Source organism: Clupea harengus, chromosome 7 (assembly GCF_900700415.2).
Source record: "Clupea harengus chromosome 7, Ch_v2.0.2, whole genome shotgun sequence".
Taxonomy (NCBI): Eukaryota; Metazoa; Chordata; class Actinopteri; order Clupeiformes; family Clupeidae; genus Clupea; species Clupea harengus.
The window spans coordinates 14448379-14520467 of record NC_045158.1 but is presented as its reverse complement, the minus strand read 5'-3'; the positions used below and the strand labels follow the sequence as shown (position 1 = coordinate 14520467).

Genomic DNA, 72089 nt, shown 5'->3' with positions numbered 1-72089 from the left:
CTGGCCTTTGATAATGGAATAGAACAAATAGTTATAATATAAAAAGTGCGATCAAAAACTGATTCATAGAATCTGAATGACCAGTTGTCTCTCTGTTGCAACATTGCATGCGTTTGTGCCCTACCTATGGAAAACTCTAGAACCATTTAGCAAGAGAACAACAAGAAGAACGGAAACCAAAAGATACAAGATGGAACAACTCTGATAAATACACATACAGCCCTTTACATTTCTGTTGTCCCATGCTATTGTTGTTCACAAACCTCTTCCTTTTCATATCTCAATCCTGTAAAGAGAATGCACATAACAAACAGTTCCTAATAAAACAGTTTTGTTAAAAATGTAAAACCTCAATCCGGAGCACAGTCAACTTTCTCAAGAATTTGACTTCTCTTGATATGGCAAATTCTTTCCAACTGCCAGTCCTGACACGCTCTTCTATTCTGTATGCCAGAGCAGATAAATAGATAGAGAGATGGATACTTTATTAATCCAGAGGAAAATTTTAGGTCATGCAGTAGCTTATACAACTTGTACAACTCAGAAACACATACATAAATCACATACACATATGGAGAACATGTTCACAAGGAGTGGGGTGGTAACAGATAAAAGAATGGGTCTGACCGTATGGTACAATATGCATTGATTGTGACAGTGTAGATGCCCAGGAGGAAAGTGTTCTTGTGCTGCTTGTGTGGATAGTGTAAAAAAAGATAGTGTTCTTGTGCTTGTGTGGATAGTGCAAAGAGAATAGTGCAGAATATAAGAGGTTAAGTCTGTGCAAGGGGCTAGTATAGCCAGTAAATCATATACATGCACCTTATCAATGTTTTAATCAGTTCAGTAATGGGGATCAGTCATATACAGGCACCTAATCAATGTTTAATTCAGTTCAGTAATGGGGTTCAATCATATTGTAAAGGGTAGATGTGTTCAAGCAGGTTGAGCAAGATGGTAAAACTCTCAGGAGGACTCAGGAGGTTAAGTTTGAAGATGGAAATCTTTATTTCTTCCCAATGATGGCCAATAAGGCAAAAATAATAAGGAAAATACTCATTTAAAAAAATAAAAAATAAATACTAGTCAAAACAATGAATCAAATAACCAGTCGACTGACTAATATGACCACATTCACTGGTCAAAAGGCAAATTCAGAGACCACTTAGACTTACGTCTGGACATCACCTGCTTTGACTGAAGAGCCAAGCTTATGTTTGGCCCAAACACGCTCCTACTGTCACGGAACGGCAGACGACACAATGATTGCAGAATGATCCAGCCAGTACAGGGTTAACAGGAAAAACACGGGCAAAAACAAATAAAGCAAGTTGGGATTCTAAGGCACAGTGGACATGTTGAAAACGGGAAAGCACAAAAGATACGGGGGGGGGGGGGGGGGGGGGAATGGATTAAGAAACCACGGGCCCCTGGGCCTGGACATGTTAAAGCCCCCCCCCCCCCCCCCCCTTTGCGAAAAAAAAAAGTGTGCACTCGCAAAACACGCACGCACACACAAACACCATTAGGCGTATATATATATATTTTACCAACAATGTGTTGGATTTAATGGTCGAATTAGATACTTTGGCTATTGTAACATCCACCTTCGGTGCACTGCCCTGCTATTGTTTCTGACATTACATGTGACAGGGCAACAGCCGAGTGATTCTTTTCCAAATTGAAACTGATTAAGACCTACCTGGCGCTACTTGGAGCAGGACCGCTCGGGTCTCGTCGGCCAATCCTTGCCTTTCAAATCCATTCTCAGTAATCCAATCCAGCCGCGGAACGAGAATGAACCTGCGCCAATCGCGGCACTTCTCTCCATAGTCGAGAACTTGGCTTGAACTTGTGTGACGTTACGTTGCCAAGTTACGCAGACGCAAGCTCCTCAAGATGGCTGAAGCTACGACAACTCGTCAAAGTAAGTAAGTAACCACGACTTGTTTTTATTTTTCTCTTAGACGGACACACGTTTCATTTCCATATTGTGTTGATTGACAAGCCTAACTAACGTTAACGCTTTCACTGAAGATACGTGCACCAATCATTTCCATATTGTATTAATTGACGAGCCTAACTAACGTTAAAGCCCGAATTATAGATCTGCGTCGGTGTCCGTCCGGACACATAGCCACGCCTTGGCAACACCCTTCCCCGTGGTGGAACGCCCATCCGAGCCCATCCGAGCCCTTCGGAGAGCTGGACGGACACCGACGTGCACCTCTCGATTTTTGTAACTTTTTCGGATACGAACGGATAGCGACGGATACCCCCTTGGCTGTGATTGGTCCGCTAACGAAATCATTTCCTAACGACATCATTTCCGGAATCTCACATTTCCTGTTTCATTCCCTATCTGTTCCTATTCTGTTATAGAGTGTGGATCAGCCGAATATTTCTGTCCGAGCCCGGCCTGCGTCCGACAGAGTAGTGCCCGAGCCAGACAGCCATTCAAATGTATTGTCGGAATCCAACCAGACATAGTCAATGTCTCAACTGTTCATACTAATGACACATTTACGTATGCTTTTTATGAATAGCCTGTAGACCGTCTCACAAGCTTCTTCTAGTTGATTATGAACAAACATAACAGAAGAGGTCTGAAGATATTTCTGAAACACTTATAAGGACGCTCAAATGACCGCGAATTCATAGGAGAGAATACTATCCCATTCTCACAGGAGACATCACAGCAATCGGAGCATATTTGTCAAACGCGATAAAAGATAGCCCTGCTCTGAAATATTCCCATTCCATACTTAATATTCTGTTTAGATCAAAGGTTTGTTTTTCGACACCGTGATATTTCAGATGATGGAACAGTTGAAATGAATGCTCATATACAAAAGCTAACCTTAACGTGAAGTGGAGTTAACTTGCAGCCAACACCATTGCATTACAAACCCTAACACACACACATAATGAGAAAGTAGGCTTATTACACCTGGCGATTATCTCGCCTTTTATCTACCATCTTTGAATAATGTAACTTATGAACACGTCGTTTTAAAGCGCTGTGGCCGTCCTGAAAAGATGTGTCAATAAATGAATTTAATCCATAGAATCCACGTTGACTTCACTACTTATTAAGATATTGTAACAAATCACGGAAGTGTGGAATATTTGTTATGGCTTTTAATTAAACACTAAACACAATACAATGTCAAAATGGCACGGGCTTTATGCCCTGCTACAAGTTATCACGAACAGACTGTGCTACCGTCACACACCTGTATAAACTCCGTCCCAACACAGAACAACGACATGCAATTAGAACAGTAAGGAACATTGTTAAAGAACATCGTTGGGCGCTGCATCATAGACATGTATATATGTCTATGCGCTGCATCACATCGAGAAAAGTATGTGCCCGCCGCACGGCATTATGGGGCGACTATGCCAAGTTTTGATGGAATGATATGGAATGTTCAATGCCTTATCGCGCTGACTTGTCCCAGCCCTACCCCAGCCCGACAGCAAGTAAAATATTTAGTCCGAACCCCAATGAGTCAATGTCTCAACTGTTCATACTACTGACACATTTACATACGTTTCTTAAGAATAGCCTGCCTTTATTAAACTCGAGCATCAACAGATGAATGATAAATGCACTGGCTCACACAAACAAGCCCCGTTAAACGCACAAGCGCGCACAAAAGGGATATAAGCATATTGAAATGAATTATTCACATTGCAAGAACGGAATGAAATGGCCTACACATTACACACGCTATGCATCTGATATGCCTAAATAAAACTCACGTTATATGCTACACCAGAAGAGGCGCGAATAAAACAAGTCTTACCATTGAAGATTATCTTTTTTCTTGACACATTCCTTATAAAAGTATCTACATAGTCCAACCATCGATGTTTAATCCATGTTGTGGAGAAAGAGGATGGCATCAATCATATTTCATTAAAGCTTCACACTTCTTACATTGGACTTATCAAACAGCCTCATTAGAATCCGCATAGAATATGATGCTATCCGACAGAAATATCTCCATAGGCCTACAGTAAATTTCCCCTCGAGTGTCGTTTTAAACTCTCCAGATGACAGTTTCTTTTTTAAAAAAAACTTTAAGTGCACAAAGTTCGTTATAAAACGATCTACATAGTCCAACAATCGAGGTCTAATCCATTTACATTTAGTCATTTAGCCGACGCTTTTGTACAGGGGAGAAGCATGTGAAGCAAACACGTTTACTTGACTACTCATTAAGATATTTAAATATGGAATGTTCAATGCCTTGACTACTAAGCAGAAATATCTCCATACAGTAGATTCCCCCTCGTTTTACATCGTTTTAAACTCTCCAGATGACAGTTTATTTTTTAACTTATTCCCTGATACCAGTTTGCCTCCTGTAATCGCGTTGTCACAGCTAGGACATAAAAAAAATCCCCGCCCACAAGAAGGCTATTATCCTAAATGTGATTTATTTTAGTCTCAAAAACGAACTTCTCCATCACGTGAGGCAGACACGTTGACTTGACTACTTATTAAGATATTTAAATATGGAATGTTCAATGCCTTATCACGCTTATGTTTGAAAGCCATTGTTTTCAGCTTGCAGGTGCTTTTGCCTCTGGCCCAGTTTGTCGGTTTTGACGTTCATCTCTCTCCCCCAACGATCTTGTTGGTCTTGACGTTCAGATGTTGCGCCTAAACTATCATATCGTCTCGTCACATGATCAAATAGAGACTTGACATTGGACAACAGCATACATATTACCCAGCAATCATCATTACAAATCTGAATATGACAAAAAATACCAAAGAAAATGAGATAGTATTCATTTCATTGAATCGTTTTTAATAGTTTCTATAGTGTATGTAAGATAAGCATATCATTTTGTTATAGATTGCTACTATTTTTCACACAAATAATACCTACCATGATGGAGATAAGTTTGCCTTTTCAAGTGAATATATACAGTTAGACAGACTATTCATTGTAATGTAGTGTGTCTCAAAGACCCATGTGACTACACCTGTTGCTCCTTATGACGTGACGGCTGGGAGGAGGGAGATAAACAATCGACGAATTCTATCACTCAAAGAGGTCGCGAAGTAGCTAGTCTGTGACCAATAAACCGCTGCTCCACCCACTGATCTGGCGGTGAATTGTTTTCAACACCCACAGCCGTCGAAGAAGTATAAATCAAAAACAGTACGTCCGAATCTGTTTCCCCGCCCATCCGTAAAACGGACGGACACCGACGCAGATCTATAATTCGGGCTTAACGCTTTCACTGAAGATAACGGTTACATTATGAACTAGGTTATGCTAAGTCTTATAACTACAACATTGCTATGAATGGAAACAGCCATGTTTAACTACTATAATGTTACTCTGAGCTGAAACAGCCAAACGGCCGAGTATTGGCAGTGATTAAAGTAGTTGTTGAAAGCTTGTATCAGTTAGCTAACCATCTAGTTAGCTTGCTATCTGTATATGACGCCTGACCAGCGGTGTTAAGCGTCGTTTCTCGTATATCATACAACTACTGTAACTGATCATGCATAATATGATTGCTATTGATAACGATAACGGTACAGGAGTGTATGTTTATGTGCTGCAGTGTCTCAGTGTATTGTTCAAAGCATGCTCATATTCAGTGTTTACTTGTTGACTACTGTACCTATTTGCTTATTGTACCTCTTGTATGGTTCTAGTTAGTTAGCTAATAACATTGATTTAAATTATAAGCAGTTATTATAAATGTGTGCTGTGTATTTAATCTACATACACTTACTGCTGTAGGAAAAAAAAGTGCGTAATATTAAACATCACTGTTATCTAATTTCAGATCACAAAGAAGCTGACTGGCCGTGGCAGGGGGACAGCTCTTTGGATGACCTCCATTGGCAACGAGGTTGGCTAGATCCTAACCAGTGTCGTGACAGTGCAGGAGGGGCTGGGACTGGACAGGATGGAGTGATGGAGCGGTACCACCAAGCAGCTGTTCCACCCCCAGTCCTGCTATACGTGGACTGTGGCCGCTGCGTGAGTGAGGGGGCGAGTAAGCTGCAGACCAGGTACACCTGGCACTTCATGAGGAGGCTGGCTGTCGGCAGCACCACCACCGATGCTCTACCACACCTACATGGGCTGCCTGTCTGCATGCCCCTTTGAGTGGGATGCAGGGGACCTCGCTCTGTTGTGGCAGATGACGAGGGAGCAGCTCAGGCAGGAAGGGGTGCTAGCCCTTACTGATCTTCTGGTGGACAGGAGAATAAGTAGGAGGGAGTTGAGCCAGTACTGCTGCAGGAGGACATGCGGCGTGGAGGCCGCCATCAGCCTTATTGAGCGGCTGCTGCAGGAACTGGTGGGTGGGGGACCTGACTGCTGCTGCCTCCATGCTGCACACAGGTGTCCCAGCCTCTCTTGATGAGTCTGGGTTATGTAAATTCATACTTGTGTGTAAAGAAGTAAAATCACTGTATCTGCTTTTTGTCCCACATCTGTTTACTAAATTTGTCACTCATCAGTTTTTATGTTTTTTTTCTTTCTCAGGCTGTGGATGACTCTGGGGTGCCAGGCATGGACCGAGTTGACAGCATGGCAGAGTATCTGGTGAGAGCTGGAGCTGAGCTCTCTCTGGCCCTCACCAACCAGCAGGTCAGGAACATTTATTGTCTTACTACTTTCCCTCTGTGCCCTGTCATACATATTCACACTCATGTTTTTGTCTTTTCTCACGGGCTGTTGTGTTCTCTCTCTCTGTCCAGATGGGATCTCATCCTGAATGACTACAGGAGGATCAGGCGGCACATTCTAGACAATGGGGCTGTTATGCAGCAGACCACCCTGCAGCTGGTAGACGTGAGCCACACCACCCAACCTAGTACAGTGGCACAACAAGAGGGTGTAGAGGCAGGGCAACGTGGTGGTGCAAGGACTGGCCTTGCCAAGCCACTGGTCTGTGGCGACTGACCCTCTCCTCCCTGCTAATGTGTGCCCACCATCTGCACCCCCCCCCCCAACCAGGCCCAGTTCACCAGTACCCCCGGGCTGGCAGCACCGCGGGCCAGGCACAGGTGAAGAGGAAGGTATCGTCCGCCGTCGCACCGGCGGCTGTGAACTCGTGCCCCCAGCGAGAACTCTTCCCTGCTCCACCCTCGGGCCCTCAGCTGTTCATGCTGGGTCCAGTGACCTCACAGGGGCCTGTGCTGGGTGCTGCTCCACAGGCTCTGGGTGCCAGCCTCTCCTCTGCCGTTCCTGCTCCAGTCCGAAAACGGACCTGCAGTGTTCTGCGCAACACGTGCAAGAAATGCGGGCAGTTCAGGACAGCGGAGACTGGACACAGCCAGTACAAGGGCATTATATACTGCCCCTCTGTAGAGGCTGTACCCAAGGAGCAGTGGTTGGAGGATATAAAAAAATGCATGAAAAATAAATTAATAAATTGTCCCCCCCTCCCAGAGGCATGGACACTGGCTTAGTGCCCCTCAACCCCTTTCCCTCCCAGTTTCACACTTTCTGTATATAGTTCTGTATATGTTTTCTGATATATATTATTATATTGTATATATATATTATGCTATAGTTGTTGTTGTTGAATTTGTTATTGCAAATAAAAGTTTGTTTACAACAAAGATTTATACATTGTTCTTTTGTGAATAGAAGGATGTATTAACTGGAACTCAAATATTTTGTGAAACAATTAAAGTACCTCACACATAACTGTACATGAACTTGCATTGAAATATTCAATGTAGATTTATAAATATCTCACTAATATAAGGTAAATTAAAAGTAATATGTAAACAAATTGTGATTTCCAGTAATAAAATTGAACTTTGCAGTAAATAATGCACACCTACATTTCTGCTAACAGTGGGACTCGAACCGGGAACTTTGGGGTCAACTCTTCTCTCATAAATGCATATATGTATTGAAATATTCAATGTAGAATTATCCATATCTCACTAATATAAGGTTAATAAAAGGTAATATGCAAACAAATTGTGATTTCCAATAATGAAAATGAGCTTTGCATGAAATAATGCAAACCTCAATTTCTGCCAACGGTGGGACTCGAACCTGAAACCTCTGCGCTCATAGTAATGTATATAAAAACAGAAGTTTAATGTTTTAAAAATAATTTATGATGTACATCAACATTAAAAAACTTTAGTCATGGAGGATTATGCCATACAAAATCCCTTCCTTCTTTTTTTCTCTCCTTTTCCCTTTTTTCTCTCTTTTTTCCTCTCTTTTCTTCTTCCCCCCTTTTTCCTTTCTTCCCCCCTCATGGTGTGCGAGTGTGCCCCAGCTTCAGGCCAAGGCCTGAGGCGTCAGTCTGCAAAGTAAAGGGCAAGGAGAAGTCGGGACTCTGGAGCACGGGATCAAGGCACAAGCTCTCCTTCAGTACATGGAAAGCTTCCTCACATATAGCTGTCTGGAGAAGTTAGGGATGAAATGCCTGTACCAGCCGACTAACCCCAGGTACGACCTTACCCCTTTTTGAGGTCGGATAGTGCCACCACCCAGGATGTAGCCCAGGTAGCACACCTCAGACATGGCGAGCTGGCACTTGCTGGCGTTCACCACCAGCCCTGCTCGATGGATCCGCTGGAAGACATCGCTTAGATGGTGAAGATGCTCCACCCAGGAGGAGCTATAGATGATGACATCATCGATGTAGGCCGCGGCATAGTCCTCAGTGCTCCTCAGCACCTCGTCCATGAGACGCTGGAAGCTGGCTGCTGGCTGCGGCGTGGTGAAGGCCAAAGGGCATGATACAGGCGCCTCGTCAATGTTTCATTCAGTTCAGTAATGGGGATCAATGAATATAGCACCTAATCAATGTTTCATTCAGTTCAGTAATGGGGTTCCATTCAAGCAACTAAAGTCCTTTGACCTTTAAGATTCAAAATGAAAATGTATCTAATTATGAATGAAAATGATCTCAAATAAATTATTTTATTCTCATGGATCACAAACCAAATTTTTAAAAACAACTTCAAGGGCACATTTTTCATTCATGGCATGGTCTGCATTCCCAGGAAGGGTTCTAGCCTGGCATTGCCGGTGGGCATCTCGCGGATGCCACTCTGCAGATTTGTCGCGGCCCACCGGTGGTTGGTGCTGGGGGTGATTCAGAGACGTGCAATGCCAACATAAATGTGTCCACTAATCCTCTCAACACCCCCTACGGGCATCTGACGCAGCCAGGCACCTGACTGCAAGCTAAGCAGACACAGTGACAGTTTATACTCGAGTGATCCAATTCTCCCTGAATATCTCACTTTCTCTTTGACTTGCCGTGGTGTCGCAACAAAATAGTATATTAAACAGCAGTCATGAGGGAAATATACAATCATGCGGTCTTCCTCCAGCACCACGGAGAACTGCCATACATGAAAAGATAATTCAAGTGAAAGAAAATAGCAGATAATAAATAAGCTTTTCTGCACAGTTCAAAAGCATTGCCCTTGTAGGATTTTGTCATTTTTTCAGTCTCAATATTTGTCTGTTGTTTGTTTATTAATAAGATATGACTATTTGGAGGTGACCCTTTCTTTCTTTAGGACAGAAAGTGTCACAAAAGTGTTTCCAGCTGAAATCCAATTTAGATGTTTCTTCCAGGCAAACATGTAAGCAACATTAGCATATCCAAATGCCACTGGGTTACTGGGTGGTAAGTTGGAAAAACACTGTGCATCATTAGTGAGTGCTGGAGACTGCGAGGCTGTCGACTATATATCGCACAGTTGCAATTAGATGGTCAGAGTTTACTGCTAGAAACAGCATTAAGCCTCTAGTAAATTCCATGATGTCCAACTTGATTGGGACTGACTCATCGCCTGACAGCTCTGCTATCAAAACCAAAGTTACCTGTGCAAGCTTCAAGGGACACACAGCACTGATCAAAAATCATGACAATGTCAGTTTGGATAAAATTCATGGTAAAATATTAACCAATATTATCATAAACCCACACCCGAAATATGAACCAATATTAACATTAACCCACACTTGAAAACATGAACCAATATTAACGTAAACACACAACAGAAGCTTAGGTACTACCAGTAACAACATGAACTTATATTAAAAGTACATTCTCCCAGTGAGTTATAATTATGTGTACTTTGACTTCAACTGAAGAAACTATATCATACAAAAAGTGGTGAATTCCCATCTGTATAAGCAGACAGGTGACTTTAACAGGTGACCAAACAGTAGTGGTTCTTTTATGTAAATCCTCTTTGAAGGACTAGACGGCAGGACTCGTTGTAGGTCTAGTCTTATTGGATCTCTTTTTTGCCCTAAAGCGTGTCGTGTTACTCATGGAGATAGAAACTGACATTTTAATCAATCACATCTCTGGGACTAACAGATTTTGATTAATGGACATGTCTTAGTATAACAACACCTTTCCATTTGTGACTAACAATGAGGTCTGTGAGTATATAGATGAAAACAAATGAAATGCAAGGAATTAAAAAAGCAGTCATTATTCACATCTGCTTTTGAGGCCATAACTGATTAATCACCAGGATGATGCCATCGTACTATCATGAGACAGAGGACCCTGCCCTGGTTTTAAAATATGTTTTCATTGCTGCAGATTCATCTGAGGGTTTGGTTTTTGTCACATTAAATCACAAGTAAAAATGGAGTTTGCCCTGAAGTGTATTCTAGATTTAGATTTCCATTGAACATCATCGCTAGCTCCGGTGCTTCTGGGCGTATATATTCATCTGTTTTCATCTTCCTGTTGTTTTGAGAATATTCACACTCAAAAGGCACAGATGGTGTATACCCCAGTGTTGATGACTAAAAAAAAACGCACAGAGGACTGGATGAAGATGAGTGACACAAAATATCTGCATGTCCTTTGAATCTCTACATCCTTTTTTGCATAAAAATAACTTTTACCTCCACTGTACTGAATTATGACCCTGCTTCTAGACTTTGAGTTTTGGGTTTAGAATCCAAGGAGCCCCTTTACCCCATCATACAGATCTGCCGGGGGGGGGGGGGGGGACACCCCACCACTGACACAGGCTGCACATGAAACACAACAGATGGGGGGGATTCTATTGGCTCATAAAAGAACGCAAACATGAAATATAGAAAATGCAGCTCATAAAGATGCAAGAATGGCATCTCTTTAAATGAAAAAATAAAAAATAACAAATAGCTTCCATTCTGCCTGTTCCCTCATTTAATATGAATATAGTATATATCTATACTATAGAGGCTATAAAGGTGAGGCAGATTTTGTAGTTGAATTCCTCATTGTATATAGGAATAAGCTTGCCAAAATGGACATTAAATGGACATTAAAACATGGATGCAAAGAAGGGCATAAAAACTCAACTGCGATAAATCTGAAATCTTAATCATTGGCCTAGATTCCCTTTCCCACCCCACTCAGGATTTTGCACTCAATATCGATGGCCCATTTTGTCAAACCCTCCACCCAAATCCATAACCTGGGAGTCACCTTTGACCCCACCCTCTTATTCCTGCCCCATGTCAACCACATTACCAAAACAGCCTTTTTCCACCTCCGTAACATTGCCCGCCTCCAACACTCACTGTCACCCATTGCTGCAGAAACACTCATTCATGCATTTATATAAAAAAAGCCCTCCATACTGTCAGCATTTAAAAGGGCCCTCAAAACCCACCTCTTCAGCCATGCCTTCTCCAACTAACACAAAAGCATAATGGACCTCACGTGCACACTTCCTCCTCCTACTTTGGCAAGCTGAGGAAGAAAGATCCCTGTAGCCAAGCACAGGGATAACAACTGACAGAAAAAAACAGTACATTATGCCACTTTCTCTGCAAACAGCGATAGCATCAGGTTACCATTTCCTATGGTATAGAGGTTTAAGGATTTCAGTGAAGACACCTTCTCAAGCTTGCCTCTCAAGCTCCGTCGTTTTAAGTTTCATGTTGTCCCTCTATTCAAGAACATATACTGCATCATTGCATTGGTCTTAGAAGCCTACTGCAGTTATTGAGCCACGTCATTGCTCTGGTAGAGAACAAGAGAAGGGGTACAATATGAAACAGAATGTATTGTGAGCACAAGCATGACTTAATAATTACATCATGGACACACTGCATGTCATGCGGTTCAAAGCTATGCTATTACCTTGACCTTATTACCTTGACTCCACATGGCCAGTCAGTCATTTCCTGGAGGTAAACCTTTGCATGTGCTCATCTCGGCACAGATAAACAAAGAGCATCTCCCAGGATCTATGAAAGATGCACAGATTGAGAACTATAGACAGTAGACAGAGGATGACTCCTGTGCCACCTGTGGGCAGATATAGGAGAATTTCTAACCAAAGAGAAGGGGTTCAGTTAACAGAACCATTGTTTTCTAAGTCTCTAGTACTCAAGGCTATACTCTGTTCAATGCTCTCTCTCTTTCTGTGTGTGTGATCTTTCTGTGTGTGCGACTGTGTTTCAGGTTTCGATTCAGGTTTTGCTACAGGGAAGAGAGACATTGACTGACTAAGGACTCAAATTGCTCGTCACAACACTCAACTTTTGGATATTTGTGCGAAGACAGCTGGACTTCATAAGTCTCATCATAGATTCTGGATCCGATATCTAGTCTTTGCCAAGTTTGGTGCACTCAATATTCCACAGTTGGAATAACACAAAATGGACTAGCTTGTTAATCACTATGACTGATGCTTCCGCTGTGCATCCTGTAGAATGTTACAGACATAGACCATACCAGCACTTAATTAGCTTGATAGTGCTGCTTTGCATCCATCAATGCTGACTAATGATTACTGTACTCTGAACCAGTCCAGTTAGCCAGTCCCCTCTGATACATTGATGCAATAATTGTTGTGCTTAGACCAGCAGATACACTCTTCTATGTCTTTTACAGACAGAACCCTAGTGAATGCATTACCATGTGTCTACCTCATGTTTGGAGCCAGTGTAATAGATGGCTTGTCAGAAGCACTTCAATTCAGTTCAGCTAAGTTTCATTTGTTTATATTGCGTCCTAAAGAAATTAGCATTGTCTCAAGGCTCCTTCGAACCATTTAAAGCAGCATTATGGAGTTTTGGTCTAAAACATGCAAGCTAACTACCAAAAACCTTGCAAACACCAGCAAAAGCTTGGCTGACATTGACAAAAGTATGCTACATGCTAACTGGTGTCTTTTGGTGATGTTGTTTGGGAAGCGTACTGTAAAGAATTTTATAATTTTATATTTTATACCTAGGTATCTGGCTAGATGATAGGCTGTCATTTAAATCACATGTTCTTGACCTAGCTAAGAAGGTTAAAATTAAACTGGGTGCTCTTTATAGAATAAGATCTTGTTTTACTTTTGAAAACCGAATGGAAATAGTGCAATCAACAATTTTGTCAGTTCTTGACTATGGTGACATTGTTTACATGTATGCTGCACCCTCTACCTTAAAACTCCTGGACTCTGTTTACCATAGTGCTATTCGCTTTGTTACAGGAGACGCTTTCAGGACCCACCACTGTAACTTATACAAGAATGTTGGTTGGTCCCCTCTAGCAGACAGGAGGGAAAAACACTGTCTTTTATTTGTTTATAAAGCCTTAGTGGGAAAACTGCCTAATTATCTCATGTCACTTTTAAAATTAAAATCCATCTGTCATAATACACGGTCACAGAGCCTCATCTCCCTTGAAATCCCCCTTACAAAAACTAATATAGGTAAAATAGCTTTTAAGTTCTTTGCTTCCCATAAATGGAACACTATTCAAGTGGAGTTGAAATTAACCAAGTATTTGTCTGTCAACCAATTTAAGAGCCTTTTAGATAATAAGGATGTGCCTCAATGTTGTTGTTTTGAATGATTCTCTGATTTAATTTTTTTACTTTATGTTATTTTATTTATTTATTTTTTATGCTTAATTTCTGAGTTGTTTGGTGTGTGTTTTTAAAAAAAAATGTATTTTGTCTGTTTCGTTTTGTTGTGGTTTGTTTATGTATTGTTCTTCTGTACTATGTGGCCTCAATCAGGGCATTGCTGCAAAAGAGCCCTGTGCTCAGTCAATTCTCCCTGAATAAACAATGATGATGATGATGATGATATGGTATTTGGTGTTCTTTGTGGTGGACCAGCCAAACAATGGGCAACATGTGCTAGAGGTGGTGATGTCAAAACCAAACCGTGAACGACAGAAGCTCATAAGAGAACAAAACATACTGAAACAGGTATCCTCCTCATTTCAGAAGAAACTAGGTGTTGTTTTTTTCTGTCATAAAGTTAGTTACAATTGTTTTTTTTTTACATGATGCTGTGACAAAATGATATGTCATATCATCTACCCAGATCATATTAAAGATAAAGCTAGTGGAACCAACAGTTGTGTTCATCTGAACTTCAGATGATCATATACCATCAAAATTAATTTTTAGATGATACCAAAAATAGTTGCTTATAAAAACATACCTCAAAGAGTCACAATTGTTGCACAGTACTGCTTTAAGTCTTGCTTTTGTGTGAACAGGAAACTCAGATAGGAGATTCTCATTTTCAGGATCTGATCTTTTCCATGTTCCTTCATACTTCTTCATATTTGCTTTCTTTCATCATTTGTCCACCCCTCTTTTTCAATTATTTTCTCATATAAGACCGCTGCCCTCTTCCTGATGTTGTCTTCAGCAGGTCTCTCTCAGTACGAAGCCTGTGTTAGTAATGGAAGCTTAAGTGTAAGTGCTACCAGGAAGAATCTATATCTATTTTTATGTTTTTGAGTACTACATTTGTTTGATTCTTACTGGTGAAATGATATCATCCCTTTGTGGCTGACAGGATATGATATCTACCATAACATACTTGTGACGTGATTATGTGAAGCTTATAACACAATCCAAGTAAGTCTTTTTTCCCATCTATTTCCACAGGTTTTCACGTCATAACATCCAGCTCTGTGGCACAGTTAAGCACTCCCTCTTTTTTATCTGAAAAGCACTGGATTACAAAGCAAACCCAATTAATAGTCCATCTATGATACCTTCCTCTGCGGAAAGCTTTTCTTCTGGGATGTGAGATTTCATAGGGATTTCCAAGATGGAAAATGGCTTGATTTAGTAAGCAGAGCTGAGCACATCATGTTCGTCTGAAAAAATATTGGATTTCACAGAAATCCCAGTAAACACTCTACTACTGACCGAATACCTTGCTCTTAAGCAGTGAGAGCGGTGACATCTTAGATTGCCATTCTAAAAAGTGGATTGGTTTAGTTAAAGTGGGAGAGTTGCCAGAAATAGGCAATTGTTCAGTGCTGTTCTGTTAGCAATGTTAGCAAAGAAGAGGGTTGGGTTGTATTTATAATCGCACAGGCAAAGGGTGAGGACACCCCGTAATTGCATAGTACAAAGAAATATACTTGTCCTGTCAAGTCTTCACTTGTGGCCCCAGGGTAAATTGCAGGGTGTACATGTCTGCTGATATTTTAGTATTCATAAAAAGAAGACAAAGGAAACAGAACACACCAAAGTACACAGTATGTTTACTTGTGGCTATTTTTTATTCTTACAAAATTGCACCAACTTTACTGGAGATCAACAGGAAGTGGTAATTACATGGATATGTGCACAGACTTCTACAAAATGTCCTTGGTCTGCAAATCCACTTCATCACATTAGGGCCATGGGCTAGAATTAAAGTTAACAGGTTTGCACAGTTGGGTAAGAAACAGGCTGTGTGCTTCTTTACTTCCACAGCATTGCCTGGAGTAAGACTGGATTTAAGGGATGTAAGAAAAAAAATCGATTCAGTTACAAATGGCAATTCTTGACACAATACTATTATAAAGAGAAAAAAAACTATTATAAGTAATTATGTGCTATTACTATGTGCTACATAACTGTTGTAGTAAACATTTCTTACAACCCTAGTTTGTGGACACAACTGTTCCCTAATCCACATTAACAAGATTCAGATTTAGTTGTTGAACCCTCTATACCCCAATAGAATTCTACAACACTGCAGAAAATTACTGAGAAAATCAGTGAAGTCCTTAATTTTTTGACATCCTGTAAACTGTTATAGTTAGAAAACAAAAGAAAAATGACAATTACAAGTTTATTTTGTTTGAAAGGGAATTCATTGTTCTTTAATATGATGTAAAATTATATATATGTATTAGTAACATCAACAAATATTAAAATACATAGCTTTAAATAGACACTAAAGTTCAAATTCATAACCAGGTCCTTTTTGGACTTACAGTTCTGCAGAGTTGGGAGGACATCTTAACTGGCTCCAACAAGGAATTGAATGTGGTTAGCATCCATAGCCCACAATTATCTATAGCTGATTTTCCTCTTCTCAGTATTATATCAGTTCATCCATTGTCCTTGCTTTGCTTGAAAAGTCGCTGCTGCTTGTCTAGTTTCTTCTTCTTGCAGCTGGTTAACATCTGCCTCCTCTCTGGCAATGTGGTCTTACCCCATGCTTTCCAACTGTCACCTAACCCAAAACCCTGCTCTTCCACTCTGTACCTGCCCAATACTATATTGAGACTGAAATTATATCCTGCACAGTGTTATATTGTCATACTATTCCCCTGTAGTACATTCACACTAATGATTGTGCAATAAGTCTGCATATAACTAATATAGGTAAAATAGCTTTTAAGTTCTTTGCTTCCCATAAATGGAACACTATTCAAGTGGAGTTGAAATTAACCAAGTATTTGTCTGTCAACCAATTTAAGAGCCTTTTAGATAATAAGGATGTGCCTCAATGTTGTTGTTTTGAATGATTCTCTGATTTAATTTTTTTACTTTATGTTATTTTATTTATTTATTTTTTATGCTTAATTTCTGAGTTGTTTGGTGTGTGTTTTTTTTAAAAATGTATTTTGTCTGTTTCGTTTTGTTGTGGTTTGTTTATGTATTGTTCTTCTGTACTATGTGGCCTCAATCAGGGCATTGCTGCAAAAGAGCCCTGTGCTCAGTCAATTTCTCCCTGAATAAACAATGATGATGATGATGATATCTGGTTAGAAGCTTTCGTCCTCCTCAAGGCCTGACATAAATTCAACTTTCACCTAGATATTTTTCTTATGTACATTTTATAATTGGGTATATCCATTCAAATCTTTCATAAATAAGGTCCAAGGCTTCATAATTAGACGTGTCCATAAGAAGTCACATGTAATTGAATGCAGCCAGTGCAATGCTGTAAGGCTGCTGTGATTCCAATTTTAACCTAATTAGTTGCAGTCACACAGTAATGAACATCAACAAATCTATCAGAACACGAAGAGATTTACATAAATGCAGTCATGCTTTTTTTGCTGTGTCCTTGAAGAAGGCTTTGAGGTTCCCATTGACAGATCCATAATTACCATTGCACCGTGTGTGTGTGTGTGTGTGTGTGTGTGTGTGTGTGTGTGTGTGTGTGTGTGTGTGTGTGTGTGTGTGTGTTATCTGTAGGTTTGTGTGTGTGTGTGTGATTGCATATGTGTGCATGTGTTTTACATAAGATAGTGTTTTTCAGAATCACACTGAAGGAATATCAAGTTGTTTTTTGCCGCAAAAATGATGCTTAAAGGACCAGTTTGTAGGATTTACTGTCACCAAGTGGTGGGACTGCAAACTGCAACTAATGTCTCGGTTACTTACGTAACCTCGGTTCCTTAAGCAGGGACCAGATATAACAGAATGGTACATGACGTCAGTCATGGACCCAAATCGAAGCATTTATCCATTCACGCCTGCAAAATAACAGAACTCATGTCCATCCCTGACCAAAGATGGACAGTTCACTTCACTTGGTCCCCGGGCGCTGCAAAGCCGCACTCTCTCCTGAGCCCGCCCCCTCAGGAGCTTATAAATTCAGCAGTGCAATACGAATATATCCTTGGAAAGAAAACTGAGCAAGAAGTATCAAACCAAGGCAACACTGTACACGCTAAACTTGTTATATCTGGTCCCTGCTTAAGGAACCGAGGTTACGTAAGTAACCGAGACATTCCTTATCGCAGTGCACTGCGATATAACAGAATGGGACCGTATACATTCCCGCGTAATAGTACAGTGGCAGCCAATCACACACACCAACTTTATTCATTGCCTTTGCCCTCCTAGAGGTTCATACAGCAGCTGGTGGTGAACATTTTACAGGGCATCCTTTAACATAGGCGGCAGGGATCAGTGATCCCATGCCTGTAGGAAACCACCCTGGGATGGTTCATGTGCAACATAACACGTAGACACTAATGAACACACTCATCATTATATCGTTCTCAGGCCAGGGGGTTCAGAGATCGCCCGCCTGTAGAACCCCATGTAGAAAACTAGGTTCAGCCACATCTAACATATAGAATCTAATGAAAGTGTGGCGAGAACTCCAGCTTGCAGCTTTGCAAATATCTTCCACTGAGACTCCCTTTAGTAAGGCCCAGGAAGACGAGACCCCCCGCGTAGAGTGCGCATGCAACTTTTCCGGGGGATCTAAAGACAAGCTCTTATAAGACAACACGATAGCCTCTACTATCCAACGGGAGAGGCTCGGTTTTGATAGAGGTCTGCCTTTTGCACGTGCACCAAAGCACACAAATAGCTGATCTGATGGGGTTGCCACCACTTTAGGTGTGTAAGCAGCATTAGGTCGCATAACCACTCTGTCACCAGCGATCGAGAACTGAATGCACGATGGGCTGACGGACAGGGCTTGCATGTCACCAACGCGCTTTGCTGACGTTAACGCCAGTAGCAGCGTGGTCTTTAAAGAGACAAACTTTATGTCCACCGTCTCCAGGGGCTCGAATGGAGGCCCTGTGAGAGCACGTAACACAACCAGCAGATCCCAAGAGGGTATGAGGTGTCTCTCTGGCACCCTGAGCCGTCTCACCCCCGCCATAAAGCGTGACGCTAGCGGGTGACTGCCAGGAGAACTGCCATTAATGCCTGCGTGGCAGGCTGAAATGGCTGCCAGGTACACCTTGAGAGTGGAAGCCGCCTTCCCCTCATCAAACAACTGCTGTAGGAATTCTAGTATGACGCCCAGCGCGCAGTTAATGGGGTCATGCTGACGCGCAGTGCACCACCGTTCGAAACTGCGCCACTTTAGCGTATACAGAGCCCGTGTCGACACCGCTCGGGCACTCTGTATCGTAGCCACCACCGCGTCCGATAAGCCTGACGCTAGGAGCCTGCACCTGTCCTGTGCGCTAGGTGCCACACTGTCCTGTGCGCCTGCGTTAGGAGGTCTCTCCGTAGAGGCAGCTCCCAGGGCTGTTGCACTGACATATTGAATAGATCCGCTGCCCACGGCTGGTTGGGCCAGTGGGGGGCTATCAACAACAATTCTCTGCCCCCCGTCCGCTACTCTGCTCAGCACCTGCTGGAGGAGCGGAATCGGGGTAAAACCATATAGGTGTAGGTTTGGCCACTGGTGGCCCAGCGCGTCTATGCCTAGTGGGGGGTTGTCGCCCCCTAGCGAGAACCAGAGAGGGCAGCAGGTGTTCTGCCTGTTTGCAAACAGGTCCACCTGCGCCCTGAAAAAACGCAGCCAGATCTGCTCTATCACCTGAGGGTGTAGACACCAATCTGCTGCTTGAGGGTCGCCCCGCAACAACAGGTCCGTCCCGTAGTTGAGGTGACCTGGAATATGAACTGCCCTGAGGGAACGGACGTGAACCGCTGCCCACAGGAGCAGGCGGTTCGCCCAATGGTGCAGTGACGGGGAGCGCACTCCGCCTTGACGGTTTATATACGCCAAGGCCGCAGTGTTGTCTGTCCTCACTAACACATGCTGACCACTCAGTCTGGGCAGAAAGTGTCGTAGAGCCAGGATTACTGTCCGCAGTTCTAACACATTTATATGAGACGCGGCCTCTGTCGCAGACCAGAGACCGTTCACGCCTCTCCCCTCGCAGACCGCTCCCCACCCCTTGGTGGAGGTGTCTGTGGTTACTACTACGCGGCGCGTCACTATGCCCATAGTGCCTGACGCCGCGAGGAACCAGGGGGCTCTCCAGATTGCCAGGGCTCTCCTGCATCTGGAGGACACCGTTACCCTGCGGTATCTGTCTGTGACTGCGTTGAGCCTCAGAGACAGGTACCACATTTGGAACGGCCGCATACGCAACATCCCCAGCGGGAGAGCGATCGCGGCCGATGCCATCATTCCCAACAGGCGTTGGCAGCACAGCGACGAGACTGACTGTCCTAGTCGGAACTGGTGCACACATGTTTTGATGGCATTTATTCGGTCTCGAGACAGCCTGACCTCCATGGAGGTGGAGTCTAGAACCATGCCTAGGAAATGCGTAGTCTGGCTTGGGCACAGAACGCTTTTTTCCTTGTTTTTTACAAAGCCCAGCCGATGCAGGTGTGCCACCACTAGATGGCCATCTTGCACCGCTGCGGCCCTTGAATGAGCAGCTACTGACCAATCGTCCAAATAATTGAATAAGCACAGAGCGCGTAGTCGTAATGGGGCGATGGCTGCTTCTACGCACTTTGTGAAAACCCTCGGTGCCAAAGCTAGGCCGAACGGGAGTGCGTTGAATTGGTACGCTATTCCTCTGAACGCAAACCTCAGAAATCTTCGATGTCTGTGGTGGATCGGAACGTGGAAATATGCGTCTTTTAAGTCTATCGTGATAAACTAATCGTTTGGTCTTATGAACTGCACTAGCCGGCGTGGGGTCAGCATTCTAAACTTTAGCGGCATGAGTGCTTTGTTCAACACACGTAGATCTAGTATTGGCCGATAATTCCCGTCCTTTTTTGGGACCAGGAAGTAACGGCTGTAGAAGCCTGAAGCTGCCGCCTCGGGAGGCACTACTTATCGCTTCTTTTCGGAGCAGGGAGACTATCTCTTCTCGTAGGAAGTGAGACTGCCCCTGCTGCACCACTGATTGGATCACTCCGCCGAATGGCGGAGGGGGACGGGCGAATTGCAGCACGTACCCCTTTGTGATCGTTCTCAGCACCCATGGTGACACTGCGCATGCGCGCCAACTCGCAACTTAGCCAGCGACAGCCACAGGGACCTCTGGGTAGCCACCGCCGTACCCATCACCCTCCCCAGGGCCTGGGAAGTGCACCTGGTGAGCCGGAGGGAGAGGTCCGTCGCCCGACGGAGCTCCACCACCGACGGGTGATCCTCCCCCAGCGATGAGGCCAGCTCCGTCAGGAGCTTGGCCTGGTAACGCTGCAGCAGCACCGCCGTATTGGTTGTGCAGGCAGCCTGCCCTGCAGCCAAGTAGGCTTTCTCAGCCAGAGCCGCCTGGTGCCTGGCCACTCGCGTGGGCAGGAGGGGCTTCTGGCCGAGGCGCATCGTGGGGGAGGCGGGCGAGAGGTAGCCCGCCACTGCATCCTCGACCTGAGGGAAGGAGAGGTAGCCCACTCACTAGCCCTCTCACTAGCCCTGTCGAGGTGCATGTACGGGGCGAACCCCGGCACTGGGGCACGGCCCGAGTAGAAGGTCGCCCACGTTGCCTGCAGCTCCTCGTGGACCTCCGCAAAGAAGGGGAGGGCACTAGGAGCTGGTGCGGGGGGGCCAGCATAAAACTCCCCGTCCAGCAGCGAGGACCGCACGCTGGGAGAGGGAGGGAGAGGGAGCCCGAGGCAGCTGGCTGCTCTCAGCGCAACCTCGTGGAGTTGCTGGCCCAGAGTCCGTGATGTGGCCGGGGGAGAGGTTACCCGCGGCCGAACATCCTGACTCAGCTGAATGGCTTCCTAGTCCGAGTCGTGCTCGTCGGAGTAGTCCAGCAGACTGTCGTCATCCAGCCCGATGTCCAGCTCCAGCTCGGGCTGGTCTTCGGCTGGTGGTAGCTCCACCGCCTCGCGGCCCACGGCCCTTGGGCTGGCAGGCGACGGCGACGGCGACGGCGACGGGGAGAGGCTAACGGGTGAAGCTGCGGCAGTAAAGCGCCCGCTTGCACCGACGTTGCCCAAGGCTGAGGGCGCACTCGGTCCTTCGGGGGTAATAACCCCGGATGGAGCCGGTGCAGCCCTCTCAGCGTCCACGCGCTCCCATAGCGCAAGATGCTTCGTAGCCTTAGCTAGCGTGAGGCTAGGACAGATGCCACAGGCATGGTCAACGCCTGAGAGCGCCGCCTCCGCGTGGGCCCTGCCGAGGCAGGCCACGCACCGACGGTGGCGGTCACCCTTGACCCGCATATGCCCACAGTCGGGGTATTGCCGTGACATCTTTGTTCTGAAATTAGAAGAAAGTATTAATACACAAGCACACTATAAGCAACGTACACGTTGGTTAGCAAAGCTAGCAGGCTAGTCAGAAACTTAGCCAGCTAGTTAGCTAGGATAGTGGCTCTACTTCCAAAAATCAGTTGAGTCAACGAATTTTGCAGTGCCCTGAGCTAGTGAGGGTAAAGAACCCGAATAACTCACCAACTCGTAGAGAGTAAATAGCACACAAAACTCTTTGACCGGTAGCGTAGAGGATTTACTCGGAGCTGGGTGCTTCGTCTTGCAAAGTTTTCAAAGAGGATATATTCGTATTGCGCTGCTGAATTTATAAGCTCCTGAGGGGGCGGGCTCAGGAGAGAGCGCGGACGAATCGCAGCCTTTCAGGCGTGAATGGATAAATGCTTCGATTTGGGTCCATGACTGACGTCATGTACCATTCTGTTATATCGCAGTGCACTGCGATAAGGAACTGTATACCTGTCCCTTTCCAAGCATGTAGTAAAAGCTACGGTGGTCATCAGGTGCCATAACAAACGCAAAAGGGCCTTCTCTAGTGCCAGTGTTTTAGTTTGTCCATTCTGGGCTACTGTAGAAACATGGCGGTGCAACCTGGCAGACTCAGTAGAAGAGGACCCGCTTCCCATGTAAATACGAAGGGCTCATTCTAAACAATTGAAAACCCAACAATTCATAGTTACAGTTGATTATGCACTGATGAAAACATAGCTATGAATCCTATATTCCATTTCTGCCAATGGATCACCCTAAATCCTCTATACCGCACCTTTAAAAACCTATGCCATGGTTATTCCTATTAATCATTAAAATGCGTCATGAGTTGGGACATTTTTTGGCCTTTAGAGGCCGCCAAGGACCTGTCCTGACCTCTCACCTTTTGTGTTTACCAACACGCTGGGTTCAATCCCTGACAAAATGTGCATGAGAGCATACAGAAATGCTCCACTCTGTCTAAGCTCAGCAATAGTAGTGGGACAGACACCACAAAAGCTGAAAACAACAGTATTTAGTACTTAAATACAACTCATTTTACCACCAAATTGTAATTTTTTTATTTGTATTAAAAAAGTGAGTCTGCATTAGTTTCCGTGGACCTCAGACCAACTGCTTTATGGGTTGTTTATTAGGACCAATGGGGTGGCGAAATAGCAAAATAACAGCATCCTCATGGGCCGGTCAGGCCTTATGACACATGGTGATGTGTTGCTTGAATTAACACCGGGCCAAATAGCCGACAGCACTCAAGTGAAGTGTGTTGTCCCTCTGAGAGTTTTAAAGATATCCGCAATGCTTACGAAGCATGACTGTACGTTCAGCTTATTCACTGACAGACACATGAAAGCTCGAACATCAACTGCTGTGCTGTTTTAGCCTTAAAGTCGAGGAGGAAGGGGGGAAAAGGACATTTTGCACAAGCAAATTCCAAACTCATGGGTTCCAAAACTACAGGGTATCAAATGGTTCCATCCATGGTTAAATACAATTTTATCTGGGGAACTAGCAAGCATAGAATCAGAAACAGCTAGCAGGTTAAAGGATTCGGGCTTAGCAACAATGGAACCAATTGTAACCTAGCCAACAATCCAATGTTATACGTATTAGTGACTAAAGAAAGTAGTACTACAAACTAAACAGGTAGGTTTATTTTTTTAAACTGAACCAAATGTTTCCTTTGTGGACTTATAATGCATGCCTAAATACATTTTTGCCTCCAACTCGTCCAATATTTTGTGTTTTACAAACATGCTGGGCCTTCAACATGCTGTAGAATGTACAGTTGGGTTGGCACCCCAGAAATCACATAGAGTCTGAGTGTACAGTAGGGTTGGAACCCCAGAAATCACATAGAGTCTGAGTGTACAGGCTGTCGTGTGGAGATTAACGATAAAGACAACTAACACTCCGTCTTACTGCTTTAAGCGTATTTCTAGAACAGTCTTCATCATGTGTGATATGGTCAGATTGTATTGTTCCACATTGCTGAATGGTACCAATAAATGACCATGTTGAGAAATATATTAACTTGCAATGAATTCTATAGGGTCAAGAGCAATTCCAGCATCTGAGCACATAGCCAAGGCACAAAACCTTTCCTGAAATCAACAAATGTGGCCTTGTGTGAGCAGTCACATGCCTGCTGAGGTCTTGTCCTCATTTCACAGGGCAAAATCTTTGAGCTTGGTTTTACCCTTTTGTACGGATAAACACTTTGGGTGATTCCCACTGGTGACATAATGAAGGCTTTATTGACTAATTAATGCAATTTAGCCTTCTGTCCACTCAGGAAAGCGATAGGTTCTCATGTTCTGCAGGGCATTGTGCAACTGGAAAGATGCCATGGCTATTCGTGACATCTCACAAAAGCTTCTGAGAGGTCGGCCTCTGTGTTACACAACCATGTTTTTCACTCATTCTCCATGCTGTTCCTTCCTTTTCCTTTTTCACTCATTCTCCATACTGTTGCACTACAGCATAAACCCGTGCTTCAAGACCTACAGCATGATATTTGTAGCCAGCCTCAGAAATTGCAGAAGTGCTCAGGCTGTATATTTCGAATAAAGGAATTTGCTGAATCCATGCAAAATCTGAAATGGAGGCTCATGGCGATATTAACAGTCAGTCATGCTGAAAGGGGACTCAGAGAGATGAGATTGATGCCCTCAGAGGACAGGCCTTACTTTTCTAAAATCTGTGTGCAATGTTATTTCTCAAAAACTCCTGCAGCTCAGAAAAAAACTATCAACATCATCAATGTGTACCCTACAGTCTAGTGGTATTCACTACATCATCCTTATTATCTGTCAAGTCAAAATTCAGAAAAAAAATATTTCTATATATTAAAAAACTTAAATATTCTATTATTACAATTTAAACCACAGCAAAGTAAGGTGTGGACTTTGGTCAACTGCATATACGTTATTCATAGGACTTTCTTCCACATGCTGTTTTAAAATGACAAAAACAACATCCGTCAAGGAACCCCACTGGACAATGCAACTGATTTAAATCTACCATCTGCATTTGACCACTGGAAAGGCTGGGGCATAAGCAGATGCAGTGTGTGCGTACTGTGCCATGGCTCATGCCAGATGCCAAAGCTGTAAATTCTTAATGGTGCTACATTGCTCAGTGTGAGACTCATTAAAATGGACAGTGAGGCCGAATTAACAGTGGCCAACCTGACACGGGGCTCTAGGTTTAGCACGGGTCGGTTTCCGCAGGCTATGCATATTGGACTAAGTGGGCATGCATTGATCATGGAGCATGCACCAGGAGCCCTTGTTACATTTGATTTATTTAATCCTGCTCGACATCAATCTGACCTGCAATTTGCTTTTGCAGACATTACAAAATCAATCTGGAAAGGGTTTACTTTTTAGCTCTGAGCTCAAAGGTCATTGGCAAACATTGGCAGATCATGTGTTTTTTCTCTCTTTATTCCTCCCCTTATCTCTCCCCTGTTCTATCTCCCCATGTTTCTCTATATATGTCTGGATGATGATGATGATGATGATGATGATGATGATGATGATGATGACGGTGATGATGATAGTGGTTTGCAATCACTTCTGTCTGATGGTGATGTGTGACCTTAAGTGAAAGTATATATAACACTGGTATGGGCTACAAAAATTGTATAAACGGTGTCTATGTCAATCATTACAGCAACCTTTGTAATGACAGTTTCTGAATATTTAAAGGTATTTTTGACATGCTCTTTCGTAGGATGAGAGCGATATTTCCTGCAGGAGCATTCTTTAAAAACAAAGGTCTTTCAAGATTAAGATATAAATACCTTTCATTGTATAGGTAGGAACTATGCAGCCTATTCTTGCTCAAGACCACACTCTCATTCCGTTGAAAAACATTTCCACTGTTGTGTCCAATTTACTGCATGTTGGCACACCTTTCGTTCCCCTAACTTCTATCCTCCACCTCCACCCTAATATTGATGTAACGCCAATTTTGAAGTGCTATGTTTACCTTGAATACTTTGCAAGTGTGAAATGCAAGAGGAGGCAGGCAGCTTCATGGGTTTTCACATTTCGGTTGAAAAAATAGGTGTGTGCTAAACCTCGGCTCCCCACTGACTGACAAAGGTGGTGAACTACAGGTGGAGTCTCAACACCATGTAATGAAATAGCCTCATCATGAAATGTATGTAAATGCTGTGTCTTCAAATGGGGATGTGGCCAATAAATAATTTATTGTATATAAATTGTTGTTCTAAATATGTAATGAAATAGAAATTGTTGTTTAGCTGTTAGCTGTTAGTTATGCAGTATTTCAGGTGGCTGTCAACAGCTGTCGTCTGTAATCTCATCCTTGTGGGTGGTGAGCATTAGGTCCAGTTTTTCTTCATGTTCCTTTCAGAGGTAACCTGCCGGAAGCACACCACATTTGAGCACTTTCACCTGGCTTTCACACTTGCACTCCAAGAAGAGCTTGAAGATTTTAAAAAAGAGTAGTCAAATATGACTTGGCTCCAGCATCATCCTTGAAAATTCTTCCAGAAACGTCAGTTCTGCCTCTCCTCACACCTCTACCCACACTTCCTTCCTTCATTTCCCGCAGTGCAGACCTGTCAGGTTTTTTTTCCCCCCTCTTCTCTAAATGTTATCTCACTTTCCATTCTGATTTGTTTTTGAACTTTGCAATATCAATTGATATTGTACTTGCTTCCACAGTGAAGGGGATCATCTCAATGTAAAATAGCTCACTGTTGCTTCATCTTTATCAATTTGACCATATTGGAAAAAGGAAATCTCAGGGTGTTCTAGGTTTCACTATCATACACCACTACCCAAAGGTGTGCAGCCTGCTATTGGCAATATGTCATGGCACACTTCCAATACTGATGAATCTTTTAAAACCCAGTGTTTGATGTCAGGAGCTGTATTGGGCCAGGGGTTCTCATTGATCAGTGCTCTCCCTGTAATATCTCTCTGATCCCTTAACATATTCAACCAGAAGGCTTTGTGGAATTCATGCTTGTAAAACCTCCAGTGTGTCTACTGTTCGTATAAACCTACACGTAGCCCTAAAAGAGGCTGATAAGTAGCAAAGGCAGTTTTTAAGAGCTGAGGGATGTCACCTGAGTAGTGTATAAATGATTTCAAACCTATTTCCTTTCACAATCGTATTCAAAATCCTACTTCCTTATTCAGTTTTATCTAAGCGTTCATGGATTGGCGTACACAATAATCCCTTCACTTCAGGTAACATTTTCCTATTTTGAGTAAGAGGGTTTTGACTATTTGAACTGAATACTGTTTATGCAAAGACATGCTGGGGAATCCTTAGGCTTTGCATTCCATAAATTAATTAATGTTGGTATAATTCCCCTAGAGAAACTCAAATGTAGTTTGATTCAAGAACTTACTAACTCCTATGGCCCAGTTGACACCTCTGCCTTAAGCAAACCAATCATGACTTGATTTATCTAATTACAGAGACAGGCAACATCCAGCAAGACGACAGCTATTAGTAATGCAATTGTATGGTGAACGGCGCCCTCTATCGATGGAATCCCCGCTGGAATAATGACAACGAGCATTGCATGCTAAAGAACCTCTGCCTTCCTAGAGTAAGCATTATATTGGAAATAGCAATGAGTGACCTCTCTCCGTTTTGAGATGTTTGCATTTCAGAAGCCATTTGGTAAAATGGATCAACCTCCGAAAGTGACTTAAAGAACAATAATACATAAATACTTATCACTTTCATAGAAAAGTTGGATCCATGACTTGGTAGATATTATATACTATAGACTACAATCCAGATAAATAAACAGAAATCAACTTCTTCAGCAAAGGTTTTGGTCCACCTCACCCGACCGTGACGCCTTCGTGATAATCAGCATCACAGTTATCAGTCCCTCGCACTCTCCCTCCCCCTCCCCTCTGTCACTCTCTCTCTTTCTCTGTATCTCACTCTCTCTCTCCCTCTCTCTCTCTCTCTCTCTCTTTCGCGTGTTGAAAGATGGTTAAGTCGCAGAGTCCACTGTAGAGTGCAGAGCAGGACAAACATGTTCCTCTCCTCACTCATTGATGAAAAAGGCATAAATGTGCGTTGAAATTATTTTTTGCCAATTTTGGGTCAGAGTTCCCGAGGCTGGAAGGTCAAAATATTGCGAAGAACATTTGTGTGAAGGATTTTACAGAGGGAACCTCTTGGCTTCCGATTCTTAAAGCATTTACGGGGAAGACATGTACGACTAGTATTAACTGTATTTTCTTTTTTGCCCTACCTTTAAAGAGGTGTGCTTCTGGAAGTTCATATGTGTACAGGTAAGAGGGCATCTTGGTCTCGTTTACTTTGACGCTATGTTAATTCGTATTCATAGGCTCGTCAAAGAAAAGTTGCTTATGTTATAGCCTACTTGCTCTAATATAAAAGGGCACATTGTTCAGTGATTATGTAGTCTTGACTTTTAGGAAATATTTTGTAATAATTAAAATAGATGGAATTTTTAGAGTGGTTTTGCGTAACCTTAAGTCATGTGCTGCGTCTCGATTTCGCAAGCGAATTGACAGGGCTTTAACCTTACATTGTTATAGGCAACGTTTCAGTCGAGTTTGTCAAGTCAGAACGCTTTATCTGCCGTGTTATTGCAGGACCAGTGATTATTTATGAACAATAAATATTTGTTATTCATAAGCCATAAATAAAAAATAAATAAGGACATTAAAATGTGATAACATTGTGCACGCTGTGTAGGCTTTGTCCATGTCTGTTAGAATGCCCTAACTGAGACGCGCGCACAGTGCTCTTCTTCTCAACGTGGAGATATTGACCACACATTGGACTGAAGTCGGTCGTTTAAAGGAGTAAGTTAGTTGCTCATATTATAGACAATAAATGCGGTTTTAGGTGACATAGACTACTTTGACAAGTTGCTATTTTGTTATTTTGTGAGCAAGTTGGGCTTGGCAGGAAATAATGAAATTATACAGTTCATTCAACCCAATTATCCTGATTCTGATCATTTGTTTGACTTAAGCAGCTGCACCCCTTCCAGTAATGTCTGTCATTAACTTGCCTGCTGTGCGTACGACGTTATGTGGTCTATTAACACACACATTCACGCTCTTTTCAGGCCGGGTTGAAAATGAACGAAAAGCCAGAATCAAACTTCACGTTTTCCGATGGTGATAACTGGACCTTTCCCAATGGCTCACAGGACTACCTTACAGCAAGAAATAATATCACTTATGTCGGATATTACCTGCATCAGCAGGCTACCGCGGCTGTGTTCATCATCTCCTACCTGCTCATCTTCCTCGTGTGCATGGTTGGAAATGGAGTTGTTTGCTTCATAGTTCTGAGGAGTAAGAACATGCGCACTGTCACCAATCTCTTCATCCTCAACCTCGCCATCAGTGACCTCCTCGTTGGGATTTTCTGTATGCCAACCACACTGCTTGACAACATCATTACTGGTAAGGGGCAGTGGTGCCTTAACCTGTTAATTCAGAAGGGTATTTTTGACAATTTCCGCCTATATTGCACTGTCCCATTTAAAACTTGAATATCTATGGTTCTAAACATTGCATAATAACCATTCATGGCTTAAATTAAAGAAGACACTTGGCCCATCAAATGCAATCAGTTAAAGTGTTTTATTATGTCATTTTAGTTTACATTTCAGTGCAGCAAAACCAACATTTTTGTCAGAAAAAAACATAAAACGCCTAGTGTTTTTTTTATGTTTCAGTGTAGAACTGGGTTTTGAATGTCATAGGAAACTAACATTTACATTTCCTGATGCAACAACATCTTGACAGTGTGTGTAAAAAATTTGAAGCAGATAGACAAAAGTTTACAAGTGTTACACATCAGTTTCCATATGATACCTTTAGGCGTCTCCAAGTGTCTCATAACCTCTCCAACCTCACCAAATACAAAATCCAGTACCTGTCACTGTACATCAAGAATTCATACTTTTTTCTTGCCTTCTGTACTACAGCAAACCATTCTGAATTAATTTCAGTGTAATATATTGTAATTTATTGTGACAACACATATGATGGTCTATAGCCTCTCCAAAATATACCCAAAAACCTATCCAGATCCATATAAAAGTACATCATGTATGTTTTGTGGTTTTGTACTCAAAAGTACATCATGTATGTTTTGTGGTGGTGTGTGGTGGGGTGTGGAGGTGGTGTGTGGAGGTGTGGAGGTGGTGTAGGGGGGTGTGGAGGTGTGTAGTGGTGTGTGGAGGTGGTGTAGTGGTGTGTGGAGGTGGTGTAGTGGGGTGTGGAGGTGGTGTAGTGGTGTGTGGAGGCGTGTGGAGGTGGTGTAGTGGTGTGTGGAGGTGGTGTAGTGGTGTGTGGAGGTGTGTAGTGGTGTGTGGAGGTGGTGTAGTGGTGTGTGGAGGCGTGTGGAGGTGGTGTAGTGGTGTGTGGAGGTGTTGTAGTGGGGTGTGGAGGTGGTGTAGTGGTGTGTGGAGGTGTGTAGTGGGGTGTGGAGGGGGTGTAGTGGTGTGTGGAGGTGTGTAGTGGTGTGTGGTGGTGTGTGGAGGCGTGTGGAGGTGGTGTAGTGGGGTGTGGAGGTGGTGTAGTGGTGTGTGGAGGTGTGTAGTGGTGTGTGGAGGTGGTGTAGTGGGGTGTGGAGGCGTGTGGAGGTGTTGTAGTGGGGTGTGGAGGTGGTGTAGTGGTGTGTGGAGGCGTGTGGAGGTGGTGTAGTGGTGTGTGGAGGTGGTGTAGTGGTGTGTGGAGGTGTGTAGTGGTGTGTGGAGGTGGTGTAGTGGTGTGTGGTGGTGTGTGGAGGTGGTGTAGTGGTGTGTGGAGGTGTGTGGAGGTGGTGTAGTGGGGTGTGGAGGTGGTGTAGTGGGGTGTGGAGGTGGTGTAGTGGGGTGTGGAGGTGTGTGGTGGGGTGTGGAGGTGTGTGGTGGGGTGTGGAGGTGGTGTGGTGGGGTGTGGAGGTGTGTGGTGGGGTGTGGAGGTGGTGTAGTGGTGTGTGGAGGTGTGTGGAGGTGGTGTAGTGGTGTGTGGAGGTGGTGTAGTGGTGTGTGGAGGCGTGTGGAGGTGGTGTGGAGGCGTGTGGAGGTGGTGTAGTGGTGTGTGGAGGCGGTGTAGTGGTGTGTGGTGGTGGTGTGTGGAGGTGGTGTAGTGTGGAGGTGGTGTAGTGGGGTGTGGTGGTGGTGTAGTGGGGTGTGGTGGTGTAGTGGGGTGTGGGTGTGGAGGGATAAGATGAGTTCTGTTCTGATGAGATTAGATCTGTTCAGATGAGATGAAATGAGTGGGGAGCGGACAGATGCATCTCCTGCAGGGACATCTCTCTGGAAAAAATAAATCAATTGGCAAATGTTACACAAACAACTCAGCAATCCAGCAAAAAAAATAAAGACATTGTAAAATAACCAAACACAATATGCAACTAAAAACAAGAAAGATGCAGACATAGAGAGTACACAACAGGAGAAATATAACATGCCATACATACCAAAATGTATGCTAATAGTATTATGCGTGTGTGAACGAATACATGCAGATACATGTATAGTTTACATCAGTAGGACACAACACAGCAAAAATAGCATGTAGCTAACGTTAGCGAACTTGCTAGCAGGCTTGCTAATATGCCAGACAAATACATAGGCAAGCCAATAATTTGGAAACGTACAAAAATGCATACCAATAGTATTAAGCGTGTGTGAAACCATACATACAGATATGTATTTACATAGTTTACATTACGAGCACACAACACAGAAAAAATAGCATGTAGCTAACGTTAGCGAACTTGCTAGCAGGCTTGCTAATATGCCAGACAAATACATAGGCAAGCCAATATTGTGAGAACATACCAAAGTGCATACTAATAGTATTATGCGTGTCTGAAAACATAAATGCAGATATAGATACTTACATGTCATGTCTAGGACACAATCCAGCTGTTCCAATTGTGTCCATAGGCGAACTCCACGCGTCGTGTTGAATGCGCAAAGCTAGTGCTGGGAATGACTGCTCTGGCGCATGGAAAGCGCACCAGAGAACCTTCGGTTACGCGTGGACCAATCACATCGTAATATTATTCAAAGACAGGCAATGGGCATACCATTGTAAACATGAGAATGAGTACTATTGGATAGAATAGGTGTCAATCAGTTTATAGTAACTGGATTGGAGAAACAGGCATTTTGAATGCGGTCGTCTGTTACAGGAAGTGGTTGGTTTGTGGGCACTAGACATGAAAATGAACGTAGAACAAGGAATACAATGTACTGTGGCCAATAAAAACTACACAGTTTCGTAGAAGAGATATATGGCTTTGATTATTCAGGTATGTTTTAAAAAAAAATATATTTGTCATGGCCATGAGGAGCTCGAGAAGATTGAGATCATATGATATGGGAAATGGAGGCATGTTTTGTGCTGTGATGTGAGTACATAAATAAACCACAATAATATCCTCAGTTAAACTATTCAGTGTCATCATTTAGTTGTTTGGATAGATAACGATTTTTTCATGGCAGAAAATAAGACATTTTGGCAAAGATAGCATGTTTAAATGGACGATTAGTTTGAGGAGGCGTCAGGGGGTGGGGCACAGCAGGGGGCACACCACGTTTTTCTTTTGGTCGTTTTCTAATGACCTGCTGAACACAGGCATTTGATATTACGTGTGCTTCTGGCAGTATTAGTGCTTTTCAGATACAAGTCTTTTTATGGTAAAATGTTTTTTATTTTTGTGGCTACATGCACGTAATTAAGATGTTATCAGCCCGGTCGCGGCCGCGCGACCGCTAGGGGGCGTATCTGAACTAACAAGTTAAAACGTTAAGCACCCGGCTTCAGGCTACATTTGAGCATGTGGCCAATTGTTCAGTGTTTATCGATGGTGTGTGACATTGATTTATGCCTACCTTTAATCAACATTGACTGGCATAGTAGAACGGAATAGAGGTGTTTTATTCGCTGTTTTACCAGATTACAGAAAGACATAATTACAAATCACTGTGTAGAACAGAATAGTACGTTTTATGCAAAACTGAGCATTACGAAATGGAAGACATCGGATTTCACCAGCCTGTATACATCTCCCACTGGCCATGTTAAGCCTGGTGCATACTTCTGTGATGTCGACTGTGAATAATTCATGATGATGAGAAAGACTATGAGGATGGGATAAACACCTACCACATCATGGCGCTCAAGGTTCAATGGAAGTGTTCACTGACTAAGGATGTGTGGTAACATACACACCAACACCTTCCCTCTCTCAGTCACTGTGTGGCACCATAAGCAACCAGGCTGCAACTGCCTAGGCAGTGATTAACAGGAGGGCATGTCCTTGTTCAAAAAAATAAAAATAGAGACAGTGTAAAACACACACTAAATAAATAAATAATAATTTACACCAAAATCAACTAAACCTTTCAGATACCATTTAGTCTCATTCCACATATTGTTGAAGGTTACTTTACACAAAATTATGTTAAAAGCCACACTTAAATGTGTACTCCTCTTTTACCATACTGTTGAATTAGCCTCAGTTGTTATCAAGACCATGTTAGTCAAGACCAAGATGAGTCCCACACTAACCAAGTCAAGGACAAGACCAAGACAAGTAATAGCCAAGACCAAGATGAGATCAACAGTTTTAACAGTCAGTGGACCAAGACAAGACCAAGAGTCTCAAGTAATAAACAAAACACACAAAATGATTACAAATAATTAACTAACCCTAGTTAATAAGCACAAAAATGGTAGCAAAAGGTATAGTTTTAGTATAGTTAGTCTTGTGTCCATCCAAGACATCAAACTGGAAGAATGACAGCCAATTTAGCTGATATCCCTGCTGCCCTGTTGATTCACTGTCAACTGTTGACAACAGTGCATAGAAGAGGCAGAAGAGTGTGGGGAATTCTATTTTGCCAAATTATCATAAAAGCGATTTTTTTTTTAAATGGAGACCATTTAAATTAGGTTGTTCTTTATATAGTCTGCCATAGGCCTGTTTGTCTCAACAAAATGCCTATGGTTGAAACCAACACAATCATTTCCCAAGGCCAAGAAGAGACCAAGACCTTTGACTCACCTAGACCCATCCCGAGAATCAGATCTAGGGTGAACGGATACAAATAGACGAAAGGTGGGAAGAGTACTTGTGTGGGACATGTTACCAATGCTGACAGGTAACCTCAAACGTTTGATATAATATCATTCTAACTGAATAAGAAACATTTGTTTTCTGCCTTTCGGGTCTGAAACACCTATACTTTGTCCTCTAGTCGATTCCACAGCGCACCAGTTAGGCTATAAAAGATAACAGGTTGCAGCTGTTGCTACATGAAAGATATGATGAGGACAATGCTGTTTGTCATCTCAAAGGCACACTAATTTTGCAACGTAACATGACTTTATTGATAGACATCCAACACGCATTGGCTGTTACAGGCCTATCAAAGGCAACTCTCCCTAAGCAAAGCATGTGGCTATGATGTCACTTTGTAACTTTAATCTCATCTGCAAAGTCTGTGTAAAATAAAATGTGACGTAGGAGAGGAGTTCACTCGGCCCTCATCTGCACAGTTTGATTGACAGCTGCTTGATGGCCACTGATTCACTGCTCTTCTCTCAGCCATTGGATGAAAGCAAGGCTTTTAGAAAAGCTTGTCTATGTTGCACTTGTATGAGCCAGGTCGCTGCTTTTGAAGTAGTGCTATGAAATAGAGCAGATACCAACTAACAGCATAAACAGCTCATGTGTCGGGCGGACAAATGGATGGTATGATGAACTACAGAGGCCTCTTGACCGCCCTCACTGCTCTCTTCTCAGCCATTGGATGAAAGCCAGACTTTTAGAAAAGCTTGGCTATATTGCACTTGTATGAGCCAGGATGCTGCTTTTGAAATAGCACTATTAAATAGAGTAGAAACTATGCCGCATCAGCATAAGCGGCCAATATGTTTTTAGTTCTGAAAATTAAAAACCAAATGACCAGTGAAAATGCAGTACATTATCACAGCATGTGGGACAAAGGGTCAAAATACCGTGCAGTACTACGCAAAGCAAGACACCTGGTCTCCCTAATCACATCACATTTTCACACTCAGTTTTAGCTTAGGCATGCGGGTGCTCAGTGATACTAGAGGGTGTCATTCTGGAACAAAATGATAAAACACTGAGATTTTGACAGTCCAATTCTCACTGAGAAATGTTTCCATCAGGAACTGAGTCTCGGTCAGATCCATCACGTCTTAGGGAACCGTGTCCTCAGGGCAGTCTCCGGCTTGACGTTAATTCACCTCACAGAAAAAAGCTGAATCAGTCATTTAGTGGACAGGGGGAGATTAACTAATCATGAACCTCTCTTAAGACTTGCCACAAATGTTGCATGTTTTTGTTCTTCTGCATTTTCAAGTTACAGCTTACACATGTAACATTTTAGGGTCAAAGTGCACTATTCTTTGAATTCTCCCATTCGCACAAAGAAAATTTGACCTGCTTATAATATTTTCTTCCTGATACATATGACATACTCCATCTGGTGACTATGATATCCTCTACTGGAACATGAAAACAAATTTTCACCGGCACTACAAAAGAGTCCAAAGCCGTTTGTCATAGTCAGAGTAGGGCTACCTAAAATTAGTGGTGTATTTTCAGAAGAAACGAGGTCTGCAAACCAAAAATGTGAACATTTTTCAACCTATGACAGACACTGCTATTTGGATTGGGTAACATGGTGTGAGTTGTGCATTTTGTTCATGAACTACACATAGGGTGACCAAATGCAAACAGACCAAATGTGGGATGAGTAGAACGTTTGGTGTGGGACAATGTGGGACATGTAACCAACGCTGAGAGGTAACCTAAAACTTTGGTGTAATATCTATCTAACTTAATTAGAAACATTTTGACTTTTGGCTCGTAAACACCTATACTTTGTCCTCTAGTCGATTCCACAGCACACCAACTAGGCCATAAAAGATACAGGCTACAGCTTTTACCAGATGAAAGACATGATGAGCTATGGTGTGGCCTGAAGGACACCTTGTCACCCTAACAACAAAGATAAAACTTCCCTTAACTGTATGGCATATTCACAAAGCTGAATGCAATGAGATGTCATATGTCTCTACACACACTGTAAAAGTCGGTCTCGTAAAGTTGACTTTCTATCCCGCCCCCCCCCCCCCCCCCCCCCGCCCCCTCAATGGCAAGGAGGGCCTACCAATTCCAATATAGGACAATATAATTCTATGTACAGTACATGAACGAAATGTACAGTATAATTCGGCCTTGGTCTTGTTGTGTTCAAAGAAAAATAATTCTTGTGCTGCTGAGAGTCATTCTATTTATTGTGCATGCACCTCTCTTTTCTCCTATTGATTTATTCTAGGCGCACACGCAGGGGCGGCCCTAGCATATTTGGCGCTCTAGGCGAGCTTCACTCCTGGCGCACCCCCCCCCCCCCTCACACGTTTTTTCCCCACGAAAACGGAATTGCAACTTTCAAACGCTATTTTGCCCTGTAAGACTGCATTTCTTTCACATAAACACAACAATGATCGCGACGATGAACAAACATTAATTCAAGAACAAATCACTGAGAAAATGTCACGCCTGTGCTGGACTACGCTCCGGCCACGCCCCCTGTTCAACTGTCTATGGACACACACACCTCCACGTCATCTTCCCACTCGCCTGCAAATAATGTTTTCTTAGTCTTCTAAAAGTGAATCTAAAATGATATAACAAAAGTATGTATTATTATCATTTGTTAAATGTATCTATTATGTTTCGACTGAATGACAATAACAAGGAACATCACAAGTCACTGGCTAGCTAGCGTTAGCTAACTAGCAAGATTACATACAATCCATTCGCTAAAGTTGACAATACAACACTTGGATTTTTACCAGTATTCCTCACTTGTTGACAATTTGCCGTGTTTGGCTTCCTTAATGGGTGTGCTATGCAACGAGTAAGATATGTGTAGTGTTGTTGCACTGGCTATTGGCTTTATATGTGCGCCCCTATTTTAATCATGTCTTTTTTTGTATAATGTAGAATAAATGGACATATCATTTTTTTTATATACCCGCCTCTGTAAAATCCTTAAAGAACTATTTGACAGGGAGTAGGAAAACGTTCAATGATAAGGTACATCTTTTCTTCTTTGGGGGCAATTCACGCATTCGTGAACGTTTTCTTATCTGGAATTCATTCTAGGCTAGAACAAGATTTAAGGATTGACCTTACTCCTTGGCACGTTTCTCTTCTTCTTCCTTTCTTTTCTTCTTAAATTGCGCCCCGGATGGCTTTTGCCTCTTCATTATTTTGTTCTTCAAAGTTTCTTGAACACACACACACTCTAACCAAACGCCTCACTGTGCTAGCATGTTCTGATGACACCAAGGACGTACGTACCCCTTCCGTTTTTTTGGCTCATTTTACCCTAATGTTAGATTTTTTTTTTATGGCAAAATATTGGTTGGAGATATAGAAGGGGGCGCAAAAAAACTCTGTCCAGCAAAAAAAAAACACAATTCTGTTTTTTTTTTTTTTTTGCTGGGCGCAGTTTTTTGCGCCCCCCTCTGAGTGGCGCCTATACCGCCTGTAGGAAAAACCGCCCCTGCGCACACGTCTTTATGTATGCCACACATTTCAATTATCGTAAGAGCTCTGCATTTCCGTTGGCCACGTGATTGGTAATGTTCTCCTAGCAGGAAGAGGAAATGATTATGCTATTATATGACTAATGTTGAAGGGAAATGGTATACTTATCCTATTTAGCATACTATGGTCACATGTACTAGTTCTTAAAAATGATCTTTTACAGTAATGCATTGTGACATGAGGGAATGGAGAAGAACATTTTGTTCTGTCAATTATTCTGTCACTTAACATTTCTCTTGTTTTGTTGTTTTCAGGGTGGCCATTTGGAAGCCTGGTGTGCAAAATGAGTGGCATGGTCCAAGGCATATCTGTATCAGCCTCTGTGTTCACCCTGGTGGCCATTGCGGTGGACAGGTAACGTCACAAACTCCTTAATTTTGTGAACTTGTTTAGTTTCTTCATGAGGAGTACTCAATAAAGATGTCTGTCTGTAAGGTCTGTGTTCTGTCCGTGTCTAATTTCTGTGTTTGTCTCCCTTGTGTGGTCACATGTTTGTTCCCATGTCTAGTCCTCGTGCTTCCTTGTTCCCGCCATGTGCTTTCCCTATGTTTGTTTGTCTATGCCATGTGCTCTCTTGTTGTTGTCAGTGTCTCCACCCCTCACCTGTTCCCAATATCCCGGGTTGTGTGTATCATTGGTTTCACCTGTGTCCTGTTAATTCCCCTTGTTTAGTCCACCTGTGTCTTTGTCTGCCCCGCCTTGATTGTTCTCACCTGTCCCTCGTTATCTGTTGCCTGTGTGTATATATAGTCCTTGTTTTCTTGTTCCTCGTTGTGTCTTCGTAAATTGTTGTTTCAGGGTATGTTCCTTGTTTTTCCACTGCTCCTCGTGTGTTCCTAGCGTTTAGCGCTTCCGCCTTGTTAAAGTGATTACTCGTGCTTCTGACCTCTGCCTGCCCTACAACTATTCTCCTGCCTATTCCCTGTTTGGATTTGTTTGCCTACTTTTGGACTTCCTACCTGTGTACCGAACCCTGCTAGTAAACGTTTATTCTTCTTCACTCTACTATATGAATTCTGAGTCGTGCAATTGAGTCCTGCACAACACCCACCAGTCGTAACACTGTCTGTGGAAAGAGAGACAAGGGGCTTTGTGGAAGGAAATGCTAAGTGTTACCACAAGGTATTACATGATAATGTCCAGGCTGTTACCAAACCCACTATGCTCCTTCAGTGTAGTCAAGCATATCTGGTTTGATCCACAGGATGTGTGTGTGGGGTGCTGAAGGTGTTTCCATGATGCTATTATTTATATTGAGCATGCCAACAGAAACACTGTGCTTAGATAATGTTTACATGCTGTATTGGCAGGGATGCACTTAGGGACCCAGTATGTAAGTGTCCAGTAGGATACACAGAAGCGGCAGATGAACAAGAGTATGGTGCAGGGTGAGACCAGCTATCGTGTAAGGCAAAGCAGGCCCTTGTTTCATCAGAGACTTATACTGAACCTGTACATCAGTTCATCAGTACTCAGTTCAGTCAGAGGTCCAGCTGTTCTTTTGAGTGCGTGTTTTAAACGAGTTGCCGTCTGCTCTTTTACTAGATGTCTGGATTTAGCATTTGGCAGAATGAGCACTGATGCATATGACGGAAGCGCAGTGCGCTCCCTACGGCCACAATATCTCATTTAGCGTTTGCCTATTGCTGTGTTATATGCCAGCAGTCACGGCGATACTCCCTGGAAGGCCAGTAAGTCATCTGCTGGCTGAGTACAAATACCGGCTGTGGCGGTCTGATAATCATGGTGGTAAATGACACTGTATTTGTGTCTGGCAGGCAGCCCTTGGCATTATCTGTGATATCGTTCATTTTCCATCCATCACACTCACCCTCCACCTCAGCACTGGTAAACATCCGATCTGAACGTGCATGGGAAGCGATGACTGTAAGGCATTAGGATTTTGCTGACTGTAATGCCATAGGCCCCCGTGGCCAGATTGTGCATTTAATGCGGTCATTGAGGGGATTATGTGCAGAGCAGATCTCTCTCTCTCTCTCTCTCTCTTTCTCTCTCTCTCTCTCTCTCTCTCTCTCTCTCTCTCTCTCTCCCCTCTCCCCCCCCCCCCCCACACACACACTTCCTTTGGTTTGGCTAGTGGCCGTAGTGGAATTGGCTCCCTGCCACTTGCACAATGTTTTCTGCCTGTCAAATCCGCCGGGCTCGGCGTGACCGCTCGGCCAAGCTCAGCGCGGCGGCTTGGCAGCACGGCTCCTGGGTTTCCCTCGTGTCTCCGTGCCGACAGCTGGGCCCTCGAGTGCCGCGACGTCACAGTTACATCATTAGAGCTCAAGCTGTGCACGCATGAAAAAAAAACAGTGCTCGTCATCCTCTATCTTTCTCCTCCTCTTTTTTTTGTCTTTCTCTTACTCTTTCCCTTTGTCTTTCTTTCTCTCTCTCTCTGTGTAGCATACTTTTCATACGTGTGTGTGTGTGCATGGTACAGCGTGGTCATACTTTTTATTTCTCTGTGTGTGTGGGGGTTGGGTGAGGAGTGTGAATGAGCTGACATCTGTCCAGCCGACAGTACACACAGTACATTACAGTTATCAAGTCAAGACTTTTTTTACCCGAGGTCACAATTACATGTTCATCCCCATTCCTTCACAGATAACGCAATAATTCCCTTGTGCAGTGTTTACACAATAGTGTACAGTATTAGAGGCAGTTGTCTGTTCATGTTATGGTATACTCGGGCCGTTAGTTTCACTTCCTAGTTCCTAGGGTGTTATTTCACCCAACACCACCTCATCATTAGTCCCTCTGGCATTTTACCAGCCAGGCATTAGATCTAGTTCTAGAATTAGATCTACGTAGAATTCTTTGCTAAACACAAGCAACTAAAAGGGTACAATGGTAGCTCAGCCTATATATTTATGACAAGGGATAGCTCACAAAAATCCCACACAGACCCATTTTGGCTTAACCTAGGCTGGGCCATCAGTGCCTTTTTCCCATATAGTAAACCACTATTGTATGAGTATTGGCATACATGAGGCAAGCGTATAGAGATCCCACTTTGGCCGTCTACAGGTTAGGCCAAGATAGACCGTGAGCATGTTTTGATGGGATCCCCAGGGGCCCCATGGTATATCAAAACAAAGATAACGTCTCGGTTACTTACGTTACCTCGGTTCCTTACGTAACCTCGGTTCCTTAAGCAGGAACCAGATATAACAGAATGGTACATGACGTTAGTCATGGACCCAAATCGAAGCATTTATCCATTCACGCCTGAAAGGCCGCGATTCGTCTGCGCTTTCTCCTGGGCCTGCCCCCTCAGGAGTCTATAAATTCATCCGCGCAGCACGCATTCATCCTTGGAAGAAAAACTGAGCAAGAATATCAACCAAGGTAACACTGTACACGCCAACTTTGTTATATTTGGTTCCTGCTTAAGGAACCGAGGTTACGTAAGTAACCGAGACGTTCCTTATCGCAGTTCACTGCGATATAACAGAATGGGACCCTATACATTCCCACGTGATAATACAGTGGCAGCCAATCACACACACCAACTTTATTCAAGCCCTTGCCCTCCTAGAGGTTCAAACGGCAGCTGGCGGTGAACATTTTACAGGGCATCCTTTAACATAGGCGGCAGAGATCAGTGATCCCACGCCTGTAGGAAACAACCCTGGAATGGTTCATTTGCAACGTAACACGTAGACACTAATGAACACATACATCATTACATCGTTCTCAGGCCAGGGGATTCAGAGATCGCCTGTCTGCAGAACTCCTTGTAAGAAACTAGGTTATACCTAGCCGACAAGGATCAGTGATCCCTCGCCTGTAGGAAACAACCCTCGAATGGTTCATTCGCAACGTAACACGTAGACACTAATGAACACATCCATCATTATATCGTTCTCAGGCCAGGGGATTCAGAGATCGCCTGCCTGTAGAACACCATGTAAACTAAGTTCAGCCACATCTAACATATAGAATCTAATGAAAGTGTGGCGAGAACTCCAGCTTGCAGCTTTGCAAATATCTTCCACTGAGACACCCTTTAGTAAGGCCCAGGAAGACGAGACCCCCCGCGTAGAGTGCGCATGCAACTTCTCCGGGGGATCTAAAGACAAGTTCTTATAAGACAACACGATAGCCTCTACTATCCAACGGGAGAGGCTCGGTTTTGATAGAGGTCTGCCTTTTGCACGTGCACCAAAGCACACAAATAGCTGATCTGACTGTCTGAAAGCTCCAGTGCGCTCCACATAACAGCGGAGAGCGCGCACTGGACAGAGCTTATTCAAACGTTCCTCCTCTGCTGACGCAAAAGGAGGAGGCGAGAAAACTGCTAATTCAATCACCTGATTGCGGAATGGGGTTGCCACCACTTTAGGTGTGTAAGCAGCATTAGGTCGCATAACCACTCTGTCACCAGCGATCAAGAACTGAAGGCACGATGGGCTGACTGACAGGGCTTGCATGTCACCAACGCGCTTTGCTGACGTTAACGCCAGTAGCAGCGCGGTCTTTAAAGAGACAAACTTTATGTCCACCGTCTCCAGGGGCTCGAATGGAGGCCCTGTGAGAGCATGTAACACAACCAGCAGATCCCAAGAGGGTATGAGGTGCCTCTCTGGCACCCTGAGCCGTCTCACCCCTGCCATAAAGCGTGACACTAGCGGGTGACTGCCAGGAGAACTGCCATTAATGCCTGTGTGGCAGGCTGAAATGGCTGCCAGGTACACCTTGAGAGTGGAAGCCGCCTTCCCCTCATCAAACAACTGCTGTAGGAATTCTAGTATAACGCCCAGCGCGCAGTTAATGGGGTCATGCTGACGCGCAGCGCACCACCATTCAAAACTGCGCCACTTCAGCGCATACAGAGCCCGTGTCGACACCGCTCGGGCACTCTGTATCGTAGCCACCACCGCGTCCGATAAGCCTGACGCTATGAGCCTGCACCTTTCAGGTGCCAGGCCCTGAGACGCCAAGGCTCCGGATGGGGGTGCCACACTGTCCTGTGCGCCTGCGTCAGGAGGTCTCTCCGTAGAGGCAGCTCCCAGGGCTGTTGCACTGACATATTGAATAGATCCGCTGCCCACGGCTGATTGGGCCCGTGGGGGGCTATCAATAACAATTCCCTGCCCTTGTCCGCTACCCTGCACAGCACCTGCTGGAGGAGCGGGATCGGGGGAAAAACATATAGGCGTAGGTCTGGCCACTGGTGGCCCAGCGCGTCTACGCCCAGTGGGGGGTTATCGCCCCCTAGCGAGAACCAGAGCGGGCAGCAGGTGTTCTGCCTGTTCGCAAACTGGTCCACCTGCGCCCTGAAGATAACAGGTCCGCACCGTAGTTGAGGTGACCTGGAATATGAACTGCCCTGAGGGAAAGGACGTGAATCGCTGCCCACAGGAGCAGGCGGTTCGCCCAATGCTGCAGTGACTGGGAGCGCACTCCGTCTTGACGGTTTATTTATACGCCAAGGCCGCAGTGTTGTCCGTCCTCACTCACACATGCTGACCACTCAGTCTGGGCAGAAAGTGTCGTAGAGCCAGGACTACTGTCCGCAGTTCTAACACATTTATATGAGACGCGGCCTCTGTCGCAGACCAGAGACCGTTCACACCTCTCCCCTCGCAGACCGCTCCCCACCCCTTGTTGGAGGCGTCTGTGGTTACTACTACGCGACGCGCCACTATGCCCATAGCGCCTGACGCAGCGAGAAACCAGAGGGCTCTCCAGATTGTCAGGGTCCTCCTCTATCTGGAGGACACCGTTAACCTGCGGTGCCTGTCTGTGACTGCGTTGAGCCTCAGAGACAGGTACCATATCTGGAACGGCATCCCCAGCGGGAGCGCGATAGCGGCCGACGCCATCATTCCCAACAGGCGTTGGCAGCACAGCGACGAGACTGACTGTCCCAGTCGGAACCGGCGCCCACATGTTTTGATGGCATTTATTCGTTCTCGAGACAGCCTGACCTCCATGGAGGTGAAGTCTAGAATCATGCCTAGGAAATGCATAGTTTGGCTTGGGCAAAGAACGCTTTTTTCCTTGTTTATCACAAAGCCCAGTCGATGCAGGTGTGCCACCACTAGATGGCAGTCTTGCACCGCTGTTGCTCTTGAATGAGAGCTACGAACCAATCGCCCAAATAATGGAATAAACGCAACTGTGTTGTCGTAATGGGGCGATGGCTGCATCCACGCCCTTTATGAAAACCCTCGGTGCCAAGCCAGGCCGAATGGGAGTGCGTGGAACTGGTATGCTATTCCTCCGAACGCAAACCTCAGAAATCTCTGATCTCTGGGGTTGTTCGGGGCATGGAAGTAAGCATCTTTTAAGTCTATCGTGATGAACCAATCGTTTGGTCTTATGAACTGCACTAGTTGGCGTGGGGTCAGCATTCTGAACCTTAGCGGCATGAGCGCTTTGTTCAATACACGTAGATATAATATTGGCCGATAGCTCCCGTCCTTTTTGGGGACCGGGACGTAACGGCTGTAGAAGCCTGAAGCTTATTGCTTATTGCTTCTTATTTGGAGCAGGGAGTCTGTTTCATTTGTAGGAAACGAGACTGTCCCCGCTGCACCTGATTGAGCCACCCCTCCGAATGTCGGAGAGGGGCTTGTTTTGGGTAGCCGTGGCGACGCAGAGCCTGCGTGCCGCGCTCTCCCCGCAACATGCCATGCTGATCTGTCAGCTGAATAATTGGTCGGGAGTGAAACCCGCTCATTGCCAATTTGCCCATGTCTAGGTCTGTGCCCGCTCTTTCTAGGGAGGGGGTCAAGATCTGAGGGCACACCATCACATTTGTTTGAAAAATTAGGGTGTATGGATGCAGAGGTGGATATGTTGAGGGGAAATTTACACAAGCATGACTTATGACTGCGCCTATAGGGGCAGTGTTTGTGACATGTGAGGGTTGTGCTTGTGGAGACTGATACATTGTGCTCGACATGAGGTTGCATGTGAGCGGTGGGCAGTCTTTATGGTGGTGGGGAGTCCACTCCCCCTCCCTTCAATGGCAGGCGATCAGGTTCGCTGGGACCTGATCAGCCCTCTCCCACGGCGGACAACAAGCCGGTGTGGGGCTGGGAGTAAACCCGCTCATGGCCCACCTGCTGATGTCCAGATCCGCTTGGGGAGGGGGGGTCAAGATCTGGGGGCCCACGTCACATTGCTTGTAAACATGTGGGCATATGGGTGCCGTGGTGGATGCATTGAGGGGGGATTTACACACGCATGACTTACTGCAGCGCCTACAGGGGCAGTGCTTGTGACATGTGAATGCTGTGCTTGTGAGGACTGACACCCCGTGCTTGACATGCAGGTTGCATGTGAGCAGCGGATAGTCTCTCTCGGTGTGGGGGCTGGCACTGGGGTGCCGCCGACCTCACACACGTCCCTCTCGCTGTTGTCCAGCAGGCTCTCCATCTCCAGCCCGAATCCACCCCTGGAATGGGCTGATTGGGAAGCGGTGAGGGTGCTCCACTGCCTCGTGGTGTGTTGTCACCAGGATGGAGGGTGAAGTACTGGGATGGTGGAGCGGGGGAGGGCTGCAGCAGAAAGCGGCTACCGGACCCCCGCTACCTGTTGCCGACGGTGTGCACTGCTCAGCTGGGAGAGTCTCTCCAATCTGAGCAGGCGTCGGCTGTCCCGCATCCCTGCGGTCCCAGCATGGGAGGCACTTAGCCTGCCGAGGCACTGGAACGAGAGAAAAGTTGTACAGCGAGTTCGAAAACCCAGTAGGCTAGCAGCTAACAAGCTAGATAGCTAACTCAACCTTCTTAAGTCTGGGAAGTCTTAACTCGCGGAACTCACGCTAGTGACGGGAGTACAGACCGAGTTCGTTTACTTCCCCAACGGTGATAACCGTCGGGCAACAAGCTAGTTCACAGGGTAGTCCGTGGACTAGCCCGCTATCAAGCTAACAAGCTAGGCAGCTAGCTCGAATTTTTAAGTCTATAAGCCTTAATTCGCGGCACTAAGCCAGCGAAGGTAATAAGACATAGTTCGCTTACCTTCCCAACGGTGACGGCAGCTAGGCAGCAACCCAGTTCGCAGGGTAGGCAGTGGGCTAGCCAGCTAACGAGCTAACTTGGTAACTCTCGTCAGACGGGAAGAGGCTAGCGGGTGCGGCAGCGGCTACCCAGCGGCTGCCTGACACCACGCTGCCCGGCGCCCAACTTGGTGGCCCTCGCTAGCGTCATGCTAGCGCAGATGTCGTCCTGGCGTGCCCGCAGTCGGGGCAAGCCTGCCTGGACGTATTCTGAAATGAGAAAGAAAGTTAATTTCACGAGCACACTATCACACAACTGAATGTTGGGTAGCAAAAAGCTAGCAGGCTAGTGAGAAACTGAGCCAGCTAACCAGCTAGGATAGCGACTCTACTTTCTTAATAGTAGGTCGAATCTTGTAGCGCTCTGAGCTAGTGAGGGTAAAAAACCCGATTAGTTCACCAACTCGTAATGAGCAATAGGCACAGGGGCGGTTTTTCCTACAGGCGGTATAGGCGGTCGCCTAGGGCGCCACTCAGAGGGGGGCGCAAAAAACTGCGCCCAGCAAAAAAAAAAAAAAAAAAACAGAATTGTGTTTTTTTTTTGCTGGACAGAGTTTTTTTGCGCCCCCTTCTATATCTCCAACCAATATTTTGCCATAAAAAAAAAATCTAACATTAGGGTAAAATGAGCCAAAAAAACGGAAGGGGTACGTACGTCCTTGGTGTCATCAGAACATGCTAGCACAGTGAGGCGTTTGGTTAGAGTGTGTGTGTGTTCAAGAAACTTTGAAGAACAAAATAATGAAGAGGCAAAAGCCATCCGGGGCGCAATTTAAGAAGAAAAGAAAGGAAGAAGAAGAGAAACGTGCCAAGGAGTAAGGTCAATCCTTAAATCTTGTTCTAGCCTAGAATGAATTCCAGATAAGAAAACGTTCACGAATGCGTGAATTGCCCCCAAAGAAGAAAAGATGTACCTTATCATTGAACGTTTTCCTACTCCCTGTCAAATAGTTCTTTAAGGATTTTACAGAGGCGGGTATATAAAAAAAATGATATGTCCATTTATTCTACATTATACAAAAAAAGACATGATTAAAATAGGGGCGCACATATAAAGCCAATAGCCAGTGCAACAACACTACACATATCTTACTCGTTGCATAGCACACCCATTAAGGAAGCCAAACACGGCAAATTGTCAACAAGTGAGGAATACTGGTAAAAATCCAAGTGTTGTATTGTCAACTTTAGCGAATGGATTGTATGTAATCTTGCTAGTTAGCTAACGCTAGCTAGCCAGTGACTTGTGACGTTCCTTGTTATTGTCATTCAGTCGAAACATAATAGATACATTTAACAAATGATAATAATACATACTTTTGTTATATAATTTTAGATTCACTTTTAGAAGACTAAGAAAACATTATTTGCAGGCGAGTGGGAAGATGACGTGGAGGTGTGTGTGTCCATAGACAGTTGAACAGGGGGCGTGGCCGGAGCGTAGTCCAGCACAGGCGTGACATTTTCTCAGTGATTTGTTCTTGAATTAATGTTTGTTCATCGTCGCGATCATTGTTGTGTTTATGTGAAAGAAATGCAGTCTTACAGGGCAAAATAGCGTTTGAAAGTTGCAATTCCGTTTTCGTGGGGAAAAAACGTGTGAGGGGGGGCGCCAGGAGTGAAGCTCGCCTAGAGCGCCAAATATGCTAGGGCCGCCCCTGAATAGGCACACAAAGCTGGGGCTTTTCTGCAAAGTTTTTCAAAGAGGATGAATTCGTGCTGCGCGGATGAATTTATAGACTCCTGAGGGGGCGGGCCCAGGAGTAAGCGCAGACGAATCGCAGCCTTTCAGGCGTGAATGGATAAATGCTTCGATTTGGGTCCGTGACTAACGTCATGTACCATTCTGTTATATCGCAGTGAACTGCGATAAGGAATGGGTTCAACACAGCTGCAAACATAGTCGTGTTTTGTGTCAGTTCAGTGTACGTATATGTGTGTGTGTGTGTGTGTGTGTGTGTGTGTGTGTGTGTGTTTGTTTGAGTGGTACATTCAAGCTGGTCAGAAGTGGGAAGCTCTTTCCGGCCAAATGTAAACAAAGTAATGGTGCCATTAATCACAGAGAACATTTTCCTTTCATGTATTTGCTATCACCCTTTTCTGTATCTTCTGTATGTTCTTCCCACACAGTAAAAGGTTTGTGTTTACCTTACCTTACCTTACAAAGCTGAGCCATCAGTTTGGCATGTCTGTTTCCATGTTGTGAAGGATCAAATTAGTTAAATGATCCCTGAAATCTGGGTTTAATGGATTTGCCAGGTGGTTGACAAATTTCCAACTTGGAGCTCTGACTTCAAGTGGAGTTACAGAACGACTGTTGGGATTACTGTTGAACAAAACAAAACATATTATCTGAGTTTTCTGAAGTGTGGCATTAGCGGGATTAGCAGCATCTGTGTAAGACAGCTGCACAGAACAGTCAATCATTAAGACACCACATTTCGCATTTATCCTTCATTTTTTATCTCCTTGACAGATGTCTGGATAAATATGTGTAGTTCAGTATTTCTGTAAGCAATATAGAAGGAACCTGTCCAAAGGAACCTGTGGACTACAAGCCCAGCCCAAAGGGCTCCTCTGTTGACATCCTACTAACAGCCTCAGGCAGGGCTCGTGGGATGGTCTCAGAGGTCCCCGTTTGGGGGCCCACACTAGTTATTAATTCATTGCTGAGAAAACTGGACACATAACAATGGAATACCAATTAGTATTAGTGAGTAGCAAGAGCACATGGAAATTATATTAAAACCCAACGCAGTACACTGGAGAGTTCCAGCCATGTTTGGGGTCTGTGGTCCCAGCCCTCTGTGTCACTGCGGACCCCCTGTGAGATGGCTGCCTGCCTGGGTAATTGCAGGGGCCATGTCTAATCACCATAATCTGTCCATACCTGCTTCCATGTTCAGCATCATGTTACCACATGCCAGCCAACCAGGCAGAAAGGTCACGGTCAATGACTCATGAGCGTGAAATATACTCTATTTTTGAAGGAAAAAGAAAGTACGCAAATGGGATTTTTTCCCCCATGTACACTCTGTCCATGAGCCCTAGTTTCATTTCGGCTGGCAACACGCAGACCAAAAGCTGAATTAGTAATTTGGCAAAATCATTCTGCCAATTTCATCACATGAGCTAGATGGTGCGAACATGGGTGGGCCATCGCAATGCCGGGGTGTTGCATGCGTAAATTAATTCCTTCAAAGCAACACCTGTTTTCTGAAACTTCTCAATTATTTCATGTCGGGCAGACCTCCAACGCAATAACCCTTGTCTCCTCTGGAGTAAACCGCTTCGTTTGTAGAACTATTACTGAGCTCCGTGTGAACGTTAATAAGGTATGGTCTAATCATTGTGATCGGCTGATAAAGAATTACTTCATTGTCACATCCACTAATTACTCAACCCATTTATGCTTGATTGCACCTTGCTTTGTGTCAATGGCATTAGCAAAATACAGGTATCCCCGCCTATTCTCACTGCGCGGTTGCTTATGCACAAAGCCCTTTGGCGGTGCTTGCAGCGCTTTCTAATTAGGGCCCAATGTCTTAAAAATTAAATATATTGCTCTTTTGTCTTGTATTGAAATTGTATATTTATTTGTATAGATTTATATATATGTCTAGAATTCATGAAAGCCTCTGTATGAATTTTCTCTTTAGGTGGGCATCTGTCTCACTACTCCAGAGCAAGGAGTAGCGACAGAGTGCACCATTTAATTAAATCGTATTTGACATTGTCACATTTCCCATGTTGTTCTGTGTGCAACAGTTACAGACCTATAAGCCAGCCAGCCGCTGTTAACTTACGCCCTAGGTGCTGAATTCAATTATATAAAATGTAATCAAGGTTGTTGAATCATTTACAAGTCATGCTCCATGAAATATTTTGTTATATCATTAAATGAAAACAGTGAAGTGCTGGCATCCAACAAATCAGTTTTAAATGAATGCCTGATGATCAAGGGCAGGTGAAGCTCTTATTTTCTCAGAATTATTTTTATGCTTGGCTGTGATAAACATGAGGCATTGTCATTTAAATGAATTTAGGGTTTGCCTGCTATTGTGAACAATGAACAGGTGACTCTTGATGCAGACATAAATGCAGAGAGAGACAGACTACTTCATTACACTTCCGTTGATCTTCCACAGGTTTAGATGCATTGTTTACCCCTTCAAGCAGAAGCTGACGATATCTACAGCCACCATCATCATCGTCATTATCTGGGTCTTGGCCATATCCATTATGTGCCCATCAGGCATCATGCTACAGGTAACCAAAGAGCAGACCATCCGAATATACCTTGGGGACGGCAACCGGACCAACCCATTCTACTGGTGCCGCGAAAACTGGCCCAACCAGGAGATGAGGAAGATCTACACCACAGTTCTCTTTGCCAACATCTACCTCGCACCCTTATCCCTCATAGTGATCATGTACGCCCGGATCGGCATCACCCTCTTCAAGACGTCCGTGCCGACCGGTGACAAGCCCGGGGCCGGGCACGACAACCGTCACACGGTGTCCAAGAAGAAACAGAGGGTCATCAAGATGCTCCTGGTCGTGGCCCTTCTGTTTATCCTCTCCTGGCTGCCACTGTGGACGCTCATGATGCTGACCGACTACGCCAGCCTGTCTGAGTACCAGTATAGGGTCATCAATATCTACATCTACCCGTTCGCCCACTGGCTTGCGTTCTTCAACAGCAGCGTGAACCCCATCATCTACGGGTTCTTCAACGAGAACTTCCGCCGTGGCTTCCAGGCTGTGTTCAAGTTCCACCTGTTTGCGGGCGGCGGAGGTGGTGGTGGTGGTGGTGGGCAGCAACGCAGGACGTACTCGCACCGTTTCCAAGGCAACTCGGTGCTGCCGGCCAACCCGCTGCCTTCCACCGAGCCCATCTCCCTCAACAGCCTGGAGAACAACAGCTCGCGGCGGGGAAACCAGGTCAACGAGCAGGACTTGATCATGGAGGACCTGGAGAAGGCCTCGCAGAGCAGCGACAAGGATGGGGCCTCCCTCTGAGATGGCAGAAAACAGAAAAGGCCGGGCATTCTCAGCGCAAACACATCGCAGCTATGGGTATAAAATGGGTGTGTGTCTGTGTGTGTGTGTGTGTGTGTGTGTGTGTGTGTGTGTGTGTGTGTGTGTGTGTGTGTGTGTGTGTGTGTGTGTGTGTGTGTGTGAGAGCGCACGTGTGTATGTAGTGGTTATACAGTATATTCATATATTTGGTATTGTTATTAACTTATTAGTCCAAAGAATGTCAGAAGAAAAAAGGGAGTTCTGGAGAAACTACTTCACTACTGATTTGATGTGTGGATTTAAAAAGGAAGGGTGTTCTTTGTTGTGGAATATTTTGTATCTTGTCCATCTGAAATGTCGACAGAATTGAAGGAGAACAAAGAGTTGTTAACAGTCATGGTACTACCTCCTATTAGAAGCTAGTGGAATCATGGGAGAGTTCTATTTTTTGCCCAGCAAATGACCCACATTATATTAGATCCCAACAGTATTAGTCATCCTCATGTGAAGTACATGAGCCCAGCAGGAGCGAAATGGAAAGCAATGTGCAATTAGTCTCTACTTTAGCAAAACAATATTCCTAGAGTATAAATAATTTGAAGGTGGTATCAGTTAATAATCTCCAATTCTTTGTAGCTAAGTGCATCGGATAGGATTCTCTCTCTCTCTCTCTTTCTGCCTCTTTGTTGTTGTCTTAATGTCAGTATGGGGTGTCGTCATTTAATATTGAAAACAGGGTACAGTCGTCTTGTGCTTTTTAAAAAGAAATAAATAAAAAAAATGTTTATATATTTTCCATGTGGACTATTGAAGTGCAAAGTAAAAGGTCTTAAATGCCCATGTATGGGCAGTTAGGTAAAATACAAAATAAAAGTTTATTTCTATATAAAGATGTCACTTTCTGAAGTGCAATTCATGTATGTTTAATATTCTGCTCAGTCATCCTGTTTCAAAGGACTTGGATGCATGTGAAATGTGGTGATTGGTGACTTTTCATGGCTTGACGTCTTGCTGTTAAGCTCTGATCTCAAGCTCCATTCACCTTGGCTGAATCATACATCCGGCTGGAGTTCGAAGCTGCAACAGACAAATCTATTCCAGATTTTTCTTTTTTTTTCTCTGCAAAGTCCTTCTCGCCTTAAGCTGCAAATCACAGTGGGGCTCAGGAAGTGTCTCTGCGTTTGCATTCTGTACACCGGTCACTTTAAAAGATGTCACATTGGTCGCAGTTTAAATGATTTTGAGCACAATGGAAGAGTCACCTAGAAACCCTCTGGCCAGAAAGAATGTAGCCATACACTCGTGTGTGTATAAGACGGTATGGTGAACTGTTTTGATTGCCCCTGTATTATTTATTGCTTTTGGGGGGCCTTCACACTGGTAGCTTGACTCAGATTCTTGATTTGCATAGTTTTGTGTTTGTTTGTCCCTGTATGTTTGTGTTACATAAATTACTTTATTGCGGTGCTCCAGTGAATTCTGGCACTCCACCGCTGAAGAGCACACGCTTGGATGCCGTGCACTCCTTCTGAGTCAGCCCCCCCCCCTGCATTGGTCTGCATTGATTAAAATGACAATACAGATAATTAAATATACCATTTTGTCTCACATAGTACCCCATGTGGTTCAGTTCATTTGAAACTTGATCATGCTGTTGTGTCAGTGATGTGGTTGTCATCTGTGCCTCAGTTTGATTATTTGTCATTTGTCAAAAAGATTGCAGGATGGCCTTGATTTATTCCTGCACAGTTTTCCCTGGAGGAGAGTCCACATGGGACGGATAAGGTAATCAGCAGGTAGTTACTGTTTCAAAGATTGCCTCTTAGAATGTGGCTGAGCTCCCTTGGCTAAGTTAATATTTGAAGTGCTGCTTCCAATCTCTGCCTTTCATACGGAGCCTTCGATGCCTGTCATAAGCACAGAGACATCCTGCTGCATTCGCTTGTCCTAATCAGGCCATTAAAATGATCAGCGCTTACTGTTGCAGGGTTGGCAGGGGTCCCACAGATGTTTCCATATTGTCTCTGCTGTTTCCCGCCTCGTGTTCAGCAATGGAGGAACTGACTTGGGGGGGTGACTGATTTGCCAAATTCTGCAACATTCAGACATGTATTGCAATGAAGTTGTTTTGTTACATACTGCCCTTTCATGCTTTGTGAGCATGCACAAGAATGTTGTTGAGGGTGCTTTGAGTTCCAAAAGACTACACATACGCACTCTCTCTCACACACACACACAAACACACACACACACAATCATAGACAAATACACACAGCGAGGACTTAAACAAAGCTTGCTCTGGTGTGGAGCGTGTTGGCAGTCCCTTTACTGGAGGGGATCTGTGTTGCCATTTGCATTTGAACTGTGTCAGGAAAGTGGGACATAAGATCATTAGATGAAAAGACAATATACGAGAGCTCTGGAAATGGAAATATCTAGTTGCACTCATTCTTTTGTTGTTTGTTTGTTTGTTTTTTTGATTTCCAGATAACAATGTTTTCATTTTTGGCAGTATTTCCTATTTTTCACTTGAACGGGGCTGGGTTTTATTTAGATTTTTTTTATATAGCCTATACATTCACTTAAACAGGGCTGCATTTCACTATATTTGGGAATTTTAACAGCACTTCTTGTTGGCAAGGTTTTTATTTGGAAGTGCCATTTATCTTGTGTTGAACATGCATTGGTAATGAACTGAGGTTGTGACAGGAATTTAGTTATATTCTATGTTTAAAGTATGTCAATGACAGCCCATCAGTTTTCATCACAATGTTAAAATACATCTGAATCACTGATAAACCTCATATTTTGTAAATTAAACAAACAAATGGGTGCAATTAGCAAACTTTCTTTTGAATTCAGTTATCGCAGATGACACTAAAATAAAAGCAGTTTTATGCTTTCAGTCTGTGTTGTTTCAAGTATGTATTGTGTTGTATGAATTACCCAAAATAGGTTTTTTTTAAGCAAAGAAATCTAAATAATCATTGTTTTGAACATGAATAAAACAAATAAAAACAATGGAAGTAAAATGAAATCTGTCAATTTTCATTGTCCTGACATTTGAACATCAAGCTTAAGGATTTTTTTGTGTGACTCACCCACCCCTAATGAGGACCCAGGTCTATGGCAATCTATTTGTATCAGGTACACACTTTTGCACTGTTGGGAGAAAAAGGCACTAGCATTTTACAGAGCAATGGGTTGCTTATTTTTTGCACAATTATTGTAATAGTATGATAATAGTGAGATGTAGGACTAGATGACATCAATGCAGTTAACCATTAAACATCTCTTCTGCTGACTACCTCCAGTGTACAGCCCTATTGACTGAGAGCACTAAAATATTCAGTGACTCACATGAACACAGAATTTAATGACAAATAGAATTTAATGACAAATTACCTCACATAAACCCCAGCCTACCCTGCTCACCAACTACATGTTCACTGGGCTGGTTGCACTCTCCAAATTCTGGATTTATTAAGCTTTAAGGTCTTAAAGAAGAAAAGCCACATTTACTCTGGGACCATAAATGTTTGCTACCCCCCCCCCCCCTTATATGATGACAGATGACTCAGAGAGGACGAAAGGAAGCAATGAGTGTAGATTTGGCAAGTTCATATTTAGACGTCTTCTCTCAGTTGACTAAATCTTTGGAACTGCCATTTTACACCCTGCTGCCCACAACATTGCTCACTGCTCCAGTTTTCCGCGTTCTGCTGCAAAAGATCGTCTCAGCGGCTTTGCTAACAGGACGTCAGATAGAGGAAATATGTCAGAAACCATCACTGTTTATTTGGAGGAGCCATTAGTATTTAAAGGTTGCTGGTTTTGTCAGTGAACAATTCATTACATGGGGAACGTCAGGGAAGGTGGAGGCGAGATGGATAGATCCAAACATATGCTCAAGCCAACAGCCAGTCCTCCAGCCAACACACACCCACACACACACCATCTGGGTCACACACTGAAAATGTAATCAGTCTTTTCTTCACTTCCTTCACCTTGAGTGCATGCTAAAGGGAATGTAGTTTTATAAGCCTGTATACGCCCTGTTGTGAGGATGAAAACGCGTTTTCATGTTAGCCTCACATTCAGCAAGAAGCCTCACATTCAGCACGTGTCATATGTCAGATGATAAACACACATATTATGTACTTTACATTTGAGCTCGTTCAGTGCTTAGTGTTTGTGTGAGAAATGACTTTGAGGGCCATACAAGTAAGTGGAGGCCATGCCTTTGTTTCCTCGTTAAGCATTCCGTTGTAAATGGGTACAGAAAGCGACATTTAGAATTTAGTTTCTTCGGTAAGCAAACACATTTGCAACACATTTGCACAAGCACAAATAATGGCCTTGTTAGTGGAGGGAACAATAGACCGTAAAGGACGGAACAAGCAAAAAGCACACGGCAGAGCTGTTTTTGCGCACACACACTATGTTTGTTAGTCACATGTAAACTCTACATGTTCTCCAAGGTGAGGCCATGCTGCTAGAGGAACACCTTGCACTCTAGAGGTAGTAGCATGTTTGTAGTAACGTGTTTTGGTCAAAAACTAGCAAACTAGGTACTGAAAAGGCAGGCGAAATCCTTACAAACACCAACAACAGTAAAGTTGGCACTAATAAAAGGCCTTTCTAGTATGCTGACTCGTGCTTTTGGCGGTAAAGTTGGTGAAGTCGTCGTGCTGTGAAAGCTGTTTTTTACATTTTTCGTAAGATGGCCCAACCTGGACCACAGAACTGCATAGTTTGCTATTTGGAACGACAGTTGTGTGTCTATCCTTCACTGTACCATGAAAAATGTAATTGAAGTTGATACCAGTTCTAATAGCTTATTAAAAAGATGCTTCAAAAATTGTAGCATGCTGTCTCTTTAATGTTAGTGCTGTTCACACCAGGCTAAAAAAAGTTTTACTCAGCACCAAATACCAGTCAGGGTCACACTGTTTGGGTGCAACACAAAAGCGGTGAGTTGTCATCTTAATAAACCCAGACATCCATCAGTTCAGTCTGTTGCTGGATTTATGAGTGTGCATCTATGTGACTACATCATCTGTATAAAAGGGCGAGGTTTGATTCGTTTGACAGTCATCGCCCCCAGGGGTTGAAAACAAGCAAACACAAAGGACTGAGCATGGAGTCACACAGGGACCCTGTTACAACCAGTTGGACTTTACTGCATTTCAGTTCGACCATTTGAGGACACCCAGCTTTATGACAGCTTGAACTGGCTTAATGGCCGAATGAATTTCCTGTGATCTATAAAACAGTCTGACGCTCTGGAACAAGAAAGGATTCTGATTCAATGGGAGAGAAAAATACACAACAGAAGCCCATTGAAATCTGCTGTGACAGTTTCTGTTCTGCCAGCACTGTTAGATGAAGAGGGCAAAAAAAGTGTTTCTCGAGTATCAGGAGTACATAATGTTGCCGTTGTTAATACTGAAGGTATTGTAAGAGTACAATACGTTACAGCCATTGTATGTGACCTTCACAACACATTTTTAAAAATCAATCAGACTCCATTATAAAGAATCAGTCCCATGGTCTGTCTGACCTAACCATATAGTTTTAGACTTCAGATTTTCAGAGACTCTGAACAGTTCTGCTTTCCCATCTTTTGAAACCTTTGTTGGCCTAAGTCTTTTATCTTCCATTGAAGTTACTAATCGATATAGCTGGTGTGACCTTTCATGTCTATAAACAACAATCTAACTCCTTAATCCGTGTAGTTTTCAGTACTCTTGTTCAGAGACCATGAATCACTTTTATGCTCACAGAAGCAAATTCATAGCAACAGACATATGACAATACAAAATGTCCATAAGAATGACTATTGTACTGTTTGGCAATCCAGTCTGAGTGTCCGGCTGTCATTGGCCACTTGAAACCGAAAAAGCAGTCTGTATGCTGCAGTATTTTGAAGATGGACCGCAATGAAGACAAAACAAGAAACAATGAGGTTCTGTGACTGATGAGGTTTAGAACATAAAACAAGCAACTCCAAGAGTCTCCTTCTGCCAAGAGGAAGTTTTTATAATCTCTTCAAAAGCATGTGGCTGTTGGCTTTATTCTTTGGCATTAAACTTCAACCCTGACACTAGGGATGTGTGAAGTGGGAGTCGTGGGTCAGTAAGATCTTTCTCCACAGACTTTATTTGCAAGCTGGACAGATTATATGATGATCTCTACTCTCCTTTCAGTCACATTGTGGCTCAAAGGTTTATATCCAGGAATTATGTGAAAGCATTTTTTAAGATGAAACGTTAGTATTTGTATTACTGTAAAATGCTCTAATACAGTAGAATTCTGGGCCCTTCTTCACAAATCTCCACATCATTCATGAAAATGAAAAACATTCAAATCCCAAATCAGACAGACATAGACAGATAGCCCTGATGATATAGGATGATGTAAGTCTTTCACCTCAATTAGCATTATCACTGCCACTGTGTGTGTGTGTGTGTGTGTGTGTGTGTGTGTGTGTGTGTGTGTGTGTGCGTGCGCGCGTGCACGTGTGTATGTAGTGGTTATACAGTATATTCCTTTACATGATGGAACTCCTTGTTGAAGCCTTGCATACCGATGATGCAACAGAGTAGCTGAAATTACCATAGTGAACAGTACCCCCTGGGGCTCGGCCAAGCTGATGGAAAACCAACCAAGATGACAAAATAATTATCCTCTGGGAGCACATGGATTACAGGCCAACTCACTAATGAATCACTTTTCAAATGGGCTGTCAGGGGTTGTTAAATACCACCTGTATTTACTTACAAGAGAAAAGCAATTGGAAAGGAAAATTAAGTGTTATCAAGTCAAGCTTGAGGCAGAGAAGGGAAGTGGCAAATGGGTTTAAGGACATCAAAGATTTATGCCCTCAGTAAGATGCTGTGGTGGTCTGTGAGGCCATAGTCAAATCTGCTTACCAAAAGCGAATAACAGCAGCACAGCCCAACAGCCCAAAAGATGGGAGAAAATACTCATGAATAAGTGATTCTGATTCACCCTTGTGTTTCTTTTAGCATTGCTTGGATGCGAGAAGCAAAGGAAGAGTGATTTGCCCGTAGTTCATTCTGCCTTAGAGTAGAGTCCGAATATTTCAGTGCGAAACAGAGAAACGCAGAAGCAGAAATAGGAGCTGCAGACAGAAGATTCAGAAGGAGGGCGGGAATCACGCTCAGTTTACTTACAGTAGTGGAGAAGTTACAATTCGGATGTGTGAACAAGGGCACACGCAGTGTAAGCCTGGCCTTGGGGCAAATAATATATCCAAACAGTTACAATTAATTTAGGATGAACAGTTGCACCCAACAGCAAAAATAAATTAACCCAGCAGGCTCAGATGCCCGCCCCCCCACACACACACACACACCCCACCCCCATACTGTGGCATTTACACTACAAAAAGACGGTTTGATGGTGTAGTGTACATGTAGTTGTGTTCATACCATATCATATTGTATGACCTCCCCCCCAAAAGCTGACCACTGAGTTATCCTGTTGTTCTCCTCGCTGACAAATGTCAGGCAATATACGTGAGGTTGGTGAGGTTTCCTAAACCTGACTCGAATGTAATCAAAACCTGAGTTCTGAGGTTTGAAGGGACCGGCATAGGTCATAAGAATATGCCATAGTCAATAATTCAATGATATTATACCTAGTTATAATTGTTACTTTTATTTGGATTTAACTAGCATGTAAACAGTTCCTGGGTGAATATACTTGATTTTGACCAGGGGAGTGAGGTGCGACATTGGTCTCACCTCCCCCCCCCCCAGGTCGAGACAAAGAACCCTGCATGCATGGCCCATTTGAATAGACGGTAACACCCCTTAGATATCAGTGTATTTAACAGACTGTTCCTCAAGGAATAAGTCAGATATGCTGAGGTGAAGTTCTGTGAGGGAGGATGGATCCTCAGTCTCTGTCTCACAGTGGTCGGCCGCCATTCTTAAAGAATAAACCTGAATCCTGACTGATCAAACCTAAGACTGAATCTTCAATATATGGTATAAATGATATCCCATCAGGTTCACAGGGATGGATGAGGTACAGACTTTCAATTTAATGAAGGCTTGCTGATGGCATCCTGATATAATATCTTTTATGAAGTCAGTTATCATACATCTTTCTGAGGACCCCAGATGAAACGTTTTTGTGGAATCGGAACACAGGATAAAGAGAGCTCTCAAGAGTGAGGTAATAATAAATATCTTTGGCCATCTGACCATGTTTCATTGTCATCCATCAGCTGTCTGAGCCAGGTATTGCTACATGTAATGCAATTGGTCACCATCTCGTTAGATAAGGACTTCCATGTTGCCATTTTTATTAATGTATTTCTGTAAAATCTATTTTAAAAAAGTATTATGTTTGTATTATATATGTAGTAAAACCAAAGCAAGCAAATAAAGGTTTTAAAATAGTTGAGTATCACAGCATGTTGTGGGCATGGACCATTTTGTGTGTCTTCCACAAAACGGCAGAAAGAAACCAATTTCTGTGGGCCAGTGTCAAACAAGTGCAGTTCAGTGGCGTCTGATTCCTCTGTGCTGTTTTTCTGTAGATTAGTGCTCTCAAATGAGAACTGCTCCCTATCTGACACCAAAGAGATCTGGTGTTAATTTGTCTGGTTATCTTTGTATCTATGTCAGAGGGACAGCTATGAATCTGCGCCTAGTGTACTGAGGGCATTGCTCAGATTAGCATGGAGAGAGTGATTGAGCTAAATCTTCTGGAGATTACAATCATGACCTGTTTAATGACCGGGTTGGCCTTTGGCTGATTAGTGTAATAATTGTATTGGCTGATTAAAGAGGAAATGACATGGACATGTAAATACAGCTTCTTTGTGACAGTTCTGCCATTTTGTGGAGATCCGGATTTTTGATTAAATAAGGAAATGAAAGACAAAGAGAAATTTTCATAACTCCTGGTGGCAAAGACCATATCTGGCTTCCACTGATTTGTATGTGAAAACAGAACTATGTTAGTTAGTCATGATGAGTTATTTTGTCACCTACTTGTCATCACAGATTGCTTGCTTGGAGGGCTTCTGTGTTGCAGTAACAGGTTTGGTATAAAAAAAGAGAACTGATTGTTCTCACTACATCACTCCAATAATAACAATTTACCAACCAAGAGTGAGGTCATGCCGGGAAATATCAAACTGAGGCTTTAACGTATCGACTGAGCGATAGCGAGGTTGATACGCCAAAGCCGAAGTTTGATATTTCCCTGCATAACCGAACGGTCGAGGTTAGTAGGTTGTTTATTATATGGCATTTTTCGGCTCCTGATTTGAACACAGGATAAATAAATGGTAATTGTAAATAGAAAACATGTTGTTTTGTTGAGCTCTCAAGTCTTCTCACGACACAATGTGTTTCAGGTGTTGCATAGCAACCAATTACTTGCTAACTTCAAGTTACAATGATCAATAGAAAGCGGACAACACGGCTCAGCTAAAATGGCTTGTGTAACAACACAAGTGATTCAAACTATAGTTTCTAGTCTTCATCATCACTTTCAATAAAAAATCTTCGCTTCTTCTGAATTTCCTCATGGCTGAAGATCTTTTCATTTTCGTCTGGAGAGTAAAACTCAAACTGATCGCTTTCGCTCATATTGAAATTTTCAAAGGGCAGAGGGCAATACGGATCTGTATTGACTGGTGAGGAGGGCAATACGCGGGTGGCATGACTACGCATTAGCCAATCAGAACGCTTGTACTGTCGTTGCCATATAATAATAATTATTATTGTAATTTGTATGAGTTTGTACACTATGTAATTTGGTTCACAAGGGGTTTCCTCCACCAAGAACCCCAACAGAAAAACATGCCGAAGAACAGAAAGGATCACTCTCCTGTCCGTCCCTGACCAAGGACCGGACATGATCACTTGACTTGGTCCCCGGGCGCCATCAAGGCTGCCCACTGCTCCTGGCTGCCCTGGAGGAAGGACAGCCCAGGATGGGATAAATGCAGAGGATAAATTTCACTGCGACCTCTTCGGCATGCGTGTGTGTGTGAGTGTGTCCTGTGTCGCCACCCAAAAATGCACGTGTGTGTTGTGACCATAATAAACTGACTTTGACTTTGATTTCTCATAGTGTCATCCAGCCCATTCTAACTGACCATCCACATCTGTGAGAACTGCGCCGTCAATATCGTCAATATGTTTTTAGAAGTAAAAAAAACAACTGCCTACATCCATTTTCCATATCCTTGGCCTTGACGCAGGAGTATGCCAAGACCTTTGATTCTTGTTGTGCTTCTCAGAAACCGCTTTGGTGTGGGTGGATGTTGCTGTTTTTCTGCCTGGCCTTCTTTGCGAAGAGGCCTAGCAGGCGCGCTCTTTGCCTACTGTTGTGTACGCCGCAGTGTGAACCCTTTGTGCATGGCTGCCCTTGCACACTGCCCGCCGTGGCTGGTGTTCAGCCCTTGTCATTCTGGTCCGCTGCGCACTGCATGGTCCCCTCCAGCAGGAACTCTATGTGGGTCACCAGGGAGTCGGAGGCCGCAGCGCAGCACAGGGCTTTGCAATCAATTGCTTGTTTGTGCTAATTCTTCCATGGCGATCTATGGCTAATTCCTCTGTGGCGATCTATGGCTAATTCCTCCGTGGCGATCTACAGCGTGGAGATGAAGGAAAAAGAAAAGAAACCGAGTCTGTCTGTGCTCCTGCTGGGACTGGGACTACTGGCCGCCATGCTTTCCATTCGGTGCAGTGCATTGCCATGTGCTTTTGTTTGTGTTTTGTATTACCATGTGTTTTTCTTTTGTGTGCCATGTGCTGTACTGTTGTCCCTGCCCCTCACCTGATCACAGTTATAACCTCATTTGTTACCTCCTGCTCCCTGTACCTGTTTTTCCTGCCTGGTATTTATTACCGTGATTTTTCTATTGGTAGGTAAACTAGGCTCCTGCCTCTGGTGTTGTGCATTTGGGTCCTCTCACTCGCTAACCCTGACAGTATGATCTGACCAGATATGCCGCCTGATCCAGTGAGCCAACCAGCTTCCGACTGGCACACCTTGTGGTTAGACTGGGCCAGCTTCGCCTCCAGCCAGCTTTTCAGTCCGCTAGCCCCTAGTCAACTTCTGTGATAACAGGGTGGAAGCTAGCAGGCAAGAGCAGTTGGCCTCCAGCCTGCTAGCCTCCACCCTGTGATCCAGCCAGCTAGCACAGAACTGGCCAGCTTCCAGTCTGATCCTGCCTTCCTCAATCCCCAGGAGTCCCCCTAGAGGTAAGCATGTCTCTCAACGACGTTGTGCCTCTCAGTTGCCCAGCACCTTGGCTTCTTAGCACCCCAGTGGCATGTACGTAGGTACCACTGTGCAGCACCTGGCAGGTCCCTCTGCCCAGCTCCACCACCTTCTGTTCCTGGGTCTGTTTCCAAGGTGGTTCTTGTCCCTGAGCTGGTTCCTCTCCCCGAGCCGGCCGACGCAACGCGTATTCTGTTCTGCCTTCGCCGCTGGTCTCCAGTCACTTAGCCGTGGCCTTTGTTTCTGTTTTGTGTGCCTTGTAGGCTTACCCTGGTTCTGTTCCTACGTGCTCTCGCCCTCTCCCGTGATCACGATTACTACTTTATTTGTTACTTTCTGTTCCCTGTTGTTTTCTCCCTATCATCTGTCTTTCTGTTTATTGGTCTATGCATGTGTCAGCCGTACGGCCGCCTCCTTAAATTTACGAAATGCCCAGGACACAGAAGCACCACCAGTGTGTAAATATAAATACTTTATTTTGTATTAAAACGTGGACTATAATTTAAGGGTTAAAAGCATCTTAAAATCCAAGCCATCTCCACCAGATAGTCCAGTCACCAGCCCTCGGTTGACAGTAGACCAATTGTGGTAAATCCAGGCCGTGATCTGTTTGGTGAAGCTAGGTCAATGTAATGTCGCGGCTGTTGCACCCTCACTTCGTTGGGATTCCCCGGGGATCCCCAGTGACGTCAGTCGCGGCCTCCCCGACACGTTCACTACAGATAAAGTGGTAATCACCAAGTAGTCGGTCCCATATATAAAACACCACAACACAGGGCACAGTATCAGGATGGTAAATCTACTTTCCTTTATGTTGGGTATTGTGAACGTTGGGTCCTTTCACGTCGGCGGCTTCTCTTGGTTGCACCGGTGCATCAGTGGAGTGTCTTCTTTTCCGGAAACAGCAACCGGCAGTCCTCGGGTAACCAGGCAAGGGATCAACACTCCGCAAACCATGTACACAGTATAAAGTGAAACATACAAAGATAAAAGGCTTACGTCCCTCAGCTCAGGGAGTATGAGCATTGATCAGCCAACAACCGGAGTTCTCCGGTACGATGGCGTGTGCTCCGCTGCTTCTCTCCGTGGCAGTCCGTTTTCGTCCGTTCGTTCGGTTGGCCCGTCTCCTGGTCCCCGCCGGGCACCCAGTGTGTTCTCAGCTCCCTCTTCCTATAGCGTCCCCCTTTGCCCCTCGCTCCCGCAGATAGGTCGGTAGGTAATTGTCCAGGTAATTAGTCCAGGTGAAAGTAATTTGCTAGCCCTCATAGGAAGTCTGTGCAGGGAATAGTCTATGCAATACAATTTCACACGGTGCACGTAGATCACAGCAATACCAATACTGAATATGAGATCACAGCAATCAATACATTTTTATGAGCACAGCAATCAAAAAGTCACATCACACAATATTTGCAAACAATTAAACTTATACTGTCCTAATAGGCTGACACATGTATACCCTGTTGTTTCCTTTTTTTCTTTGCAGATCATCCTGTTTGCCTTTTTTACATTTAGGTGTTTCTTGTTAATCTTGTTTCCGCTTGTGTTTTTCTACCCTGCCTGTGGATCGTGTCTTTGCTTGATCCCTGTATTTTGTTATTCCAGCCTGGTTTTTGTTACTGTGATTTTTCTTTTAGTCAGCAAACTTCGCTTTTTGCTCTCGTGTTGTGCATTTGAGTCCTCTCTCTTGCTGTCCCTAACAGATTTGAGCCCCAGGGAGGAAGAAAAAAAAGGCGGAAGAGTTGAATAAACATTTGGAGGTGAAGTGTGAGGTGTGAGGGACCGGGCGGTCACCCCATGTTTTTGGGATTTGGCGACTGGACTTGGTGGTGAAGATGGGGAAGAACGTGCAGGAGATGGTGGCTTCTTTTGTACAAAAATAGTGTCTTTTATTTAAAAAGGCGGACTCTCTGGTATCCGCCCCCAAAACATGTTCCCACGAAATAAACAAACATAAATCATAAAGACAAAACACACTCAAAGTGCCAACTCTCCGAGACTGAGGCTTGTTAGTCTGACATGCCTTGATGTTTTTGTATATTTCCTCTAACTAAAAACATTCATGCACAAGTGGCATGTTTGTAGAAGATTTAAGGTTTCTGTGGGTGTTCTTTTTATGACTTTTTATGACGCATATTGACAACAAGAACAAAAAAACAAAATATCCCTCCACAGGGATATAGTCCTTTTAACTAGGCACCATTCACTTTGCAGACTCAAACTAGGCACAATTCACTTCTCAGAATCAAACTAGGCACAATTCACTTTGCAGAGTCAAACTAGGCACAATTCACTACGCAGACTCAAACTAGTCACAGATTCTCACTAGGCACAATTCTCACTAATCATAATTCAGCAAAGCACATAAACTAGGCACAAACTAGGTACACAAACTAGGCACAAAACAAGGCACAAAACAAGGCAAACAGCTAAACACAGTTAACACTAAGCTGTTGTCCTTGAGGTTCTCCTTTTCAACTGCTGACTGGCTTATTATTAAAATGGTGGTGCAATATGAAGAACAAACGAGCTGAATGTTTAATTTTCTCATGCTAAATTTAATAAGTGCTCTGTGTGTAATATAAGCTCTGATTTATAAAGGTGATCTGAATATATCCTCATGAAATGAAGAATGGAATGTGAATATATCCTCATGAAATGAAGAATGGAATGACTCAAGTCAATATTCACATGAGTGATGGGGAAATCATTATAATTTCCCCCTTAAATCACTTCTTCCAGCTGCTTAAGTCCTCCATTACTTTTCTTAAGGTGATAAAAAAAGCAGTTTTTTAACCCGTCTTTAAATCTGCGATTTGAATCTTAACTTTAGTAGATGTGTGCAAAGAAGCATACCGTAACTGACCATGACACTGTTCGGACAGTCAGTCAGTTTAATTTAGACTGAAACTGTAAATGTGGTGACATACCATAGCAAACCTGTTGAGTTCTGGTTTACCCTCACAGCGTGCATGTACTGACTGGCATTTCTTGTGTTGGTGTCTGTGGCCAGACGCTGTCCTCTCAGATCAGTTTTCACCGGGTTTACGTTCTAGAAGGGAATGATCTAGAAAAGCATGTGAGTCACAGAGCAGTGGCATTAGGTGAAGACAGAGAGAACATCATTTAATTTGAAACTTGCCTATAACAACACGGCCTAATTGAAGGTGAATGTGAGGTTATGGCCCATCAACCCCTGGGTTTGGTCAGTGTTATGTACTAATTGTTATTTAGGTTGTCCTATTTTGATGAAAATCTTTGTAGGCTACCAGCTTTTAGATTAGATTAGATTCAACTTTATTGTCATTGCACAGAGTACAAGTACTGAGACAACGAAACGCAGTTTAGCATCTAACCAGAAGTGCAAAAAAGCAGTAAAAGTGCAGAGTATGTGCATATGTAAAGTGGAATATGTAAATAAATAAGATATGTACAGTAAGGAATAAGATATGGAGTATGAACAGTATTGCTAGAAGAATAGCAGCAATAGAAGTAGGTAGTGCTTTTCTGCTCAATTTGATATTTGAGTCTGAATTTGGAGAACTTGGAGCTCAATGGAATTGCCTGCCTGGTCTAATTGGAATCCACTGGGATAGTTCCAGACCACCATGAACACAGTGAAAGAAGGTTTGGCAGATCAGGGCAACTACATGTTTGTGGTCACGTATAGGACACTATACCATACACTATATTATTAAAACACTGGTGGGTCAACCATAAAAGACCCTGTGCACCAAAACTTGATGGTTTGGTCTTATGGTATAATCTATACACTTTTCTGTCAGCCATTGCATACAGATACAGACAGGTAAAATACAATTCCATCTTTACAATTCCATGCTGAATGAGATGAAGATGTTGTGGTTGTACACGCTTACTGGGGCTTTCACATTAGGTATTTTATTTGTATGACCTCTTTATTTACACAGATGCACAGTTCACAGCTAATTTTATCTGTGTCAACAATGTTTAGACTCTGGTTGAGGTTGTGAATATGGTGTGAATATTTCTACACAGCGACGAACGAGCGCATCAGTGATCACTGCCGTTGTTTTCTTCAGAATGCATTTTAAGACAGGGGCTTTGCCAAACTAAATTCACAAAATAACATAATCAGGGCAAATAACAGCTAGACCTCTGACATGAAAAAAAGCAATTCCTTTATTATTATTCACCTGACTAAAACTTAACCAAACACCATAGCAAACATCAGAGATCAGGGCAAAGGTCAATGAGACCATAACTGTAGTTTCTCACTGCTGCCAGGAGTTGCCTTGTGTTCCAGTTCAGCAGGAAAAAGCCCCGGGGGATTCTGTGCTTCCATGCTTCTTCTCAGCGCTCATTAAAATAACTGAATGTGTGTGTGTCTCTCTCTCTCTCTCTCTCTCTCTCTCTTTCTCTCTCTGTCTCTCTCAGCCAGATCATTTTACCCTCCACCAATGCATTCCCATGGAAAAGAAAATCACTGTTGTTCAGTTCAAGGATGCAATTAGGAGTGGTTAATTCATATAGGGCTTTTGAGTAGCCCAGGGGATGGCAAAAGGGAGGGAAGAGAGATGAATTTCAAATGAAGATGTCAAGAGAAGGAGAGCAGAAGCTTATCTTAGCAGAGAATCACCCATAATCTGTCAAACCCCACTTTGTACCGATGTTAGCTTTTTTTAAGCATCTCCCTGTGTGCATTTAGAAGGCAATGTCTCCACTGAGCGTCATAAGGAGGACACAGATGCAGGGAGTCGCACTGTGAGGAGTCCTTGAGGTTTGTTTAAGAGCTGTTGAACCCCAATAAATATTCCTTCTCCATCTCTTTTTCTAACCCGACCTGGAAAAAATGCCAGAGCAAACATCTCATATGCTTTGTGTCTCAAACATCTCATATGATTTTTATCTCATATAAATTGTTTGTTTATCAGCAGCAACTGACAGTTCTATTTGCCATCTCTTGTGTGTGTTAAGTGGTACTTCAGGACATATTGCATTCAGCCTCTCTCTCTCTCTCCCACACACACATACACACACACAAAGTAAAGTAATCGTGAGGGTCTGCACCAAGGATAGGGGGAATTGGCTTCAATATGAGAAGAAAAACTAAAAAAGATATATTTACAATGTCACAATACAGCGAACTGCATTGCAGTGTATGCCCAGTGTCCTATAATAAAAAACATGACAGTTCACTTCAGATGATTTGTTGACCTATTGAATTACAACTGCATTACCATTTATGTCTGAGGGGTGAGAAAGAACACTTAAAGAGCCACATGACAAAACAGAAACTTTGACAACAGCTTTGAACTTGAACTTGCTATTGATCCAGTAGAGCTGTGCCCTGGTGATTTCTGTGCTGGAAAAGTAAGTCAGACCCTTTTCATCGATTTAGCAACATTTCAGTGGCACTCTCTGTGAGGTGAGAGATTAACAGCGGAGCCCCTTGGAGTTTCACACCAGCTTGTCTTCACGTTTTGCCTGGGGCTCGTTAATTGCACACCGATTTACGTGGCTTTATATCAATAGCTCATTTTTATACAGCTCTGTCTATATGTAGCCACAGACCAAGTAGCTCTCTACAAACCATTAAAGCCCTTAACTCAAGTCCCTCCCCAGGACAGTGGGAGCAACCGTTGTATGCAAAGGTAACAAAGGAAACTGGATGGGACTCTGTGTACTTCTAAGTCCACTTTATGAGCATCCTTGTGAACTTATGCGTTTCATCACCTTACTGTATAGAATGTATCTCAGTTTTACTGTGTGAGTGTGTGTTTTTTTGTCGTTTGTCATCGAAGCTAAGAGGTAAAGATGAGAGAGAATGTGCCAGCCACACTCACTGATCTGCAGCCATCTGCACAGCACTCAGAGGTTCTTTCATTATTTACAGCGAACTCAAAATATGACAGCTCATGTCAGTGGTTACATGAAGATGAAGCGCATCCAGTGGAAAAACCTTGAGACAATAATGTTTTATCACTCAATTTTTCATTGTATTTGCATTTGAATTTGCTGCATTACTGCAAGGTGCCTTGCTGCCCATGATATCCTGATAAATGAATCAACTTTTTTTAGTGTCAATGCAAAGCAACCATTGAGTAGAATGAACGCATCAAAATAGACTACAGTTGGTCCTGGATATACTGTAAGCGAGCATGCATTCTGCCCTACAGCAACTGATGACATTAAGAGAGCTTCCACCCACATACACTTTTCTTTTCACTACAGTCTTCATATTGACATTATGCATTATGTCTTTTCTAAGACGATGTTTTTTCCAGTCACGCACACATCCTCTGACTTCTAAATCTAAATCTAAAAACAGAATATCAAACACACATCATTTTAGATAAGATTAGATTTTTGTTTTACTTTATTGTCATTGTGCAGAGTACAGATACAAAACCAATACAATTCAGTTAGCATCTAACTAGAGGTGTAAAAGAAAAGTATTATTTACAGATAATAAGGTTACGGGTTTACGTAAGTACTTATCTTAAAGTATGTACAGTGTTGTTGACAGTGATGAGCAACATATACACAGATTATTATATATGTATAGTATATTAAATACACGTCAGGCCCTGGGCTCTGTAAAGCGCCTTGAGGCAATATTATTGTTTAGGCACTATATAAATGAAATTTGTGAATTGAATTGAATTGGATGTAAATAAATATGTTATACATAGAAGTGAAGTCCAAAGAGTGAGAAAGGGTGCATAAGGGTTGTTTGTACAGTCTAGACAAAATATGTACAGTTGGTTGTATGTACAATATAAAGAAAAGTAGGGTCTATACCATTTTACCATAATGTTGCTGAAAGAGCTTCTGTCTAAAAATAAATGCCATAGCAATCAATGATATGTGTTCTATATGCTGTCTAATTGTAACTCTGTATTCTTTAAAATCTCTCCACAGTCACATTAAAAGCCGTATAGGATGACTTGGCTCTCCTCTCACATACACAAGCACAGATACAAGAAAAGACAGACAGACTCTCACAAACTGCGTCAAAACTTGGTCTAACACCCAATACAGCAAAGACGCAGGTTATCAAGATCCACTCCAAATCCAGCAACCCCATCCTCATGAACAGTAATGCCCTCAAGGAAGTGGAGGCATTCACATACCTGGGCAGCGTTGTGGACACTACCGGAGGTACAGAGGCGGACATAAAAAGCCGGATCAACAAGGCAAGAGTGGTGTTTAATATGCTCAGGAAGACCTGGAGCTCAAAGAACATATCAATTAACACCAAGGTACGCATCTTTAACTCCAACGTGAAACAAGTGTTGCTGTATGGATCCGAGACATGGAGAACCACTAAGCAATCAACACACAGGCTGCAAACATTCATCAACACCTGCCTCAGAAGGATAATGAACATCTGGGGGAAGGACAGAATAAGCAATGTGGACCTATGGAAAAGAACAAGCCAGGATCCAATTGACATGCTAATTCTCAGGAGAAAGTGGAGTTGGATTGGACATACCCTCAGAAAACCGGCCACAAACATCACTTTGCAAGCCCTGAAATGGAACCCACAGGGAAGAAGAAAACCAGGTCGACCCAGGAACAGCTGGAGGAGAAGTGTCCAGGCAGAAATGGCTGGGAAAGGACTCAACTGGGGAGACGTTGAAAGAACTGCCAACAACCGAGCGAAATGGAGGACATTCGTCAATGGCCTATGCACCCAAGAGGAGCAAAGGGCATAAGAAGATAGTAAGTATAGTAAGTAATGTTGAAGATGGAACACCTAGCATTATTAATAAGATGACACACATGAAGGGAGGAGAAACGTCTGCGGTCTGGCCTCAGACGTCACCCAGTGTCTGAGAGGACACCCGCGCGGTCTGGCCTCAGAAGTGACCCAGTGTCTGAGAGGACACCCGCGCGATCTCTCAGAGGAAAGAGAGGAGGTGCAAATATTTCTTTCAGGAATGATGTGCAGCCACAGTGCGACTCCCTGTCAGCACTCTCCCTCAAACTAATTTGTCTCGTGGTCCTTGCCAGAGGCATTTCTTGTCTTTCACAGGATTTGAGCGAAAGCCTGCCTCCTCAGTGCCACTGTCGAATCAGTGGTTAAGCACATAATGTCCAGTGGTATTCTAGTTCCCAAACTCCCAGTCAAGCTTTTTTCTCACAAAAATGAGCATATTAAAAATTAAATCTATATGTGTGTGTGTGTGTGTGTGTGTGTTTGTTTGAATGCATGTGTGTGTGTTTACTTATTGGGACATGTGGCAGGATATGTGGGAGGTTACCCCGTCACCCTTCAAACCTCTAGCCAAGCTCTCAATACGCGCTCGTCATGCTCGGCTCATTTCCCTAAGGCCATGTCAAATGTGCTCCAGCTAATCACATCGCCACACGGCCCCCTCAGTTTTCTTAACAAAATCGCATTTCACTGTCACAGGCTATCCTCTCCTATCCTCTCCTCGCCTCCCTCGAAGACAGCCCGAGCAGAACTGTAACTTTCCCGTCATCTTCAATTACCAAGGGAACCTCGTATTACAGCTAACCGCTGTCGTGATACATCTTCACATGAACTGATTTTAACGCCACGCTAAAGCAGTGGCGACAGAGATTTCAAATTCTCCCCACCCCCATACTTTCACCATAATTAGGGTCACATTCCACATGCCTAGATGTTTATTTACCATCTTATTGACGGTACAGATCAGCGATCAGTGCACGCGTGCCCCCCTGGGCTGGCTCAGACATTACATCAGGTTCCTCACCAGAGGAAGCCCATTCAAGGGAGACGGTGGGTCATACATCCTACCAGTTTGCACATCCCCGTTACATAAGCACCTAAGAAGTTCTGACACCCAAAACATGGGAATACAACATGGAAACACACATAGATAGATAGATAGATAGATAGATAGATAGATAGATAGATAGATACTATAAATGTAAATTGAGCACCTACATCAAATACCCATACTAAGGCACAGACAAATGCAGCTAATTCTGTTTTGTGCCTGAGCATTCTCAGATGATGTAGCTGTCGTGTACGGGATCCCCCTCCACTGAATTCCACTCGGTGATGCACAGTGGCAGCCACTCGGTTTATTTCCACTCAATTGCAATCCCCCATCCTTGCGCAGACAGTACTGCACTCACCATCCACAGAGCCCCCATGCATCATTATAGGGGGCAGTGTGCAGAATGGGATGGCACCCAGAGTGATGGGATCAAAGGCATTGGGGAGACATCAATTGGGGAGAATCTGCTGTCTCCAGAACCTTATCACAGCCCAGCAGGCAAGACCGACTCAATCTGGGACCAAACGTGCACACACACACACACACACACACACAAACACACACACACACACACACACACACACACAAAATGCTCTATCTCTCTATTTTCTCTCACTCTCTCACACATACATCCGGTCCCTGTGCCACAGAGAGGGTGGAGGAGCCACCCATCTGAACTTAATTTGAGCACTCATATGTCTATTTGTCCAACAATCAGCAACAATCATGTTTCTCCTTTCAAATGGTATCTTCTCTCCCCTGTTGCCTCTAAAACCAAGTTGCTCAAGAAAATTGGAATCTCAATTTTCAAGGCTTCAAATCTACCGTGTTATATAAATAAAGTTTTCACCTGATTGTTGCCTGGTTTAAGCACGCTTTTTCAGGGAAACAATCTTGAAATAGTTTTATACTGTATGTGTACCCTCAGCTTCCTGCTTCCTCTTCTGCTGAAACAGGGATATTCAGATGTTGAAATGTAATAATACAATTATGAACTATAACTTCAGGGGAGACAGTACAACACAGTATTTGGCATCTATTGTGTTTGTGTTTGTGTTTATAAGTCAGTATTTTTATTTTTTTTTTATTTTCAGTTGTCCTTCATTTATTTATTTATTTGTTTGTTTGTTTTGTTGTTCTATGTAGGCTGTCGAATGTGGTCAAATAATGTAGAATGTGCAATTTCTTG

The 72089-nt window shown here is 43.7% G+C and overlaps 1 protein-coding gene across 4 annotated transcripts; it reads left to right on the top strand.

Moving 5' to 3' along the window:
* Positions 1 to 27823: 27823 nt before the first annotated feature.
* On the top strand, positions 27824 to 51007 carry npffr2a (neuropeptide FF receptor 2a). 4 transcript variants are annotated; one of them, XM_031570621.2, is made up of 5 exons: positions 27824 to 28479; positions 28910 to 29019; positions 29289 to 29631; positions 38080 to 38179; positions 49994 to 51007. In XM_031570621.2, exons 3-5 carry the CDS (start codon positions 29301 to 29303, stop codon positions 50865 to 50867), a joined length of 1305 nt encoding a protein of 434 aa, XP_031426481.1. In that variant the 5' UTR covers positions 27824 to 28479; positions 28910 to 29019; positions 29289 to 29300; the 3' UTR covers positions 50868 to 51007. The 4 variants fall into 4 exon arrangements, with proteins under 4 accessions (XP_031426481.1, XP_031426482.1, XP_012684015.1 ...); XM_031570622.2 differs by lacking the exon at positions 28910 to 29019; XM_012828561.2 differs by lacking the exon at positions 27824 to 28479 and having other exon boundaries at positions 28491 to 29019.
* Positions 51008 to 72089: the final 21082 nt, after the last annotated feature.

What these genes read in the sequence shown, in the direction of transcription:
- npffr2a (XM_031570622.2), top strand. Translation starts at nt 29,301, where the DNA reads ATGAACGAAAAGCCAGAATCAAACTTCACGTTTTCCGATGGTGATAAC. An exon ending in GCTTGACAACATCATTACTG is followed by an intron (nt 29,632 to 38,079) that starts GTAAGGGGCAGT and finishes TGTTGTTTTCAG; the next exon opens with GGTGGCCATTTGGAAGCCTG. An exon ending in GTGGCCATTGCGGTGGACAG is followed by an intron (nt 38,180 to 49,993) that starts GTAACGTCACAA and finishes GATCTTCCACAG; the next exon opens with GTTTAGATGCATTGTTTACC.